The 72,089-nt window shown below is 34.0% G+C and overlaps 2 protein-coding genes across 13 annotated transcripts in view; both read left to right on the forward strand.

The window, feature by feature from the left end:
* LOC110458977 (sialoadhesin-like) overlaps positions 1-7,416 on the forward strand; it is a 21,297-nt gene extending 13,881 nt beyond the window's left edge. For all 5 annotated transcript variants that reach the window (XM_021510986.1, XM_021510987.1, XM_021510984.1 and 2 more), the window contains 5 exons: positions 556-583; positions 2,492-2,559; positions 2,891-2,921; positions 3,373-3,443; positions 5,106-7,416. In XM_021510986.1, the coding sequence (XP_021366661.1) occupies positions 556-583; positions 2,492-2,559; positions 2,891-2,921; positions 3,373-3,443; positions 5,106-5,131 (224 nt within the window). In that variant the 3' untranslated portion in view covers positions 5,132-7,416. The remainder of the gene's footprint in view (positions 1-555; positions 584-2,491; positions 2,560-2,890; positions 2,922-3,372; positions 3,444-5,105) is intronic.
* Positions 7,417-13,765: 6,349 nt separating this feature from the next.
* Positions 13,766-41,059, forward strand: LOC110458975 (kin of IRRE-like protein 3). 8 transcript variants are annotated; one of them, XM_021510979.1, is made up of 14 exons: positions 13,766-13,880; positions 14,987-15,334; positions 18,393-18,734; positions 25,863-26,177; positions 27,960-28,220; positions 28,614-28,907; positions 29,158-29,277; positions 29,713-29,734; positions 30,088-30,155; positions 30,771-30,798; positions 31,953-32,020; positions 37,814-37,844; positions 38,289-38,359; positions 39,719-41,059. In XM_021510979.1, exons 1-14 carry the CDS (start codon positions 13,832-13,834, stop codon positions 39,742-39,744), a joined length of 2,043 nt encoding a protein of 680 aa, XP_021366654.1. In that variant the 5' UTR covers positions 13,766-13,831; the 3' UTR covers positions 39,745-41,059. The 8 variants fall into 8 exon arrangements, with proteins under 8 accessions (XP_021366654.1, XP_021366652.1, XP_021366653.1 ...); XM_021510977.1 differs by lacking the exons at positions 29,713-29,734; positions 30,088-30,155; positions 30,771-30,798; ... (1 more) ...; positions 37,814-37,844; positions 38,289-38,359 and adding exons at positions 33,985-34,006; positions 34,346-34,413; positions 35,011-35,038; ... (1 more) ...; positions 36,611-36,641; positions 37,087-37,157; XM_021510978.1 differs by lacking the exons at positions 29,158-29,277; positions 29,713-29,734; positions 30,088-30,155; ... (2 more) ...; positions 37,814-37,844; positions 38,289-38,359 and adding exons at positions 33,118-33,237; positions 33,985-34,006; positions 34,346-34,413; ... (2 more) ...; positions 36,611-36,641; positions 37,087-37,157.
* The last annotated feature ends 31,030 nt before the right edge of the window (positions 41,060-72,089 follow it).

Genomic DNA, 72,089 nt, shown 5'->3' on the forward strand with positions numbered 1-72,089 from the left:
AAGTACCCAATGTTGTTCCAATCGCAAAACGAGCATTTGTATTGAAATAGACATTCCAAATATAACTTATGTCATATACAAACTTACATTTACTTTTAACATCCAGTAAGTGAAACTGATAAATGAAAATAATGTTTCATGTAATACTTGTTTTTTAAAGTAACATTTCTTTTAATGATAAATACAGTTGACCTATCAATGCAAAGCCTTAGAAAAGATGAGGAGGTCTTTTCATCTACTCAATATAAGTTATTAGGAGATAATTTTCAACTCAATAACTGATACATAAAGGTTCAAAGTAAAACATGATATATTTTAAATAAACTGCTTTGCCTCAATAAATATTTACATGCATCAATTGCGTGACTGACGAAATAAGTTTGTTACATAAAAAGTATTTGTAGTCGGGCGGTTTCTATCAATGTGACAAATAGCAGAAAATGGCAAACTTCGTATTTTAATCAAATATGCAAACGTGAAATGAATTGTTGAGACCGAAATGGAATTTTCGTTAAATATATAAAGCAATGAAGGATAGTTTTAATGTCCATCCAGGTAAACAACAAGAAATTGTGGAGGAAAGGTAAGTAAGACGTCATTATATTTATCGACTTAAACTTTTGTCATGTCTCTCAGTAAATTATTACATAAATATGAGCGCATTTAGGTTGAAATACCACATAATTATATGGTGTATTCGTTGAAATATAAATTTTACATTTTTCCGTAAACGAATACAATATCTAAATAATTAAGCTAATAGAAAATTCAGTAAGCAAAAAGGATCGGAATATTGATTGCGCAGTTTGCATTAAGTAATGCGGAGCTATGCTTTTAAAGAGCCTATCAAATGCGAATGTATTCCATGTTCATTAACCCCACATCGAACTGATCAGTTCCTAGGCATTTGCTAATATAACAATAAGGGTACAATGATAGTTTTCACCTGTTCATATTAATAGAATACGCAAATGTCCGGTTGTTGCACAAATCATTTAAAACACACCATGAGTATATGTTGGTAAAGATTAAAAGCATACGTTTTCATCTTCTACAAACGATATGCATGTTTAGTCTAGCATCACCGATGAAGCCTAGAAGGACGAAGCAGCATTTTGGTGCAGTGGAACTTATTTTTGACGTATTGTATTGACTACCACATTTTCAGGGCGAATTGTTAAATTTAACCTGATAACACTATATGAAAAATTAAAACTTGAGATGAAAAATAAAAATCAATAAAAAATATTATTATCATTTTCAGAATATGTTTTTGCAGCGTTCTTATTATAAGGCACAAATTGAAATTTTCCAGCTTATATTTTTCTCCTCAAACATTCTTTGTTTTCATATCATGGCATAATAATAAAATAAATATTGCTGACTGTTTAGGTCTTATACATAAACAACTGAAGTGCTTTATATAAGTGGGTAAATATTTTTTTTTCTCGTTAATAGAAATGATTACAATTATACAGCAGTTTTACAAATTGTTCGAACAACATTACGATGTTATGATGTTTGTCGCAATGCCATTGTTTTTTCTTTAAATCAAATGTGATGATAGTAAACACCGTCACCTCACGACATTTGAGTGATATAGGTAGCAGTGCACAGTAGAAATGGCCCGACTCTGATAAACAAGGCACATGTCGAGGAAATGTAAACACAGCGGATATACCCTACACAACACATGTATACATGAATATCTATTTGTAAACTGCATTACATTTACATATAAAGTACTGAGAAGTGTATAAACCTCTTTTTCTATGTATGTCACTTATGTCACATGGTTACCACATCAAAAATTACCAAACAATGCCAATAATTGCTATTTCTGACCCAAAATTTGACCCCCGCAACTAGTATTTTTTTTCCTAAATTATATCTGAAATTAAAGATAACCTACCTGGTTGCAGAATTATCTGGGTCCCAGTAAAGTTGCAAACCTAGATNTTTTGACCCAAAATTTGACCCCCGCAACTAGTATTTTTTTCCCTAAATTCTGTCTGAAATTTAAGATAACCTTCCTGGTTGCAGAATTATCTGGGTCCCAGTAAAGTTGTAAAACTAGATTTTTTGCAATTTTGCATCGTGTGCTGTTGTCAAAATTTTACCTCCTGTAAAGCTAGCTTTTATGTACAGGCACCTTTTCAGATTATGACCAAAAAAATCTTCTTTTTTTTTTTTACAAATGTGAAGCTCACATAGCCCACTTCATCATGCTAATACCAATTTTAGTACAGTTGTATTTCTATATTTTTTTTTACATATCATTATACAGGGGTTAGCCATTTAACAAAAATATCACCCATGGCCACAACCCTCTGTATACTGCTACCTATAGCTTCGTCGTAGAGATATCTAGACATATATGTTGACTTTAGCGTAATTTTCTAGTTGAAGTTATTGTCGTGATGATATAAACAATGATTTTTGATCAGATATGTTAAACATAAAAATGTTAAATTATTGCTTTTTATTGTAGGGGCCACTATCAGGAGCTAGATCCAAATGACATACAGAAGCCCTCCCCATATTCATGTCTCTCTGAAGGTAATCTATTTTTCGCCTTTATAGAGTATAGGTTTTGTTCCTGTTAATTAATGTAAAAATGAAATATCTAAATGTGCTTATTACAAATAAAGGAAATAATAACAGAAATAATTAATGAGAAACACACCGTAAACAACAATATTGCATGGTTGCTTCTGTAACCAGACCTTTTGCATTTAAATTTGTTTTAAATAATGGATATTTTGTAAATTTATTCAAACGTATCATCATTTAACGTTTAACTTATCATCATTTTTTAATCTATATTTTACAAGGTATGCGCACCTATATCAACAGCGGAAGTATATTTATTTCTCTCTTTTTTTGTCAGACAACAATGAGGCGGGCATTGAAACTGTAAGGTGAGATAAAGCTCTTGTGTATTTAACATAAGTTAGTATTACATGTATATAGTCCGGAGACAATGATGATGGCACTTGTAAATTATTATTTGCTGTTGAAAATGATAAGTTATCTAACAAATTTAAAAAAATGTATTATAAAACATTATTTTAGTGTCCATATGTTGAGAAATACCTGTATCACGGGTAAGGAATCCGTTCTCAATTTGCGAAATACGTTTTAGATTAAAATAATGGGACAATTATTGTCAGGGAAGCAAAATTGACATTGGTAATAGTAGTATTTGAAATAAGGTGCTATATAGTTAACTCATATGTTAAAGACTACAATAAGACACATTTAGTTTTACTTATTTAAAATCAATGTCAGTGATGATATATCACATACTCACATATCACATACGTATATGGTTTTACTAATGGTGTTTTTATCATATTGTGTGTTACCAAGAGGAAACTACGAATCCATCCACGGCGATTCAACCGCTAGCCATGATTACATAGAAATCAAGGAAGATGTTGGTATGTGGACGTAGATCATTAAGCAAATATTTGGTAGATTAATGAAGTAAAAGACTAACGTTGTATAAGACAAATAATATATATTATCTGTAACTGAGCGATATCAGGTTATCTCAGTCGAGGGCTAAGATTCTGTAACTAAATTCCAACCGAGGCGTAAGCCGATGTTACAGGATCTTTGCCCGAGGTAATTGATTGTTTTCTCGCAGCTTGAAAACTATTCCATTTCCAGAAAGACTACAAGGTCCGTCTGGGGCCTCAAATAAAAATGACCCCTCCACTATTAATTCCACACTTGAATGCTTCCGCAGGAAAATGTAGTCCGTCCTTAGAAAAAAAACAATGCATTTCAAAGTCTAGATTATATTTTATTTACAACATCAGATATCCAACATAAAAAAATACATATAACGACAAAATAAAATATTTATAATGCATATTTTCAATTACAAGCCTTTATCGCGTGGATGAATACATCGCAGTGTCAAAATTCTGCGAAATGGCACATAAAGGTACCAGACAGATCGAACGAGATAGAAAAATCTAGCATGGAGTATGACGTGAGCTGCGAGACAATTTCATCTAATACATGTAGGAAGTAACATACTAGTATTCGTTTGAAACCAATGTTTTATGAGACAAAAGTACCTTTTATCTAAAAGTTTAAATAACTTAAAAGAGCTGGAAGAATAAATCATTTCATGATTTGGCAATGATAAAACGAATCGGAACTCAGACCATGTACACTGATATGTTCACAAGATACAATTTTCTAATCATTATTTAATTGCAAATTTCCCCATGAAATATTTTACACACTTGTACTGTCTCTCAGACAAACAAACCAAACCCGCTGCTCCTGTCAACATGTGTATTCCAGAATGCCCCGTACCGGAAGTACGCTCCACAGTACAATAAACTAGAAACCAAATACCGGGTCATTAGATCCGGAATGCAAACACTACATCATTATATTTCCAAAATTTGTTATTTCGATTAAGAAATGCTCTATGCAATTGAGGTGTTGTCAAATGGATAGCACTTTTGGACTTCAAATATCTCTTGTTTAAAGATTGAAAAAATATTTTCCAATAAAGTCTATAGATTTATTTTTTAACTGTCTTATATTTGAAGAGCTGTTTGTTTTCGTGTTCATAAGCCCGAAGGTTTGACCGTTAATTCAGTATTCCTCCGAATAGGGAAACATGAAACACGTTTTGCTACTGTCAAAATAAATGAATTAATGAAAACACAAATATATAAAGTAAAATAAAACGCATGAAATATAACTTTCACCCAGTTTATAAATATGAATCATAACTCTAACATTATACAGAAAATGCAATGGTGAACTAGTATTATACAAGGAATGTAATCAGGAATAGTTCCTTTCAGTAACATTTCGTTTAACACCGTTATTTGCATTTCTTTATAAAATACGATGCATTAGCACGACTACTGTGTAGAATACATAACAAGTATGGTTTAATCATCAGCTCACTTCATTGTATTGTATATTACAGGTGTTGTGTGTTACAGCTTTATATCATACACATGTCCTGTTACAGCGCATGTCCTAGTAAATACACAATACAATATTCACATTCGAAAAATGTTATACATTTCGCAGTTTACAACATAAAAAACGATTTTTCATTTCAGACACAAGACGTTATGCAAACACTTGAAGAAGTACATCCAACAACATACTTCTCAAACGAAGAGAAAGCAGTACTTCAAACCGAGGACGCTAAGGATAGATAAACGTTTCCCGTGAAAAAGGGAAATTATATATATATATGGTTAGCAGCCTCATTTGTCAATTTGGTTTAAAATATTTTTCAGACTGATTTGTATCATCAAATACTCTACTGATACAAGTTTAATAATGGAAGGGAATAACAATACAAATAATAAGTTCATAACTTGCCTAATATTGTCTCTAATATCATATCTTAATTTATGTTTTTACTTTAAGGATTGTTTAGAGGATATATATTCTTGTTTGAATGTAGAAAAAGAATATGTGTCTTTCTACGTTTATATCTGAGGTTTGTATTGTAATGGAGATACTTATAGCAAGTGTTCCTTTATTTATAACTTGTCGAGTATGATATTAAATATGTATATCCGCAGAGAGTTCTATCTTAAAGAATAAACGTTAGTTATAGCCCTACTACCTGACCTTTACAGTCAGTCTGATATCTCACTTGTGTATTCCGTTCATCACCCAACTAGTATAAGTCGGTAGGTTTAGTCGTTGTAGTTATTTAGAGTAAGGGCATGCAAGCCACGTACACATGTATGTCATTGACTGGTCTTAGTAGCGAACCGGTATAAAGGGGGTCAAAAGTGATGAGCAGTGTAAATGACCTTCGGTCAGTTTCAGACGCTTGACCAACATCAACCATTAGGAACAATTCCACAAATTCACCACACATCCAACATTGTAGTTTCGGTCAAAAACTTCAGTTAGAAGCTGGCTGCAGTGTGGGTTTGTTATTTATTTATTTAAGACAAACTTCCTAAGGGTACCGATACAAGCTTTTAATAGATCCCGGGAATATAAGTATTACAGGTGACTCAACACCTTAATCGTGTATCGACCGCCTACTTGTAAATATATATTATCAGGTTCATAGTAATATAAAATTACAGACCATAAATTAATGTTCAAATATTTAACTGTAAAAGTTTTTAAAAGCCATGGCAAGTAAAACATGATCTGTGATAATTTCCGCGTGTATGTCATTAATATGTTAATACATGTATGTCTATTTCTATTTTGAGTACATGCATGTTAGTACGTTAAATAACTAGTAACATCCAACATTCTATAAAAAACGACTTTACGTTATCGTATGCTATATACTCCAATATGTATTCCAACACTCTGATTATTGTTATTAACAATATCATAAAATATTCATCTAAACGCTTTATGAAGTTTGTTCTAATAAATAATAGTATACTACAAAGTGTGATATTTGATAATGCTATATTACCCTTTCTTATATATCCGCCATCCGCCATGGAAAGCATGCGTACGTTTAGGTAATACCACGTCCCCACAAAAATAGACTTTTCCCAATGACCACAAAACAACCAGGATTTTTTCTGTAGATAATGGGAAATCGAAAAAAAAAAATCGAAATCGACACCTTACCATACAGCTTAGTTTTAAGCTGTCCCTATTGGTAATCTTGAAAGTGAGGATCGAGGTAAAGGATTCTATAGAAGAGTATGTAGCGTCACTGATAAAACTTTTAAATCAGTTGATAATAAATAACATACTATGACTTTTGATTACATTTTTTCATCTGCGATTATTCTAAGGATTTATACTTCATTTGATGCAGCTCCACATATGGAAGTAATAATTTACACTTTGGATATTAAATGGGTCTAGCAATACAATGGTAAAAACGATCACGATTTAATTGCAGTTTTGATATCACGTTTAATGTTTGCCTTCAATGAGATTAAGTGCAGAAAATATGATAATGCTGCATGATATAGCATATATTACGAATTAATATGATAGGTCCATGAAGTATTTAAAGAGTCAGATGTTAGTAAGTGTAATGTTGATATTTTACCCGAGGTTTCAGAATCTTTTTCAGAACTGAGCTTTACCGAAAGTTTGTTAAGACAATTCATATAATAAGCAAATGGAACACAAAATATAGCAAAATATATAGATGTGTTACACACAAACTACGGCCAGGTTTGAAAATTGAGAAAAAAGTAAGTTATACCAACGGTATACCTCTAAAAAGACTTCAGGACAAGCTTGTTGCAATAATGATTCTGAGGTGGTTTGTCATGCCGACGACAAGATTGTCACAGTCAGCCAAACGACGTTTTGATTTTGACGACATTATATAAAAGCGTCATCTGATTGTGACGTCAGTGTAGTAAAGGTCACTGATTGAACCTGTGTAGGAAAAGAAATAAATACGTTTATATAGTATTGCTTTTTATAGTTTTCTGTTGAATAGTCATATTCAGCTGTTATCACTTACTGGTACAATAAGGTCAACCCTATTCCAGGATAAATGTTTTCCAAATAAGTAGTTTAACGAAACATTTACAATGTATTTCGGATAGCACGGGTTATAATTGGGTTTGTTGTCGATTTGATTCGGCATTGAGGAAACGTCTTCCTGATATCTGACAACAAATGCGCATTGAAATTAATTGACATTTTTAAAACACTTTTAAAAGTGCAGACGCTATCTTGAAATGTCTTTCAATGTACTCTTCTGTTTCAAGGATTTTGTCTAGGAATTTTCAATATCCATTGCAACATTAGTTTATAATGCCAAGACTACATTTAAGAAAAACAAAAATAAAATGTATCTATTGGTCTCATGGTATCTTCTTGAGAGCCTCGACAGCGACTAACAAAGCCTGCAATAACATCTTAATAGACAATAGTCTGGCGGAAACAAACCATTGATCATTTCCGTGTCGGTCTATCGGACAAGCACACATTATTCTGAGGAGAGTCACATTATCAATCATTCTGAATCACGTCATTGGAGATTGATATACTCTTTCACCCCCTTGCGGTTGAGATGGGGGAATCTCAACCCGAGGGCAAATATTCTTGGGTTGTCAAACACGAGGCTTCGTCGAGATTCCCCTATCTCACCCTCCATGGGTTGAATGATTTTTTCTCTCTTATCCTGTTCACCCATTATGTATTATACATATAATGTCATGATAACGGTACAGGCTTAATTCAGGGTTGACGTGACGTTGATGGATTGTTGACGTGACGTCATCGTATTATTGACGTGAATAGGGGAATCCCTAGGGTGAGACAGTAAAAGTGTGGATACACCTGTCCAGGGTAAGAAAAACTACAATCCGGGACATTTATGTGTTAGTCTCTACGGACATAAATTATAGATTAATCCACGCAAGGGCTTGGGAAACAAAAATGTCAGTCTGATTACAGAAACACAATATTAACTTTGAAGGAGTCAAAAGGTTTCATAGTCATTTTTTCAATGTGGTTATTTTTTCCAATTCTAGCTCTAGTTTCAAAGATGGTAGCACTAATCAAAACATGCTTCCACATACTATACTGTTAATTGAAACAGTAAAGGTATCATGAGACACACACATAGAGTTTTAATATTACGTTAAAACACCTAGACAGGTGAAGTTAATGTATTTCTAGCAAGTGTCAAATTTCATCAACACGCATTTTAACACCAAGAAACACAGTACAGACATAAAAGAGTGCAATGTGAGGCAATTGAGTGTCCCCTAACGGTCAGATGAGTGTCAGAAAGTGAGTTTGTTTGCACAGATTAAGGTCAAAGTTCAAAGAGTTACACTTGGCATCCTAAGATTATCTATATAAAAAATTGTCTATAGGTAATATAATAATAGTTCTAAACATCGGATACAGTGACCTTCGTTTAGGATTTTTCTCATGTGTGTCGTTCTCACAGCAACGAATGACAGCCTGTACTTTTTCTGTCATAGTTTAGTTCTTCATTTCGTTTTACCCATTATACTTTATGAAATATATAATACACACACATGATCAAGTGTCTGAAACGTTCCGCTTATGTGACACAATTCAGGAAGGAGAACAACTTCCTGTTGATGCTATGCATGTCAGAAGACTATCAAACATTTATTCATACATACATACAATACACAGTACCTTAAGTATAAAATAAGGCCTGTCTGACAACATTATGCACATACATATTTATCCATATTGAGTTTTGTCCATCAATATTTAATAAATCGGTAATGGATTGGGGTTAGTATAACATAACAATGCTTTCCCAACAGTAGTGATGTATGTATCCTGAACATTTACATAACTCACAACAGTAGAAATGTGTGTATCCTGAACACTTACCTAACTCACAACCGTAGAGATGTTTGTATCCTGAACACTTATCTAACTCACAACAGTAGAGATGTCTGTATCCTGAACACTTACCTAACTCACAACAGTAGAGATGTTTGTATCCTGAACACTTACCTAAATCACAACAGTAGAGATGTCTGTATCCTGAACACTTATCTAACTCACAACAGTAGATATGTTTGTATCCTGATCACTTACCTAACTCACAACAGTAGAGATGTTTGTAACCTGAACACTTACCTAACTCCCAACAGTAGAGATGTATGTATCCTGATAACTTACCTAACTCCCAACAGTAGATATGTATGTATCCTGAACACTTATCTAACTCCCAACAGTAGAGATGTTTGTAACCTGAACACTTACCTAACTCCCAACAGAAGAGATGTATGTATCCTGAACATTAACCTAACACCCAACAGTAGAGATGTTTGTAACCTGAACACTTAACTTACTCCCAACAGTACAGATGTTTGTATCCTGAACACTTACCTAACTCCCAACATAGAGATGTTTGTATCCTGAACACTTATCTAACTCCCAACAGTAGAGATGTATGTATCCTGAACCATTACCTAACTCCCAACAGTAGAGTTGTTTGTATCCTGAACACTTACCTAACTCCCAACAGTAGAGATGTTTGTATCCTGAACACTTACCTAACTCCCAACATTAGAGATGTTTGTAACCTGAACACTTACCTAACTCCCAACAGTAGAGATGTATGTATCCTGAACACTTACCTAACTCCCAACAGTAGAGATGTCTGTATCCTGAACACTTATCTAACTCACAACAGTAGATATGTTTGTATCGTGATCACTTACCTAACTCCCAACAGTAGAGATGTATGTATCCTGATAACTTACCTAACTCCCAACAGTAGATATGTATGTATCATGAACACTTACCTAACTCCCAACAGTAGAGATGTCTGTATCCTGAACACTTATCTTACTCACAACAGTAGAGATGTTTGTATCCTGAACACTTATCTAACTCCCAACAGTAGAGATGTTTGTAACCTGAACACTTAACTTACTGCCAACAGTAGAGATGTCTGTATCCTGAACACTTACCTAACTCACAACAGTAGAGATGTTTGTAACCTGAACACTTAACTTACTGCCAACAGTAGAGATGTCTGTATCCTGAACACTTACCTAACTCACAACAGTAGAGATGTTTGTATCCTGATCACTTACCTAACTCCCAACAGTAGAGATGTTTGTATTCTGAACATTTATCTAACTCCCAACAGTAGAGATGTTATTATCCTGAACCATTACCTAACTCCCAACAGTAGAGATGTTATTATCCTGAACCATTACCTAACTCCCAACAGTAGATATGTATGTATCCTGAACCATTACCTAACTCCCAACAGTAGAGATGTTTGTATCCTGAACACTTACCTAACTCCCAACAGTAGAGATGTCTGTATCCTGAACACTTACCTAACTCACAACAGTAGAAATGTATGTATTCTGAACACTTACCCAACTCACAACAGTAGAAATGTTTGTATCCTGAACACTTACCTAACTCCCAACAGTAGAGATGTCTGTATCCTGAACACTTACCTTACTCCCAACAGTAGAGATGTTTGTATCCTGAACACTTACCTAACTTAACATAATATCCCAAAATGGGCATAAAACGTCAAATGGCCGACCACATGGGGAATCTGTTCACCACCACGCGCTTACAACCGGGCCAAAAAACACTGATTACTTTTAAGTCGAATGAACTTGTTTCTAAATTGTTGGATAAAAAAAAAAAAATGATATTTCTACATCTACATTAGTTTGGTGGATGATAATACAAATATCTAAACATCACCATTTAATTCATTTTGACTAGTTCACCAGTTATCATTTGAGGAACATTGAAGGAGAGTAAAATAATTTCAAAAGAAAAGTTAATAATTATGGTAACACATACAGAGTTAATTCCCCTTGCTACACATTGGAAACCGGAAGTGTATCCTTGAGGCAAAGCCAATTGTGTTTCAACACATACATGAACATTGTTTTACAGTAATAACAATCTTCGTGTTTTTATTACTGTTTTATTTAGATAAAAAATGATATACATTCTTAGTGAAAAAAAGTCCATCACATACAATGCGATACTAACATGCATGAAACTTCGTTAACAAATGATCATGCTATGACGTCACAAACACGTCATACTCCATCAGCCTTCATGGGTTATTTTCGGAAGGATGAAAAATAACCGGAAAATCTTGGAACTGAGGTTCGTTACATGTATCTCTTTGTCGGTGCTTAAGGATTTTTTTATTCTGTTTTTGCCACAAGCAGAAAAGTAAAAATGCGGATATTTTCTGAAGATCGTTTTTGGTCATCAAACAGGTTCTGTTGATATTTCTACCGGGAGATATTAAATAAATGGGTCTACGAGTACATTTATTTTTTCATCAACTGTTGATTTTCATTTGAGAATATGAACGAAATAATTAAAAAAATTAAAGTCTTGTTATTGTCTTTACATAATTTATATATTCATAATCACTCATAAAAGAAACAATTGATAATGCATTTATGTCGAAATCAACATGATTTGCCAGACCACCAACCCAATTTGAAATTCAATCCGGTGTTTCAGGATGGAACAGGAATCGAGACTACATATCGATACAACGACAATATCAGTTAAATGAAAGTATTACAATGGTCCTTTTTTTTTAGACTGATAGCTGTATACATTTACTTAGATTTATCTATTTATCAATAATGTAATATGAACTATTTTTCTATAGCAATTTCCAAACAGTTTTTTCCCAAATTATCGCAATCATTCTTTTTGTGCCCTAACGGAAGCACGCAGAGAATTTAATTCGTAATGTGGGAGGAAACCGGAGTATCAGGAGAAAACCCGCGTGGTCGTGCAGGTGACCGGGATCGAATCCGGCCATCATGGCGAAGACGAGTGCGCTATCCACTGCGCCACCCGACCCACCCTATAAGTTACGCACAAGAACAAATATCTACTTAAACTTTGATTGGAAGAAAATGGAGTCATTGATGCAAGCATTATATCGTGAATACATTTTTACCAAAAATCTATGATACAAAAAATCTATTTACGGGAGACCGGGTAAAGTTCGGCCACCCCTGATATTTATGTTTTTGAGCTAATATTTACAACTGTAAGAAGCTTAGCAGTTTCGTTGACTGAGCATTTACACGAAAAATTGGCGAGGAAAACTCTAATGTAAAATTACTAAACAGGAGAAAGTAACTTTGAGAGGGTAGAAAGAAAATCATGATCTTGCTTCTTTTCAGTTATGCGAACTTTCTGTGAACGGAATTGTTCCTTGTTTACGGTTAAACGTGTAACACGCTGACGGCTTCAAATGATATACATGAAAGCCAAGCCAAGCACGTAATATCATATTGCTGTGATATAAGAATTTATTGAAATATCAATTTGGTCCCGGAGACGTTGGGCCCATGATACCGGGGCAAGTTCGGCCCATGCAACACATTAACACTAAAACTCTGACGTTGCATTCTTTATGACGTCATAATTAAGCTGGCATATGTACCCAATGTTTTGAGCTATCGCAACACCTTAAGGTTTTATTACACGTGTGTAATACAATGTTCACTACCAGGCCGTATGACAGTAAAATGGGTCAGTTATGTGATACAAAGAGTTCTGTGATAGCTGGACTACTGTTGTTATGAAGGTGATATATCTATTTCCGTTCTGTCTGTTAAGATTGTATAGGATATTTGTATTGAATTTGAACGATTTGTTTTTCGGCAGTAGCTTCTCTATGTTGTGTGTCTATGTAACTGGTTTCCGCTGAGTTGGGTTGATCAATAATACTTCAAACTATATATACAACATCATTATGACTATATATTTATGACGTTTATGTGGATCACACAGCGATTATCAGCTGGTAAATATAGGTTTGCCGATTCATGACATCATAAAATCACGTATATCGTTTAAATAATTTATTTACATTTGTTATTTTTTTTTTATATTCATGCTTATAAAAATGTTCAGTTATTTTTACAGCTGGTTTGATGGAACACTTATGTCTATATAAAATTTATTCTGCGTTGCATTTTTAATTAATAACTTAGTTTATTTATTTCTATTATGGCGTCACAGGTGTAATGCCGTGATGATCGGTAAGCCCTGGTCAGTTTCTCAAACCTGCAAAATTGTATAAATATATTTAAAAAGTATTCGCGTCATAAAACGTCTCAAATGTCGTCATTCTAAGCATGTGAATGGCGTAACAACAAAAAGGATATGAAGGAATACTCCATGTTTAACTCAATTCCTTTAACATGTCAACAAATACGTCTAGTACACAGCGAATATGGGTCATACGGGGTTATACTGTACTATTTATATACGCGGCTAACCAGGAACTTTAAAGATTTCTTACACCTTATCTAGATGTTTACACATATAACCACAAGTCCGTGCGTACTCAGTAATGGCGTATACCCTACCTGGTGTTGTTGTATTACTACAACTTCTGACAGGTAAGTTTATCTACATCTCCCTGACAGAGATTACTCGTTACCGGTACATACACGTTGATGTCCTATGTTTTCAATCACGAGAGTAGTACTCATATGATATGTACCACACGAAGTTTCACACATGTATAAGTATGACGTGACACACAGCTATGTGTAATTGTTGACACTGTTCTAAACGTCATGTTGCATATCCTCCTCAGACAACCGAAAATGTTACAAAATCAAACCATGTAGGAATGCATGTCTCCCTTGGCCCGACAAACATACCGTTTTATGAATTGATATAATACTCCGTAAACACATCGGCTAGCAATACTTAACACAGTATTTATACTATGCTGTTCAGCTGATGATTAGTCAAGCAACATTGCACTAACGTGCGATTGACTGTAATACACATGCCGTTTAAATTTCCCAGTACCATTATTTAGAGGTGTAAGTTATATATAAGTTCAAACCGTCATTTTCAATGGCAAAAAAATGAACCATGAACAGCTCCGGTTTGAGTTTTCAAGACTACTTTATTCTCCTCTATGAAGTAATATCCGACATGTATATCAAGAATGGACAGAAATGATTAAAACGAACTTTAAGGAAAGATTATTTTACGAATAATAAAATATAACTTGACTGTATTTCTCGAGTGCTAACTAGTAAAGCATCACCAAAATATTATGAAATTTATAAACATAGCTTTACAAGCTGTTCAATAAAGTGTCCATTATACTTTGAACAATAATTGAGTTTGTAGAAGTTGGAAAAACTAAAACTGAATCTCCGTACAGCAGTTGTGACAGCTAGCATAGTTGATAAATGATACGTGGTGTATTGAATCACTATCGTAAAAACTACCAGTATCAACTGTATTACCAGAGACATTTAGAACAATATCGTTTGTATTGCTGTCCACACTTTTCACCAAGAGCACCTTCGGTCCTTTTGAATGTGAATATTTGCTGACGTAGTGTGTGGTGATTATTAAAAGTCTATACATTGCTATAGGTGTTTCCTTGGGAGGTATGTTTGTGTATTTACGCTTCGATTTTGAGTTGTATATATATTCAGTTTTTTTTAAACAATCCATGATATCAACTTTATACTTCCAGTAAATCTTGCAAAAGGAGCTAATGTTAATATAACTCCAACTCCTGTTGCCACGGTAACGGATGGCGACGTGTTATGGCTGACCTGTACATATGACCTTGGAGGAGGAACACTGGGACAGTTACAGTGGAAAGGTAATGACGGTGGGATTGTAGCAACTGTCACTCCTACAGCTGGAACTCCCTGTACGATCTCAGTCTCTGGGTACAACATTGACTGTGACAACCTGACTTCTAGCGAAGTCAGACTGGGCATTTTCAACCCTGTGCACGGTGATACATACAGTTGTTTTATCTACCTCTTCGACAGTACACAGATTGGACCAGCGTCAACACAGGTGTCTGTTATTAGTAAGTATCCTCTATCGTTTCATATGCTTAAAATAACATCATCATCGTAAGATTGACATACCGTAACTCACAGTCAGTTTTCAAATATATGTACAGATTATAACCAAGCTTCTTCAACACGTGGTTTACAAGGTCCATACATTAAACAGTTCCATTAAAATCTGCAGTTTTTAAAAGATCAATATTGTATACTAATAAATTGTAGGAATTTATACAAGGTCGTTTCTAAATTGAATGTATCTTAAGACTACGATGTTGAAGATGTTGATTAAGATACTCTTTCTGCTTACTGTTGTGTAATACTTATTCTGCATTGGTTATTATGCAAGTACTTCTTGTAACTGTTAAAGCCTGTTAATACCAACAAATTCCATAAACATTTTCCAATCACATGATATTTATAATTTTAACGTTTATTGCTTACTAAGTGAGACATATTTACATTATAAACTGTGGAGATGCTACAATTATCACTTACAAGATTGATTGAACATTAGGCTTTCTTCAGCAATTTGAAATAACCTCCGCTGATCCTTACACTGTCCTTTCTACCATTTGATCGATGACAATAATATCATAATATAATTTATACTATTGTAACCTACTGTGGTAATGTCTGTATTACAACGATAAAATGACTGCTTATATCAGAAGATCACAGTTTTAGCATTACATAGAGCCATAACTGATGTTACGCTTCAAATAAGAACGGTAAGTATTATATTTCGTCGGGCATTGTAACGGGTAAGTAATTCAGAAAAACAGACGGATCAGGCAAGAAATGTTATACACAACCAAGTGTACTGACATGTGCCTAGAAACTAGATATTAGTCTTATTATTACATTATACATACCAGAGACAAAAAACAATGCATAGTTGTCTAAACATTTAATTATAAACATCAGAGATAGCATACAGGGTAGAGTTGTCAAAATAGTAAGAAAATACACATCAGAGTCAACATACAAGGACAAATGCGGTAGTTTAATCGACACAAAACACATCTTTGCCGCGTGCTTCATTAAAAGAAATTCTCCCGATGGTTGATATTTCTCTATTTGTATCACACATGAGTGATGGGCCTGTTTGTTTTTACTATTGTATAAATAATACGATGGTGAACATCATGCATCTCACCATCGTCAAGGGTGCATTTACAACAAATATGATGACGTTTCCATGTTAACACCGCAAAATAGGACGACGTGATGGTGACGTTTTCAGAATGAAAGTGTGTGAGAGCTGCATTCACTTACTAGGTACATACATAGTTCTCTTTTCACTAGCGAAAGCGGGAAGGTCCTTGTAAAGGGTGTGAGATAATTTAAGCTGAATAATATAAGACTCTTTCATGCCCAGGGGTGTAGGATAGGGAAATTGCAACCGAGGGATTTTAAAATTTGATTAAACCCGAGGCATCGCCGAGGTTTTTGCCAATTTGACAATCCCGAGTGGAATTTCCCTATCCTAAATATATGGGCCGACAGAGTATTTTTCTCTCATTCCAACCACCAGAATAAGCTCAGAAACCATGAAAATGCGTTTGGGATGGCCGCCATTTTGAAAACATCAATTTTCAACTGAGCTTTCTAGACGAAAACGAATCAAAGCTAGCCAGATTTAGCATGTACCATATTTGCAAACAAAGTTTACACTGACAAATTAATCACTTTTTTTTCTTACGTGTACGGTAAATATATCGTAAAAGGTATTAATTTCATCACCTCGCCTTTTCCGCACTATGTCATCGGAAAGTTCCAAATTCGTGATGTCATGTCATTGTTGAGCAATTGTCACGTGAAATGGCGTGTAAGGTAAACATTGCTGCTTCATGTGTAGTATCCGTGATGAGTTTCCCTTTGATATAGCGGTATACCATAAAAATGTTTTATAGACCATTTGCAGTACCTTTGAATATGCTCTACATAATTTCAAACTAATTACGTTTTGATATATAGATGCATTGCAATACATTGCAATATCCTTTTATTAGATATGAACACGATAAACGAAAACGACAATATTATGTTGATCGATAATCCCATTCTATAACAATATTAACCAACGAAATGCCATGAGCAGATAGCGCCATCATTATCATTGACCTTTGATGACGCCTCGAATTTATCTTAGTAGAAATTTTTAGTTATGTAAATAAATAGACTGTTTACGCGATTGTTTCGAATACTCAAATTACATGAGATGTAAACTTTTGGTCCATTCTCGGAACAATGTTTTATTGTGATTTCTAGAGAGTTAGAGTGTCATCGCCTTATGGACAGCTTATCCCCTCTGAAAACGCTTATGGAGAACATTTTCCTAGGGACGTAAAATATTAATCTGCCCTCGTTATTTTGAGGGTTAAAAGTAGTTGCAACTTTAAAATGCCTGTTATTTATTAGTCATTAGGTGTGTAAAACGTAAAAGATTTACAATATAGGCAAACAGCAAATAATTTAACCAATTNTTAGTGTTACACATAAACATTAAAACACTAAACGTATGAAATGAAAGCTGACAATACATACCGTAACATGGGTAGATTGCTGAACAAGGAAGTTTTAAACCATAGGAAGTAAAATGGCGTTGATCATATCCCGTCTTGTTCTCTTCCTTGTCTTTATCAAGATCTCTGAAGGTATGTAGTTCTAAATATTATTGAAATTATTATGAAATCAGTTTTTGATGTAAAGTCATATATAACGTGTTGAACTATTCACTTAAATGTCAATACCGATAAACTGTTAGTTGTTATATAAAGTTACACCAGGCCGATCTTATCCGTTCTGTTTATCAACAGTTGTCAAGTTAAGTGTGATGTCGCCTTTTCTCATGTACATGTCGAACAGTCTGCTGCATCATATGTGTATAGTAATATCACGTTTGAATGAGTCTTTATTGATTTAATTTTATCAAATTGATAAACGTGATGAATTCGAATGTTTATTGATATGGCAGAGTAAATAATTTGATATTAAAATTCTATATGTTTATATCAAGCTATGGATGTAGATAAATGCACAGTCCTTCACACTCAAGCATTACGTGTGTTTCAGCTCAAACACTGACGTTGTCAGTGATGCCATCCTCTCCAATCCTGGAACACGAATTGACTTTCACGTGTTCTGTCGGTATGGACATCATCGAGAACACGCAAATATTTTACAAGAGAAACACATTCCTAGTAGGAACGTTCCTAGTAAACAGTACATCTTGTGTCTCTACAAAAACACAAGGAGGTCAAAATTACACATTCACATGTGGTTTATTTCCTGTCCGTGAACTGTTGCTTACTATTCCTGCTGCACACGTCACAGGGGATGAACAAGGAACAGATTGGATTTGTAATATATTTCTAAGTGGAGTCATCAGTAACATAGTACACCTGGAACTAAGTGGTTTGTTCCATTTCTGTTCTTTTATTTTCACTATACGAATGTTCAATATTTATAGTACTTACTAGGTTTAACGTTGACAGAACCATACATTGTTATGAAGTGCGAGTGTCAGAAACCTATATTTACTCTTGGAACTGATAATCACTTTCAACATGTAGTCGTAAAAAAACCCGTTCATATGATAATAACATATTTATTCTAGGATCTTATATACCGCTTTATCACAACCTTGTTCATAGGTCTCTCAAAGCTGTTCATAAAATTATTATCCGTGGTTGAAGGGCCTTTGCAACCAGCCAATATTTGTCTCAACTCCCCGGGGAGCATACAGCCGGTGCCGTTCTTTCGGCGCTCACAGCTAGCATTCTACAATTCTAACACTGCCCCACCACGTTCTCATTTATAGCAGAGTGAACAAATGTGTTATAAATAGTCTTGAACAATGGTAGGAGTACAATGCTACACACTACCGACAGACACCAGGCTTCAATGCACCAATACACTGAATACATTTAATAAGTGAATACTGTAACTTAAAACATGTTCTTTAGGTGAAAAGGTTGTGACGGATGGCGCATATCAAAAACAGAAAACATCGTTTTTCTTTAAAACGTTTTAAACCGAAATATATTGTACGTCTCTGCGTTAACCGCTAAATAAAAATGTAATTTAAATTCAGATTATCTGTGTGTACACCAATCATGTGTTTAACAGAAAGTCTGCTAATCGCTCGATCGAAATATAAATATATATATATATAAGTTTAGAATAATAAAAAACAAAAACAAAAACAAAAAAACAGGTTATGGTTCTCGTAACTACCATGTGCTAACCTTCGATCGGTCGGTAAGTCAGTCCGACAATCAATAATTCACAGACCATCAATCAATACATATCAATTAATTAATCAATCATTCAATCAACTACAGAATCAATTGTTATATCTAATAGAACTTAATAATATACATATTTATGTTTTTATGGCGAGGCTTATATTGATCTTGATTATAACCAGGTAAGTAATCAATTGCTTAACGTCCCGACCTTCACGTCTGAGCTAATTACCAGAGTAAAAATAAATATTAAGTGAATTTTCAGGAGATCGAAACAATCATTGTTTCAAACCTACATCCAGGCATCACAATATGCTGTCAAAAATACATAGTTAGACCCACAAATGCGATAAAAAGCTAAACTATAAAACTGAATAGTATACCCTTGGTTATAATATATAGGCTGTTAATTTACAAGAAAACTTAAACAAAAACACACATGGTTTATAATAGAGACAAGTAAAAGCCCTGAATTAAAATATCTGAAATAAATAATTTCCTCAGAGTTCAATATATAGTCATTTTAAGCTTTAGAAAAATACTTTACAAGAGACAAAGAATAATATCTAAAATGAATTTATAAACCCAAAAATGTCATCTTTAGACCACATTAATGTATGTAACTTTATTCAGCGTGAATTCACATATTAATATCTCAACCTCAGTTCAAATCCTGAATGTATACTCTCATCTCAAACTATATAGATTTCAATGTTTTGTTGAAAGAAGCCGTACATTTTCAATTAAATTAATATTTTCTAGATTAGCTAAGACGTGTCTAATCAAATGTATCAAACCATCAATAAACCCCGTTTTGTGTAATGAAAACTGAAACACATACTGATAGGAAAACGCTGACTGTCAGCTCCATCAACTATCGCAGGTAAAACAACCATTGGAAATGGTAGGAATTCCCTGTCACTAGTTCAGTTCCATTTCCCGGAACAGTTATATTGTGATGTCTGGAGAGATAGATTGTTATTGCCTTATGGCTGCTGAAAACGCTCAGGGAGAACTTTTTTCTTGGAGATATAATATAGTTATCTTATTGCGTGGCCATTATCCGTAGGTGTTTAATTCGTCACAATACAGGTAAAGAGATTATAACAGTTCATAAAGGTATACATCAAATATAAGAACATGTAGGATGATAAATAATGGTGTCACACGTAATAAAAACAAATAAAAAACATATTAAAATGTAAGCTGACGATACTTACCGTGACAAGGGCTTACCTAACTGAACAAGGAAGTTTAAACCATGGGAAGTAAACATGGCGATGATCATACACCGTCTGGTTCTCTTCCTTCTATTTAACAACCTCTCTGAAGGTGAAGGTATGTAATTCTTAATGATATTGGAATTATTTTAAGGTATTACTTTTTGGTAAAAGCTTAGATAATATTCGTGGTAATCACTTTACTGTTCATCTCAGTCCGCTGTCTATATGGTATGGTTTATATTTACATCAGGAAAACAGATTACCACCCNAGATTGCTGAACAAGGAAGTTTTAAACCATAGGAAGTAAAATGGCGTTGATCATATCCCGTCTTGTTCTCTTCCTTGTCTTTATCAAGATCTCTGAAGGTATGTAGTTCTAAATATTATTGAAATCATTATGAAATCAGGTTTTGATGTAAAGTCATATATAACGTGTTGAACTATTCACTTTGATGTCAATACCGATACACTGTTTGTTGTTATATAAAGTTACACCAGGCCGATCTTATCTGTTCGGTTTATCAACAGTTGTCAAGTTGAGTGTGCGATGTCGCCTTTCGACTTGTACATGTCGAACAGTCTGCTGCATCATATGTGTATAGTAATATCACGTTTGAATAAGTCTTTATTGATTTCATTTTATCAAATTGATAAACGTGATGAATTCGAATGTTTATTGATATGGCAGAGTAAATAATTTGATATTAAAATTATATATGTATATATTAAGCTATGGACGTAATTGATGCACAGTCCTTCACACTCAAGCATTACGTGTGTTTCAGCCCAAACACTGTCGTTGTCAGTGACGCCATCCTCTCCAATCCTGAAACACGAATTGACTTTAACGTGTTCTGTCAGTATGGACATCATCGAGAACATGCAAATATTTTACAAGAGAAACACATTCCTAGTAGGAATGTTCCTAGTTAACAGTACTCTTGTGTCTCTACAAAAGCACAAGGAGGTCAAAATTACACATTCACATGTGGGTTTTTTCCTGTCCGAGAACTTTTGCTTACTATTCCTGCTGCACACGTCACAGGGGATGAACAAGGAACAGATTGGATTTGTAATATATTTCTAAGCGGAGTCATCAGTAACATAGTTCACCTGGAACTTAGTGGTATGTTCCATTTCTGTTCTTTTTTTTTCACTATGCGAATGTTCAATATCTATAGTAACGTTGACAGAACCATACATTGTTATGTGGTGGGAATGTCAGAAACATATATTTACTCTTGGACCTGATAATCACTTTCAACATGTATTCGTAAAAAAACGTTCATATAATAATAACATATTTATTCTAGGATCTTAGATACCGCTTTATCACAACCTTGTTTATAGGTCTCTCAAAGAGGTTCATACCATTATTATCCGTGGTTAAAGGGCCTTTGCAACCAGCCAATATTTGTCTCAACTCCCTGGGGAGCATACAACCGGTGCCGCCATTTCGGTGCTCACAGCTAGCATTCTACAGTTCTAACACTGCCCCACCACGAGTGAACAAATGTGTTATATATAGTCTTGGCCAATGATAGGAGTATAATCTTACACACTACCGACAAACACTAGGCTTCATTGCACCAATACACTGCATACATTTAAAAATTGAATACTGTAACTTAAAACATGTTCTTTAGGTGAAAAGGCTGTGAGGAAGGCGCATATCAAAAACAGAAAACATCGTTTTTCTTCAAAACGTTTTAAACCGAAATATATTGTACGTCTCTGCGTTAACCGCTAAATAAAAATGTAATTTAAATTCAGATTATCTGTGTGTACACCAATCATGTGTTTAACAGAAAGTCTGCTAATCGCTCGATCGAAATATAAATATATATATATATAAGTTTAGAATAATAAAAAACAAAAACAAAAACAAAAAAACAGGTTATGGTTCTCGTAACTACCATGTGCTAACCTTCGATCGGTCGGTAAGTCAGTCCGACAATCAATAATTCACAGACCATCAATCAATACATATCAATTAATTAATCAATCATTCAATCAACTACAGAATCAATTGTTATATCTAATAGAACTTAATAATATACATATTTATGTTTTTATGGCGAGGCTTATATTGATCTTGATTATAACCAGGTAAGTAATCAATTGCTTAACGTCCCGACCTTCACGTCTGAGCTAATTACCAGAGTAAAAATAAATATTAAGTGAATTTTCAGGAGATCGAAACAATCATTGTTTCAAACCTACATCCAGGCATCACAATATGCTGTCAAAAATACATAGTTAGACCCACAAATGCGATAAAAAGCTAAACTATAAAACTGAATAGTATACCCTTGGTTATAATATATAGGCTGTTAATTTACAAGAAAACTTAAACAAAAACACACATGGTTTATAATAGAGACAAGTAAAAGCCCTGAATTAAAATATCTGAAATAAATAATTTCCTCAGAGTTCAATATATAGTCATTTTAAGCTTTAGAAAAATACTTTACAAGAGACAAAGAATAATATCTAAAATGAATTTATAAACCCAAAAATGTCATCTTTAGACCACATTAATGTATGTAACTTTATTCAGCGTGAATTCACATATTAATATCTCAACCTCAGTTCAAATCCTGAATGTATACTCTCATCTCAAACTATATAGATTTCAATGTTTTGTTGAAAGAAGCCGTACATTTTCAATTAAATTAATATTTTCTAGATTAGCTAAGACGTGTCTAATCAAATGTATCAAACCATCAATAAACCCCGTTTTGTGTAATGAAAACTGAAACACATACTGATAGGAAAACGCTGACTGTCAGCTCCATCAACTATCGCAGGTAAAACAACCATTGGAAATGGTAGGAATTCCCTGTCACTAGTTCAGTTCCATTTCCCGGAACAGTTATATTGTGATGTCTGGAGAGATAGATTGTTATTGCCTTATGGCTGCTGAAAACGCTCAGGGAGAACTTTTTTCTTGGAGATATAATATAGTTATCTTATTGCGTGGCCATTATCCGTAGGTGTTTAATTCGTCACAATACAGGTAAAGAGATTATAACAGTTCATAAAGGTATACATCAAATATAAGAACATGTAGGATGATAAATAATGGTGTCACACGTAATAAAAACAAATAAAAAACATATTAAAATGTAAGCTGACGATACTTACCGTGACAAGGGCTTACCTAACTGAACAAGGAAGTTTAAACCATGGGAAGTAAACATGGCGATGATCATACACCGTCTGGTTCTCTTCCTTCTATTTAACAACCTCTCTGAAGGTGAAGGTATGTAATTCTTAATGATATTGGAATTATTTTAAGGTATTACTTTTTGGTAAAAGCTTAGATAATATTCGTGGTAATCACTTTACTGTTCATCTCAGTCCGCTGTCTATATGGTATGGTTTATATTTACATCAGGAAAACAGATTACCACCCGTTAGATAAATACCGCCGTTGTACAGTAAGCGTGTGCTTTATATTGTACTCAGTCTTATGGCTTGTACATAACAAGTCTAAACAAAATATAAACGTAACTGATTACAAAAATGTAAGCTGTAGTCGGTCTTAATTATTACCGACGATTAAGCTCCCTGTGGCTGTTCTAAGCAACTGGTGTCTCAAATTACTGGTAGCATGTAAAATATACGAGTATAACACGGAGGAATAAAAACAAGGTATTCAGTTCAATTAATGTAGCTATTTCTCTATACTTTTCCGGTGACTATAAAAATAATGGTACCATGTTATTTCGATACTTTGCAATAAAAATGCATGAGTGTGAATTTGTATGTCTCACATGCCATCGTTCCAGTCTTTAATTCGGATGAGTGGTAAAAAGACCAAAACAAATGATGTCAGTGTATTCATAACAGAAAATGATTCAAAAGGAAATAAATATAACGGAATCCGTATACTTGTATATTTTTTATACTGTTATCAAGCAAATGAAACAAAGTTTCTTTTGAATAAAGTTTATAAGTCATAAATATGCAAACGGTATGTTAACGTAATTGGATAAATATTGTTCTTTTATTTGGCGTAAAATAAATTGCATTTTTTTTTAAGTAAGGACGTTTTTCTTATGAATGAATATCTTCTCGGTCCATGTTATTGTCTTTTGTGTCGACGTTTGGTCACGATCAACCATTGTTTGTTGAAGCTGTTGAGTATATTTTTACTATTCGACTCTATAAAGGTGCCGATGTAAAACTGACAGCATCACCGTCATCAGTCATAGAAGGAACACCACTGACTCTGACGTGTTTTGTAACACAGAATAGCTCCATATACGCTTCGTTTAACTTTATAAACGGCACAATTGTTGGATTTGTACAGTTGTTGGGAGGTGATTGTGTAAATGGTACAGGTCTGGTCTGTGATAAGCAGTGTAGCTGTACCACAGACGGTAAATCTTACTCCTGGACAGTCGCTAGTATGACCGGAGACTGGAACAATGTACAGATCAGATGTCAGATAAACAACCCTTCCGCTCAAACTAGTAATATTCTGCTGGTCGACGTAATAAGCAAGTATTGAAAACATGGACGAAAATATTTCAACCTAAACTTATTATAGAACTTCGGAAATACTACCATTTGTTTTAAGGTTATAGTATATTCTGTCACATTATATGTACATTGTATTGTGTATTTTGTAATACTTAAGAAATATATAACAGTTAATTTCCTGTATTAATCATTTTTTTGTCACTGGATTTTTTTTAAATTTTGGCACCAAACTGCATTGTGTTCTAGATTAAGTGCTTTGTACAGATACTTTAATTCGTGTGTATTATATCGATAGTTTATTGATCATTGATTTTAACAGACGGTTGATATAGCACAATCTTATTTCGGTACAACTTTGAGATGGCAGTACAACACATGAAAACACTCATAAACACGTATCGCTCAGTCACCGTTGTGATATCACAAAGCACACCATACAATATCATGCATTAAGTAAAATCAAATCGGCTGAAAACTCCTTTACTGATCAAAGTCTATTTTTTTGTATTTATTTGTTTGCATTAATATGAAATTTATGAGAACACGTGACATATGTGGAAATAAATATTTAATTTTACAGTTCCCGTGACAAGTGTGGAAATACAGCCACCTGCTGGTCAGTCGTTGAACATCACGGAGAACCAGTCCATTGAAGTTATTTGCGTGACCAGTGCCTGTAGACCCTTCGCCAGCGTCTTTTGGTCAGTTGGAGGGGTCAACGTCACCTTTGCCGGTGCGTCTTCTGTACAAAGTGTACCCGGTGACCTTTACATAACCACCAGCACACTGACCCTTACTCCAAGCAGGGCCCTGTCAGGCCAGACCGTGGTGTGTACTGCCTCCAACACGGAAACTCAGATACAGTCAACACGACAACCAACACTTAACGTTAGACGTAAGTGAAGTGATACTTACCAATACAAATATGCACTGTTACAATTTTATATCGGTATAAAGTCATACATATATAAATGTTGACAGCAATAATAGATTGTCGATACTCCTTGCCACAAAACATGCCCTTAAAGGTGTCAGAATAGATTAATCATGAACTAGATGATCTTAATGGTGTTGTACATTGAACTCTGCTATGTGACGACTCTTCTTACCGTGCATCATACCTGCTATGTAAGTGAAACGCTCTTAGTGAAACCTCCCCCGTATTGCAAATGTAAATAAGCGAGCCATTGAAGTGATTACTTTATCAAACGGTGGTACACGCAATTGTGCTTCTATATATAGTTGTAAATTTGCTAAAGAACAAACTTTGTTTTAACCTCTAAATCTACATGTCGAGCTCAAGATCAGGATGTGCATTCGATCTTAGCAACATGGTGACTAACAAAAGTGCTGGTTCACCTGTTAAGTATTGATTTCATATGATGACCAGCGATGTCGTTAGATTGATGGGTTTAATCAACAGATAAAAAACATCTTGTATGAAACATAACGCTACTGCTTATTATCGTCATTCATTGAATTGGGAAAGCAAATGGCATCTGAAAATGAAGCTTGTACGATTTCTAAACCACAATTGAACGGTCTGTCAACCAGGCGAGATGTACTATGATATTGAATTTCGGTTATTATTAGTATTAGTATAAGGGGGTTTGAACCGTGATAGGCGGATTACTCTAGTCTTATAGCAAATGAATACCTATAGGTATCATGTTACTGTCTAATAGACTCAATGCCACGATAAACACAATGTGCCACGAGTGTCTTTGTCTCCGCGCCAAGCTAACAATGCTTCGCATGTGTGACTACACTAACACAGCTTCACATATTCTATTGATGTTGTCCATGTCTCGTGTATGTAAACTTTAATTATTTTACAAAAATTATGAAATCAGTTATTCAAACTTATATTAATTACACTTGTTGGCCCGGATGTTAGTGCGCGGGTGATCTTAATGTGGGAGGAAAAATCACGTGGTCGGGCATATGACCCCATAATTTTTCACGTCCTATCGGGGAATCGAACCACGTTCATCCACGAGAAAGGCAAGTGCTCTATCCACTAGGCCATCCGATCAGACAATTCCATGTCTATGGTACCGTGAGTTACAAAGCACCTAGCTTGGTCACGATATCTCTACACAACTGTGAATCGTTGTAGCTAAACATGAACAGGTTTGAATGATACAGAACCTAGTATACCAGCAACAGAATCTTATCTGTAGTGTGTTCTTGTCAACTCTCTAACACAAAGTGGGCCGTCTGTATGGACCTGCTGCCATTTTACCCGCGAGGGAGAATATGTTCATATACTTGTAAAGAACAAATGTCAATAGTTTGGAAATCAAATGCTAATTGACGCCTGCTCATAACAAAAAAGTGGGGGCATGATCAAACTTTTAATGATCGGGTTCGCTAGGTAAACCTGCATTATATTGGCGCTTGGTCACTGTGATTGACATGAAACATTCAGTCACATATATTGTATGTATTATAATAGATACAATAAACATGCGTTTTAGTATTATGACGGATTATAAAAGTCGGGATTCGAAAATGTTGGAAAGATAACTAACTTTGGCCAAACGGCCTTCATTGATTATTTTTCCCAACTATTTTGTCACCTTCGTTATATAAACGCACGTTTGAGTTAAATATGAATCGAGTTCACGCAGCAATGTTTACCTACATGTAACTATGGATGTTTTATGTTGTTAAGATCTTCCTGAAATCTTGATATTACCGACCAGCGACCCGTACGTCATCCCTGAAGGGCAGAAGAATATAACCTTGATGTGTACTGTTACGTCTGCCAATCCGAATGTCTCATCCTTAGTCTGGACAAGGGAGGCTACTGAGTTGTCAAACAATGGCGTGTACAATTTACCCGTCATCACAACGGGGGATGCTGGAGCGTACTCTTGTTCTGCAGTCAATGATGTTGGTACAACGTCGTTAAATATAACGTTGAAAGTAACCAGTATGTATTCTTTTTTCCAATGTTTTATATTTATTTAGGGTTAGCAAACCATGCATAAACACATTGTTTTGATAATTGGTGACATCAGAGTCTAATAACGTGTTTATATTCTTAAATTGCTATATTGAGGAGTGTTTCATGTGATGCAGAAAGCAGATAGTCTTTCGCCCTAAATGTTGTAAGATGTGACGGCTTCATGTTGTCTTTCTTTTCGTTTTAGTATATATCAGTTACCTGTTGTTTCCTTACGTTAATGATTTTGAGTTGCAGTCTCGTGCTTGTTTGTTGATTTTATGGAACATTTGATCGATAAATTCACTTTTTCCGTGTTACATCTGACCAAGACAGTCATGTTTGATATTATATATAATTATAATTATCATATACTTTTAGCATTACCAACAACACCAAACATTGTTGGTTTTACGGTTGTGACGTCATCAACACTCACAGTGAAATGGACGCCTAATGACAAGGGAGATATGGCAAACGCATTCAATATTACCCACGAATGTAAAGACTGTGCAGAAGCTGAATCTACTTCCGTTAACCTGGCTGTCAGAGGGAATATATATTCTTCCAAATTAAACAACTTATTCCCTGGATCGGAGTACTATGTAAACATTACAGCTATTAACATGGCCGGTTCAAGCAGTCCCTTGGAACTTATTGTGTCGACATCACCAGGTATCTCACGAGCTTGATTCTTTAGCAATTTTGTGTACAGAATATGAGGATTGAACGTCATTTTTCAATGTTCATGCTGGTATAAACGCAAATCGGTCATATATACAGCATATTCCATCCAACCTTAAAATGCCGTTAACGATTCGGAAAGCTACCCATAATTTATACAACTTAAAGAGCCAATATCATATATAACTAATGATTACATTCCTATTAATTGATTGTTTCAATTACATAATCATTATTGCAGCAGACACGTGTCCTTCCCCTTTAGAAGATACCAGTACTACCTCGACTGCTTTGTTAGTGGTTGGAGTCATTCTTGTTCTGATTGCAGTGGCTGTTTTAGGAATTTCGGTCTTTGTGTACCGTAAGTATCACAAATTAATTTTTAGTTTGATATTCTGCGATTGTGGTAGCAGAAACATGTTATTTATCTATACAACACTTTTGTTGTAAATTCTTTGTTTCTGTAAAAGTAATATTTTGTTTTTTTCATTTTAAAATTGAAAGTGAAATTTAATTACAGCTATCTTCGTGCCTTCAATTTCGCTATGACATATGCTAGGGGTGCAGAGAGCGAAAGTGAGCGTAACCCCTGGTGTAACGAGGATGCACTTTCCTAAGAATAGAAGGAGTATTACGATAGCTACCTGATGGAAATTTACATAAGTTAATGGCAATTCATGAAGATGAATTCATGTATTTTACTTCGATAAGAAATAGTTAGTGACCTGTGCTGATACAAATTACACTTTTAATGTCTGTCACGTTTATATCTATAAGCAATACTTTTTCTTTTTAGGAAAATCACGGTTGCTCTCTAAGTAAGTAAGATTTATTAGAAATACAATATAAATGTGGAGATAAATAAAACAATATTTTTCGTATTTCACTGACTAAGGTTAAAGTTTAACTTTGACATTTTATTACGTATGGACGTAAATGACGTCACTGACCTTACTCATTGCAATTATTTTATAACGTCTTAAACATTACGATAAACATGTCCCCTGAGAACAAATTGTTCATTTCGAAGCATAAAATGATTATTGCACATTTCATACGTAAAAGATAAAGATGTATAGCAGCAATATCAGCATCAATCAGCTAGACCTGACATGTAATAAAAGTTTAAAGAAATCAAAATTTCCTTTCAATTGGATTTGATTTGTTTTAGATCGGAGAATAGAAAGGGAAATAATCAGAAACCTGTCAAGTTCAACAATGTACAGCAGTCTAAAGAAGGTATGTTATATTGGTAACTTACTAAATGCTTTAATGCAAGAATGGATATAGAAGTAAACAAGTATCCAATGTTGTTCCAATCGTAAATCGGTCATTTGTATTGAAATAAACTTTCCCAATATAACTTATGTCATATACAAACTTACATTTACTTTTAACATCCAGTAAGTGAAACTGATCAATGAAAATAGTGTTTCATGCAATAACCTTTTTTTTAAAGTAACATTTGTTTTAATGATAAATAGAGTTGACCTATCAATGCAAAGCCTTAGAAAGGATTAGAAGGTCTTTTCATCTACTCAATATCAGTTATAAGGAGATCATTTTCAACTCAATAACTGATACATAAAGGTTCAAAGTAAAAACACTACATTTTGAATAAATTGCTTTGCTTGAATAAATATTTACATGCATCAATTGCGTGACTGCCGAAATAAGTTTGTTACATAAAAATATTTGTAGTCAGGCGGTTTCTATCAAAGTGACAAATAACAGAAAATGACATAGTACTTTAGTCAGATATGCAATAGTGAAATGATTAGTTTAGGCCGAAATTGAATTGTTGTCCGTTAAAATAGATAAAACAATGAAGGATAGTTTTTAATGTCCATCCAGGTAAACAACAAGAAATTGTGGAGGAAAGGTAAGTATGAAGTCAATATATTTATCGACCTAAAATTTTTGTCATGTCGCTCAGTAAATTTTTACATAAATATGAGCGCATTTAGGTTGAAATACCACATAATTAATATCGTTTATTCGTTGAAATATAAATTTTACATTTTTCCGTAAACTAATACAATATCTAAATAATTAAGCTAATAGAAAATTCAGTAAGCAAAATGTACCGGTAAGTAAGGCGAAGCTAAGCTTTAAAAGAGCCTATCAAAAGCAAATTTATTCCATGTTCAATTACCCCACAACAAACTGATCAGGTCCTAGGTATTCGCAAATATAACAATAAGGGTACTATGCTAGTTTTCACCTCTTCATATTAATAGAATACGCAAATGTCGGTTGTTGCACAAATCATTTAAAACAGACCATGTATGTTGGTAAAGGTTAAAAGCATATTTTTTCATCTAGTACAAGCGATATGCATGTTTAGTCTAGCATCACCGATGAAGCCTAGAAGGACGAAACAGCATTTTGGTGCAGTGGAACTTACGTTTGGCGTATTGTATCGACTACCACATTTTCAGGGCGAATTGTTAAAATCCACCCGATAACACTATATGAAAAATTAAAACTTGAGATGAAAAATAAAAATTAGTAAAAAACATTATTATCATTTTCCGAACATGTATTTGAAGCGTTCTTATTCGATTCATATTTGTGTTAAATGAAATAAGGCATACATTGAAATTTTCCAGCTTTTATTTTTCTCCTCAAACATTCGTCGTTTTCATATCATGGCATAATATTAAAATTAATATTGTTGACTTTTTAGGTCTTATACGTCAACAACTGAACTGCTTTATATAAGTAGTTAAATAAATTATTTTCTCGTTAACAGAAATGATAACAATTTTCTCCAGTTTTACAAATTGTTCGAAAAAATAACCATATTATGATCTTGTCGCAATGTCATTTTTTTTTTTTAAATCAAATTTGATGATAGTAAACACCGTCACCTTACGACATTCGAGTGATATAGCTTCGTCGGAGAGATATCTAGACATATATGTTGACTTTAGCGTAATTTTCTAGTTAAAGTTATTGTCGTGATGATATAAATATTGATTTTTGATCAGATATGTTAAACATAAAAATGTTAAGATATTGCTTTTATTGTAGGGGCCACTACCAGGAGCTAGATCCAAATGACATACAGAAGCCCTCCCCATACTCATGTCTCTCTGAAGGTAATCTATTTTTAGCCTTTATAGAGTACAGGTTTTGTTCCTGTTAATTAATGTAAAAATGAAATATCTAAATGTGCTTATTACAAATAAAGGAAATAATAACAGAAATATTTAATGAGAAACACCAATATTGCATGGTTGCTTCTGTAAACAAACCTTTTGCAATTAAATTTGTTTTAAATAATGGATANTTTTCCAATGTTTTGTATTTATTTAGGGTTAGCAAATCATGAAAAAACCCACATTGTCTAATAACGTGTTTATATTCTTATAATTGCTATATTGGGGAGTGTTTCAGGTGATGCAGAAAACACACAGTCTTTCGCCTTTAATGTTGTAAGATGTGACGGCTTCATGTTGTCTTTCTTTTCGTTTTAGTATATATCCGTTGCCTGTTGTTTTCTTACGTTAATGATTTTGAGTTGCAGTCTTGTGCTTGTTTGTTGATTTTATGGAACATTTGATCGATATGTGCACATTCACCGTGACAAAGCTGACCAAGACAGTCATGTATGATATTATATATAATTACAATTATCATATGATTTTAGCATTACCTACAACACCAAACATTGTTGGTTTGACGGAAGTGACGTCATCAACACTAACAGTGAAATGGACGCCTAATGACAAGGGAGATATGGCAAACGCATTTAATATTTCCCACGAATGTAAAGACTGTGCAGAGGCTGAATCTACTTCCGTTAACCTGGCTGACAGAGGGAATATATATTCTTCCAAGTTAACCAACTTATTCCCTGGATCGGAGTACTATGTAAACATAACAGCTATTAACATGGCCGGTTCAAGCAGTCCCTTGGAACTTATTGTGTCGACATCACCAGGTATCTCACGAGCTTGATTCTTTATCAATTTTGTGTTCAGAATATGAAGATTTAACGGTATTTTTTAATGTTCATGCTGGTATAAACGCAAATCGGTCACATATACAGTATATTCCATCCAACCCTTAAAATGACATTAACGATTCGGAAAGGTTACACGAATTTATACAACGTGAACGCCTATTCACATATATAACAAATGATTACATTCCTATTTATTGACAGATTCAATGCAAATAATCATTATTACAGCAGACACGTGTCCTTCCCCTTTAGAAGATACAAGTACAACCTCGACGGCTTTGTTAGTGGTTGGAGTCATTCTTGTTCTGATTGCAGTGGCGGTTTTAGGAATTTCGGTCTTTGTGTACCGTAAGTATCACAATTTATTGGTTAGTTTGATATTCTTCGATTGTGGTAGCAAACACACATTATTTATCAATACAACACTTTTGTTGTAAATTCTTTGTTTCTGGAAAAGTAAGATTTTTTTTTTCATTTTAAAATTGATATTGAAATTTAATTACATTTTTTGTTTGTTTCAGCAGTGTCATAGAAACAGAGTTTGTGACACTTTAATCATCCTCGACACTCCAGCGTTACGCTCGCTTACGTTTTCTGCACCCTTCGAAAATGTTTTAGCAAAATTGAAGCTCAGTGTGCGCCATCTTGTTGATGAGACAACAAGACTAGTTCGATCCTTTGATATGCATCAGAAGAATCTCGCGGTCACGTAACAGTAAGAATTGACAGGCTTTGAAGTCGGGTGTCGCTCTTTTGTAATCTTCAAAGGACAGGTGTCAGCCTAGCGATTTTTTTTGCCTGAAACCAATCAATCAGCTATCTTCGTGCCTTCAATTTTGCTATGACATATGCTAGGGGTGCAGAGAGCGAAAGTGAGCGTAATCCCTGGAGTATCGAGGATGGACTTTCCCTAGAATAGAAGGAGTATTACGATAACTATCTAATGGAAATTTACATAAGTTAATGGCAATTCATGAAGATGAATTCATGTATTTTTCTTCGATAAGAAATAGTTATTGACCTGTGCTGATACAAATTACACCTTTAATGTCTATGTCACGTTTAAATCTACCAAGCAATACTTTTTCCTTTTAGGAAAATCACGGTTGCTCTCTAAGTAAGTATGATTTATTAGAAAAACAATATAACTGTGGAGATAAATAAAACAATATCTTTCGTATTTCATTGACTCATGTTTAAGTTTAACTTTGACATTTTATTACGTAAGAACTTAAATGACGTCACTGACCTAAAACACTCATTGCAATTATTTAATAAAGTCTTAAACATTTCGATAGTCATGTCCCCTTCGATTTTTTTTTATTTCGAAGCATAAAATGATTGTTGCACAGTTCATGCGTAAAAGATAAAGATGTATAGCAGAAATGTCAACATCAATCAGCCAGACCTGGCATATAATTAAAGCTTCCTTCCAATTGGATTTGATTTGTTTTAGATCGGGGAATAGAAAGGGAAATGATCAGAAACCTTTCAAATTCAGCAATGTACAGCAGTCTAAAGAAGGTATGTTAAATTGGTAACTTTCTTAATGCTATAATGCAAGACTTGAAATGTAAGTAAAAAAGTACCCAATGTTGTTCCAATCGCAAAACGAGCATTTGTATTGAAATAGACATTCCAAATATAACTTATGTCATATACAAACTTTCATTTACTTTTAAAATCCAGTAAGTGAAACTGATAAATGAAAATAGTGTTTCATGTAATATTTGATTTTTAAAGTAACATTTGTTTTAATAATGATTTTGTTGACCTATCAATGCAAAGCCTTAGAAAGGATGAGGAGGTATTTTCATCTACTTAATAACAGTTATTAGGAGATCATTTTCAACTCAATAACTGATACATGAAGGTTCAAAGTAAAAACAGTACATTTTAAATAAATTGCTTTGCTTGAATAAATATTTACATGCATCAATTGCGTGACTGACGAAATAAGTTTGTTACACATAAAACATATTTGTAGTCAGGCGGTTTCTATCAATGTGACTAATAACAGGAAATGACAACCATAGTTTTTTAGTCAGATATGCAATAGTGATTTTTGTGTTTGTTAGAATAGATAAAACAAATGAAGGATAGTTTTTAATGTCCATCCAGGTAAACAACAAGAAATTGTGGAGGAAAGGTAAGTATGACGTCATTATATTTATCGACCTAAAACTTTTGTCATGTCGCTCAGTAAATTATTACATAAATGTAAGCGCATTTAGGTTGAAATACCACATAATTTATATCGTTTATCCGTTGAAATATAAATTTTACATTTTCCCGTAAACTAATACAATATCTAAATAATTAAGCTAATAGAAAATTCAGAAAGCAAAATGTATCGGAATATTATTTTGTATTGAGTAAACTAGCTGTGTTGATTGCGCAGATTGCATTAAGTAAGGCGAAGCTAAGCTTTAAAAGAGCCTAGCAAAAGCAAATTTAATCCATGTTCAATTACCCCACAACGAACTGATCAGGTCCTAGGTATTCGCAAATATAACAATAAGGGTACTATGCTAGTTTTCACCTCTTCATATTAACAGAATACGCAAATGTCCGGTTGTTGCACAAATCATTTAAAACAGACCATGAGTGTATGTTGGTAAAGGTTAAAAGCATATTTTTTCATCTACTACAAGCGATATGCATGTTTAGTCTAGCATCACCGATGAAGCCTAGAAGGACGAAACAGCATTTTGGTGCAGTGGAACTTACGTTTGGCGTATTGTATCGACTACCACATTTTCAGGGCGAATTGTTAAAATTCACCTGATAACATTGATGAAAAATTAAAACTTGAAATGAAAAATAAAAATTAATAAAAAACATTATTATCATTTTGCGAACATGTATTTTCAGAGTTCTTATTCGATTCATGTTTGTGTTAAATGAAATATATATTGAAATTTTCCAGCTTTTATTTTTCTCCTCAAACATTCGTCGTTTTCATATCATGGCATAATATTAAAATTAACATTGTTGACTTTTTAGGTTTCAAACGTAAGCAGCTGAAGTGCTTTATAAAAGTGGTTAAATAAATTCTTTTCTCTTTAACAGAAATGATAACAATTTTCTCCAGTTTTACAAATTGTTCGAAAAAATTACGATGTTAAGATGTTTGTCGCAATGTCATTGTTCTTTTCTTTTAAATCAAATGTGATGATAGAGAACACCGTCACCTCACGACATTTGAGTGATATAGCTTCGTTGGAGAGATATCTGGGCAAATATGTTGACTTTAGCGTAATTTTCTAGCTGAAGTTATTGTCGTGATGATATAAATATTGATTTTTGATCAGATATGTTAACCATAAAAATGTTAAGTTATTGCTTTTATTGTAGGGGCCACTACCAGGAGCTATATCCAAATGACATACAGAAGCCCTCCCCATATTCATGTCTCTCTGAAGGTAATCTATTTTTAGCCTTTATAGAGTATAGGTCTTGTTCCTGTTAATGAATGTAAAAATGAAATATATAATTGTGCTTATTACAAATAAAGGAAATAATAACAGTAATAATTAATGATAAAGACACCAAAAACAACAATATTGCATGGTTGCCTCAGTAACAAGACCTTTTGCAATTTAATGTGTTTTAAATAATGAATATTTTGTAAATTTATTAAAAAAAAAATCTAATTTTTATGAGGTATGCGCACCTGTATCAACAGCGGAAGTACATTTATTTCTCTCTTTTTTGTCAGACAACAATGAGGCTGGCATTGAAACTGTAAGGTGAGATCAAATTTCGTGTGTATATAACATTAGTTATAACATTATATAGTCGGGAGACAATGATGATGGCACTTTGTAAATTGTTTATTTGCTGTTAAAAAAGAAACTGATAGTTATCTATAACAAATTTAAAAAAATGTATTATACAACATTATTTTAGTGTCCATATGTGGAGAAATACCTGTACCACGGGTAAGGAATCCGTTCTCAATTTGCGAAATACGTTTTAGACTAAAATAATGAGACAAATTATTGTCAGGGAAGCAAAATTGACATCAGTAATAGTAGTATTTGAAATAAGCTGCTATATAGTAAACCTCAATGTTAAACATTACAATAAGACACATTTGGTTTTACTTATTTAAAATCAATGTCTGTGATGATATATCAGATACTCACATATCACATAACTAATGTTGTTTTTATCATATTGTGTGTTCTCCAGAGGAAACTACGAATCCATCCACGGCGATTCAACCGCCAGACATGATTACATAGAAATCAAGGAAGTTGTTGGTATGTGGACGTAGATCATTAAGCAAATATTTGGTAGATTAATGTAGTAAAAGACTAACGTTGTATAAGACAAATAATGTATATATCCTGTAACTGAGCGAGATCAGGTTATCTCAGTCGAGGGCTAAGATTCTGTAACTAAATCCCAACCGAGGCGTAAGCCGAGGTTGCGATGTTACAAGATCTTAGCCCGAGGTAATTGATTGTTTTCTCGCAGCTTGTATTTTGAAAAAACTATTCAATTTCGCTAAAGACTACAAGTATCCCGTCTGGGGCCTCAAATAAAAATGACCTTTCCACTACTAAAGCTACATTTGAATGTTTCCGCGTAAAAATGTAGTCCGTCCTTACAAAGAAACCATGCATTTCAAAGTCTAGATTATATTTTATTTACAACATCAGATATCCAACATCAACAAAAATACATATAACGACAAAAATTATATTTATAATGCAGATTGTCAATTACAAGCCTTTATCGTGTGGATGAATACATCANAAAATTTGAATCAGAGAAGGGGCCGTTTTGAAAACCGGCCCTTTATTCAAATGTATCATCGTTTAACGTTTAACTTATCATTTTTAAATCTATGTTTTATAAGGTATGCGCACCTATATCAACAACGGTAAACATTTATTTCTCTCTTTTTTGTCAGACAACAATGAGGCGGGCATTGAAACTGTAAGGTGAGATCAAGCTTCGTGTGTATATAACATAAGTTATTACATGTATATAGTCGGGAGACAATGATGATGGCACTTTGTAAATTATTTATTTGCTGTTAAAAATGAAAATGATAAGTTATCTATAACAAATTAAAAAAAATGTATTATAAAACATTATTATAGTGTCCATATGTTGAGAAATACCTGTATCACGGGTAAGGAATCCGTTCTCAATTTGCGAAATAAGTTTTAGATTAAAATAATGAGACAATTTATTGTCAGAGAATCAAAATTGACATCGGTAATAGAAGTGCTATATAGTAAACTTCAATGTTAAAGCCTACAATAAGACACATTTAGTTTTACTTATTTAAAATCAATGTCTGTGATGATATATCACATACTCACATATCACATGTATATGGTTTTACTAATGTTGTTTTTATCATATTGTGTGTTCTCCAGAGGAAATTACGAATCCATCCGAGGCGATCCAACCGCCAGACATGATTACATAGAAATCAAGGAAGATGTTGGTATGTGGACGTAAAACATTTAGCAAATATTTGGTAGATAAATGAAGTAATAGACTAACGTTGTACAAGACAAATAAGATAGTTTACCTGTAACTATGCGAGATCAGGTTATCTCAGTCGAGGGCTAAGATTCTGTAGATTGTCAATTACAAGCCTTTATCGCGTGGATGAATACATCACAGTGTCAAAATTCCGCGAAATGGCACAAAAAGGTACCAGACAGATCGAACGAGATAGAAAAATCTAGCATGGAGTATGGCGTGAGGTGCGAGACAGGTTCATCTAATACATGTAGGAAGTAACATACTAGTATGCGTTTGAAACCAATGTTTCTTTGGAGAAAAGTACCTTATACCTAAAAGTTTAAATAAAGAGCGGGAGGAATAATTATTTCATAATTGGGCAATGATGAAACGAATCGGAACTCAGACCATGTGCACTGATATTTCACAATATACATTTTTCAGGATCATTATTTCATTGCAAATTTCCTCATGAAATGTTTTACACACTTGTACTGTCTCTCAGACAAACACACCAAACCCGCTGCTCCTGTCAACATGTGTATTCCAGAACACCCCATACCGGAAGTACGCTCCACAGTACAATACAATAGAAACCAAATGCCGGGTCATTAGATCCGGAACGCAAACACTACATCACTATATTTCCAAAATTTGTTATTTCGATTAATAAATGCTCTATGCATTTGAGGTGTTGTCAAATGGATAGCACTTTTGGACTTCAAATATCTCTTGTTTAAAGTTTGAAAAAATATTTTCCAATAAAGTCTATAGATTTGTTTTTTTTTAACTGTCTTATATTTGAAGAGCTGTTTGTTTTCGTGTTCATAAGCCCGAAGGTTTGACCGTTAATTCAGTATTCTTTCGTATAGGTAAACATGAACACGTTTTGCTACTGTCAAGATGAATGAATTAATGAAAACACAAATAAATAAAATAGAATAAAACGCGTGAAATATAACTTTCACACAGTTTATAAATATGATTCATAACTCATACATTATACAGGAAATGAAATGGTGAACTAATATTATACAAGGAATGTAATCAGGAATAGTTCCTTTCAGTAACATTTCGTTTAACACCGTTATTTGCATTTCTTTATAAAATACGATGCATTAGCACGACTACTGTGTAGAATACATTACAAGTATGGTTTAATCATCAGCTCACTTCATTGTATTGTATATTACAGGTGTTGTGTGTTACAGCTTTATATCATACACATGTCCTGTTATAGCGAATGTCCTAGTAAATACACAATACAATATTCACATTCGAAAAATGTTATACATTTCGCAGTTTACAACATAAAAAGGCAGATTTTTCATTTCAGACACAAGACGTTATGCAAACACATGAAGAAGTACATCCAACAACATTCTTCTCCACCGAAGAGAAAGCAGTACTTCATACCGAGGATGCGAAGGATTGATAAACGTTTCCCGTGAAAAAGGGAAATTATCTATATATATGGTTAGCAGCCTCATATGTCAATTTGGTTCAAAACATTTCTCAGATTGATGTTTGTCATCAAATACTCTAATGGTACTAGTTTAACAATGTAAGGTAATAACAATATATATATTTATCTTATAACGTGACCAATTTCGTCTCTAATATATCGTTATTTATGTTCTGTCTTTTAAGATTGTATTTAGGTTTGAAATGCATCTTTTAAACATTTATGAGGGTATGCAACACAGTTTCGTTCAAACATATTCCATGATGCGTGCTACATTTACGTTTTATTACATCTAATAACATGTATAGCACTAATAACAATTACATTTATTATTTGAAATTAAGAAAAACTTTTTTTTTCACGTATAAAAGCAAATCACCGTCATGAAAAAAATATTTATTCAACACCTTTTTTCGCGGGAAAGATGTTACGTTGACAACAGTGACGAAATACACAGTATAAACAAATAGTTCAACTTTGCATTTTTTTAATCATTTAGTTTAAATTACCAGCATGTTAAACAATCATTATTTAACTTAACAAAAAAAGACAGTAGATCTTAATTTGAAACAAAAATACTCTATAAAATATTTTAGTTGCAAAATGTCAGACATTTATTCCATGTTTGCGGAGATAACTGAGCAGCGGCTACGCTCATCAGGTCACAAAGCGGTTGGGCTTTCAATGAGATGGGTTGATGGAAATTGAAAGTGCATCCGTGAAATGTGGCGTTTCCTTAGAAATCAGATGACGACTTAACAGATGCTGTTGACTGAATTCTTGTGTCGGTCGGGATTAGATCATCGTTTGAACATTCGGCATGTGTTACCGTCGCTGAGGGGACTGGCCCACGAGCCTGGACGATTTGATCTGCTTCGCCTCTTGCAACGGATGTTAGTGTAAAGGACAGCGAATTATTCTGTTCTGTTGAAAAGGACCTGTTATACGCTCTTATAGCAGACACGCTTCGGTTGTCCGACATACACATGATATGTCCTGAATCAAAACCACAGTCATTCCATATTCTAGGGACATGTCCCTGACGTTGCTGCCAAACATATTGGCTTGGGCAGAGGTGTTGTCTGTGGCTCGATTTTGCACACGACGGATTTTAGACGCTGAATATGCGGACTTAAATTTCTTAAAACAGGGAGATTTCCTGTTGATGATTTCAGAAAGAGGATTAATAAAATATTCTAATATGGTTTTTAACCGTTCTTCATTTTATATTGAATAGGGGGTCAGGGTAATGAGCAGTGTAGACGACCATAGGTCAGTTTCAGACACTTGACCAAAGTCAACCAGTAGTGCCAGTTCCACACATTCCCCAGAAATCCAACATAACTTCCAATAAGATCCGAGGCAAGCTTTTAATATATCACGTGAATATCAATATTACTGGTGACGCAACACCGTAATAATCGTGAAGCGACCACCGGCTTGTAAATATATGTTATCATGTTCATGGTACAGTAACAAAGAAAAACAAAACGTAATGTTCAATCCATGTGAAGTTTTTTTTTCTTTTTTTTTCTGGTGTTTTTTTAAAAATGACTTTTTCCCGTTTTGGTTCACACATAGCCTTTACAACATATTACATGATTATCTATTTTAGTCCTACCGTTACCTATTTCTTGTTTCAGGTAAATACTGAATAATTAAATAACTAATGGGCGCCATTTTCCAGTTCAATTGTGAACTTGTTTGATCTGTATGAATTGTAAGCTTAACAAGCCAATTCTCTGTGGTGTTTAAAACTATTAAGACACCTAGTATTCACGATATAGTAATCTTATATTTGCAGATATATATGTAACGGCTTATTATCAAAAAGCAGCAGTTTAGCAATGTGATATTGTTTTCTCCATAGTAACCTAAGATGGTGTCCTTTGTACTTATTGCATGTTCTATATTTCATTTTATATGTAGTAAATCTGAGAATGTTCTCCAAATGGTGTCACATGGATACAGTGCCACATAAGATGAAACATACCTTCATCTTCATAGTTACAAAAATACTTTTTTATCATATTTTATACCAAATTTAAATAGAAACGTATTTGTGCATAGTTTTTTGTGACTTGTTCTATACTGAACATTTTGTATTAAGTAATATTATTTTTATCTCTAATAATTTTACTGTCCCGTTCACAATTGAGCTTTTCCACGTGCTAGGGATGGCTAATACATGTACCATAAACACCCATGCAGGTCGGGGATCGAGAAAAGAACATACCTGCTGTTCTCCACTGCACCATCGTCAGTAGCGCCTTATGTGGGAACCCCCGCAGAATTTGGAGGTGCTTTTGTGCCCTCTACTCTAAATTAATCTGCTGCACCAATTGCAATATTTGAGTTTATATTTTTCTTTTTACTTCTAACTACCTGTTATTTCTAGCGCCTTGCTTGGAAATACCTCATTTCTGGCTTTAATGTTGAGCGTTCGCCAAGGCGTGGAAGGCAATTGGTTCTGTACCCCGGGGAAATTTGCGAAAGGCCATTGTGTTACTATTGTTGTCAAATAAATCTGCTACATTATTTATACCCCGTTCTTTCCATGTTTGAAAATCTACGCTTTTATTATCTATTTTTATATCGTGATTTAACCAAATTGGCTGCGACAAGTAATATTGTGCATTTTCATGTTCCAAATGTAACGTACTACAAGCAAAAACCACACCTCTCCAGAAACTATCGAAATATTCAGCGATTTTTGTCATATCTTTTTTAACATAATAGGGAATGTTTTGGCTTCCATGTTTCTCTAATTACTCTTATAGAAGTAGTTTCCAGGGAGTTTCATTTTGAGGATCGAGAAATCTCCTTATCCAAGTAAATGTTAAAGCTTCAATAAAACTTTCTATGTCAATCATTTTCATTCCACCGTTTTAGTAACTATTTTGTAACGTAGATCTCTTAATGTTGTCTTTTAAATATTCCATTAAAAATATCAAAAACAAAAATGTGTTATTTGTCGAACAATATCGCATGGTGGGTTTGGTAAAACTGAAAATAATTGTACAAGAATATGGATAGCAATTGACTTCACAGCGGTGATTTTTCCAAATATTGTAAGATTTCTAAGCGACCAGTTTCTGCTATTTCATCATCCCTTTTTTATGAAAGTTTAATAAGTTTTTATAATGTCATACTTGATACCGAGGAATTAAAATTTTCCAATGAAGTTCTATTTCAATCCTCTTTCAGCACATTGGTTTTCGTGGCTACCCGTTTCTCTAACGAGCCAATACTGCCTCAGTTAGATCAAAGTTTGCTCAAAGTTATTTATAAGTCTTTGGAAGTGAAATATGTTCTATGATAATAACCGCATGTATGTGTTTTATATGTAAATGCATTGTCCATTACTATTTTGAGAACATGTTGTTAAGCTTAACTCGGTACTGACATCCCACATTTCTATAACAGTTTACTTTACGTTATTGTATACTTTATATGTTATCTATTCGGTTTTCCAGTAATCGGATACTTGTTACTAACAATATCATTAAATAAGCGTCTGAACGCCTCAATCTTTGTTTATTAAGTGTGTCTTTTAAAAATGAAAGTATTCGACAATTTGTTATTGGCAATGCCATTAAATTAATTCTAAGTAAGATATATGATACCAGCCCTGAAGTATTTTTTATTCAGAACCCGTTTAAGTCAAACGAAGCAAATATCAAAACACTTTTGAATTCGCCAGTTAATTTAGTTTGATTCAAATACATTATACCATCTATGTCAATCATAAAAAAAGTCTGTATGTCCCAACTAAGATTAGTGGATCACAGATAAGTGTCCTATTAACGCAACACTCGGGCAACAGCATTAATCTAACAGAAACAAAATATTCATTATTCCGTATCGGTACATCGGAAAAACAAAATTCAACCTGACTGAACAAGCACTATCTATTTTAAAAAAGAAACAAAATATTTATCATTCTGAATCAGGTTATTGGAGATACTGCAAACCGGGACATATATGTGCTATCAGTGAAACAGTAAAGGAATCGTGAGCGTTTTAATAATTGGTTAAAACATCTAGACAGGTGAGGTTAATGTATTTCTTGCAGGTGTCAGACTTCATCAACACGCATTCTAACACCAAGTAACATAGTTCAGACACAAAAGAGTGCAACGTAGAGAAAACAAATGTCCCCTATCAGTCAAACGATTGCTAGAAAAGTGGGTCTGTTTAATAGATGAAGATCAAAGGTCAGACAGTTACATTTGGTTTCCGAAGATAATCTATATAAAAAAAACTTGTCTGTAGGTAATATAATGATAGTTCAAAACATCTGATACTGTAACCTCCGTTCAGGTGGTGGTTGTTTTCTGATGTTGGTCATACTCACAGTAACGAATTACAACTTGTACTTTTTCTATAATAGTTTAGTTCTTTATTATTATGTTTTACCCATTGGACTTTTTGAAAACATTTATACACACACACATGTTCAAATGTCCAAAACCTTCTGCTTGTATTACATAATTCCGGAAGGACTCGATCTGAACAACTTCTTGTTGATGTCATGTTTGTATCAAGACAAACCACAACATCCATTGCCACATACGTGTATAATGGCAAATCTATAGATGAGAAAAAAGGGGATCTATTGGTCTCATGGTATTTTCTAAAGTGCCTTGACAGCGACTAATACAATCTGCAATAACATCTTATATTTCCACTGAGGATGCAAATGAAGCAAATGTCTAAATGCACTTTGATTGACTTTTTAATTGAGTTGTCATGGTAATATAGTTTAAAACAAATGCAATGTACAATTTATGCAAATCAAAATAAAAGTATATCTGTCCTCGCTTAGTTAGGAGGATAACAGATAAGTGTCCTATCAACACATCATTCACGTAAAAACTTCTTGCAAAGACCCTGGCATTAGTCTAACGGAAATACATACATCTTTCATCATTCCGTGTCAGTACTTCTGAAAAACAAGATTCAGTCTGACTGAACAAGCACACCTCATTTTAAGGGAAATAAATTATGAATCATTCTGTGTCAAGTCAATGGAGATACTACAATCCGGAACCTTTATGTGATAGCCCATACGGACATGAATTATTAACTAATCTAGGCAAGGGCTTTGGAAATACAAATGTCAGTCTGATAACCTAAACACAGATGAACAAGAATCGAATGACCTTATAGTCATTTGTGTGAGGTGATCATTTCTGATCACATTTAACAAACTTTCTAACTGTTAGTCACGTCACTGTAATTCACGTCACTTTTAGTCACGTCACGTCATTGTTAGTCTCGTCACTTTTAATCACGTGACTGTTAGTCACGTCACTTTTAGTCACGTTACTTTTAATCACGTCACTGTTAGTAGCGTCACTTTCAGTCTCGTCACTTTTAGTCTTGTCACTGTTAGTCACGTTACTGTAAGTCACGTCACTTTTAGTCACCTCACTGGTAGTCACGTCACTTTTGGTCACGTCACTGTTTGTCGCGTCACTTTAAGTCGCGTCGATGTAAGTCACATCACTGTGAGTGAAATTGTAAGAGAACCACGAGATACACAAATTTTAAGATTACGTTAAGACTACTTAACAGGTGAATTGGATGTGTTTCTAACAAGTGTCACATTTCATCATAAAGCTATCTGACAACAAGTTACACAATTCAGATACAAAAGAGTGCAAAGTGGGGCAATTAAGTGTCCCCTACCGGTAAGATTTATGCTAGAAAAGTGAGTTTGTTTTTATTAAGGTCAAAGGTCAAAGTCTTACACTTGGCATCCTAAGATTATCTAAATAAAATAATTGTGTCTGTAGGTGATTTCACAATATTTCAAAACGTCTGATACTGTGACCTTTGTTCAGGTTGTGGTCGTTTGCTCATGTGTGTCGTTCTGTGTATACATGTGTATTTTTCCTGTCATAATTTATATCGTTTTACCCATTGGACTTTATGATAAGATATATACATAGAGAGACAAATATACATAGTCCATTGTCTGAAACCTTCCGCTTATGGACAGAGTCGATCTGAATCACCTCCTGTTGATGTCATGAATGTCACAAGCATCACTTACTCAAACAAACAGTTAATACACAATACCTGATGCATAAGATACGGCCTGTCTGACACAATTATGCACATACATATTTTCCATATTAAATTTCGTGCATAAATATTTCACAAAATCGGTAATGGAATGGCGTTAGTGTAAAATAACAATGCTTTCACAACAGTAGAAATGTTTGTATTCTAAACACTTACCTAACTAAACACTATATCCCCAAATGGGCATAAAACGCCACACGCCCGACCACAAGGGGTAATTTGGTTACCACCACGCGCTTACATCCGGGCCAAAAAACAGTGATTATTTTTAAGTTGAATGAACTTGTTACGAGTTTTTGAATGAAAAACAAACAATTTATATTTTTACTTCTACATTAGTTTGGTGGATGATAATACAAATATTTAAAATGTGTTTGTGTCGTTACATTCTACTTCATTTTGCCTGGTCGTAGTTCACCAGTTATCAGTTGAGGAACATTGCGGGAGAGTGAAATAAAACAAAAGTATATTAATACATCTATGAAAAGCCCGACAGCAGCGAATTATGATAAAATATTACAGACACGAAAAGTACCTCATCATATCATCTTTGGTATATATTAAAGAATTCGTTGTTAAGCCTAGATCTAATTATCGTCATATTAACAGTAACAGGATTTTTCGTATGTATATGTTAACTTTGTTTGGTTATTGAATCGCCATGGTTTTTGCTTTAATATGATGCTAACCTAACAGATAATAATACATTATATTTCTTTTGATAGCGCTTAGAAATCTTTTTAATTTTGCTGTATCATACAAGAATACTCATATAAATGTATTAAATTGAATACGTTCAAAGTAAATTTTAATTGATCAAGATAACTTTATATACATACACATATCAAAAACACAAAATTGAATGACTAGATTGAAACGAAATATTGTTAACAAGCAGTATTACATATATATAAAGAAAAAGAAACATCAGTTCTGATTGTTTGTTATCTTTTTACTTGTCATTCAAATTCAAACTTTCCAATGCATGGTGCAATTTTGTGAGAAAAACACCATTTAATGATACAGTTCATAATGGCAAGATATAAACCTCAATCAAATAGTGACGTAACACTGCCAAAAACTGTAATAAAGTGTTGGAAACCTGTTCCCGCCATGATAATAGCTTTGATAAATAATTTCTGAAAAGAAAACCATGCTATACGGAACTTAGCTGAAAAACAATTAAGATGAGATGAACAAAAAATAATAAACAACAGTGCTTTAAGTGTAAAACAACTGTGGGCCTAGACTGGAATCGAACCCTGGATTTTAGGTGAATATACTACCGCTCTAACCGATTGAGTAACACGGTCAACAGAAGCGTCGCCTTGGCCTAACTGTGCTATAGTTATATCCAAAAGAAAGATAAGGGAAGGTTACTCTTTATATGAAAAAAACACAGTGCAGTGAGATAGGGATCCTCAAGTAAGGTGTTCGCCTACGGTAAAATGAAATCATATGTAACAAAAAGCATATGTGCATATAGAATATCGAAATGTGTGAATTATCTACTCTTTCCGTAATCATTTTTTTGAAGAATCATGGCCATAACATCTGTTATTTTGCATTATGTAATCACGAAGTTAAACAAAATTAAAAGCAGCATCTCTTTGCAAATGAGGAAACTGTATATAATGTTGATCAAGGAAAGTGAAAGAAAAATCTGGAAATTCATAGTGGATACGAAATCAAACAAAGGTGTCAATGACAAAATGAAATGAAAGTAAAATTGACGATAAAAAAATGTTAATTTTCATAGAGAGAATGCATACAACAGTTATTGATAGCAAAACGGTAAACATACAGTTTTCTCTCTGATAACCAACCATGAGCATATACTTAAATGTTGAGATTCTCGACGTCTTTATCGCAAGGGTTTATGATGTCTTTTGTAATTTCTCAGTTTTTGATACTGTTTTATTTAATCGATGACATGTGTTTCGATTGTCATGCATCGGTGATGTGCCACATCATAATTGTTTTAATTAGATAATCATCTTCATATTGCGATAATGATTGTTACTTTATTAAACAACCTACTTTTTATTGTATGGGTTCGTCATACACATCTGGTGCTGATGTCTGTCCAAGAACTTCGTAGGTATTTCGTTTGCTGAAAACAACGATCGAACAATATATGATGTTAACATAGTTACTAAAAGCTTTGAAGTGTTTTTCTCGGTTTAAATATAACATACATCTTACCCTGTACAGGCTAACTACAGGCAACAGGTATCAAATCTTATGTTTTCGAAAATCATAAGGAAAACCTTACGAACTTAGATTATAGTGTATATTGTAAAATACAGTATGCCGAAAAGTAAATGAACAGATTATCTTGGACTCAACGGTAATGTTAGGATGAAATTCATAATTACCTTTCATCGTCTTGCTTTCTTCGTTCTGTACAATATAACAGAGAGATGTATACGATTAAAACTTGACACAAAACCCTTCGTTTTTTTCTGCCTTCTTTTTTTCTGAGATCTCCCCTTATATGTTTTCATTAATTATTCATTTATATCCAAAAACTCTTAAATAGTGACAACGTTCTGATGGCCAATTGGTTTCAGTTTGAAGCAGTTGAACAGTACATTCGTCATATGGTATGACACATATTTTATGCAATATGTCTGCTGGCATCTAATCATGATCAGTTGTCAAAACATGTACAGTTCGTTTGTAGTTTTTTTAAGCCAACCTTCATTAGATGGTGGGCTTTTCAAATCACCCTTCGTCCGAAGTCCGTCCCTCCGTTATTTCGTCCGTCTTTAAACAATTATTATTAGCGTTATTTCTCAGCAAGTACTGAAGGGTTTCTTCTTAAATTTCACATGAAGGTCCCCCTGTTTTCTAGTTTCACATATAGATTTTTGGCACGGAAGATAAAACAAAATGACAAGCAGTCGGCTATGAAACTACTAACACAACAATTTACTGTTCTTAAAGATTATAAGACCGATTATAACTGAAAGTAAAAGACTAGTAATCACCTTGTCGCAATTATTGTCGTACTCAGAGGAAGGAGCCACATCTGCGATATTTAAATCTTCATACGTTGTAGACCTATAGGATTTAAATGAATTACTCATTACTACAAATAAGTTTTTGATTTTTCATGATCATTGATCATGTTAAGTGGTATAGTAAGGTAAAATATCCTAATAGTGAAAACATTGCACTACATATTCAAATCCTTCATGACAACCATTAAAAAGTAGTAAATGTATAATAAGAACAACGAATAAACTCCTGCAAGCAATTATTATTGTTATATCAGGTAATTTGATCCATCCACTAGCATCGGAACTGAAATGAATGACATATTGCTAATTAAAATGTTGGCGCTGTTACTGTAGTGTACGCAAGTAGAACTATTCAAAAACAAAAAAGCATTTTTGTTACATCATTACCATGTTATTTAGTCAATACAACCATGGCACATGTTTAGTGTATACCAGATGTAATATGACGTCACGCAATTAAAGTAAATGCGGTCACAAATCCACTGGTAAAGACAATGGGCATGAAGCCAAAATGGAAAAGATTTAGACGTTTAAAATTATCCGGAACAATCCTAAATACTTGACAATGTCATAAAAGATGCTCAAAATTCATATCCGTTTTTACATAATATTGATATATTTAGTTATATAAACCGACCTAGATTTTGCTATCTGTATATGCGATAGAAATTGAGGTTTGATCCCATATATGTAGAACTTCTAAATCCATAACTAACTAACGTTTTATTTAATACTTACTGACATATGTCCTGGTAATCACCTAGAAAATCAAAAAACAATATTGTGATTTTTTCATTGTCGAAAGCTTGTCTTTTATGTTACCAAAATTCAATACAGCTATAGCATTATTGTTGTTCAAACTGTTTTACATGTTTTAAATGAATTAAGCATAACTACAGCGTTTGATATTTCGGTCAAAATAATATAAGGCCTGTTCTATTTGAATATACTGGCATGAAGAACTGGAGGACAGGATATATGTACCCCTATATACACCTCGTTGGTCGCTTACACACTAAATCTCCGGCACACACGCAGGCATACACACATAGGGAGATATTAGCCAGGTGGCATATGACTAGTAGTTGGTGCCTATTAATGCAGCTCCTGCAAATTCCTTAAAATGTTATTGATTAATGTATATGTTAATTGTATGAATTGTATATCTATGTACTGTACAGCGCTTTATGGTGACTTATGTGAGCTAGATAGAACGCTATACCAAATGTTGTATATCATTTAAAATGTAATTTTAAGATGCCACTATCTCGTTGGTCACACTATTTCAAGTCATAATATTTATTGGATATTTTTGGATCGTCATGAATATACAACGTCAAATATAAAACATATTGTCCTTTGTCAAATATTAAACGACCTGTATTTGTAATGTTTTGGTTATATGCTTTTAGGCTCATACGTACTTCCGTATTTTATGTATATTGCAAAAATACTACTCACCATTTTCTAGTTCAGATTGTTCTGTCATTCCCCTTGCCTGATTTAGACTTTTATCTTCTCTGGAAAAGCTGTCAGAAAAAAAGCAATCAATTTTCCTTCAAATCTCTTTTTTTATAATGTTGCGGGTTTAAATACATTGCTATCGTTTTTTTATATCCTCTTATTATATCATCATATATCAATAGATCGATACTGGAAAATATCTTATTGGAAATGCATTAAGTTCTTTAACTATTCTTACCATAATCGCCTCTTCCTAAGTACCATAAGTAACATAACTCGTTATCAATGACACAGTGTGTTTGATTTGTATGTATAAAACTCACTTTGTCAAATTCATTAATTTTCACACAATAGAGAATTTAATATAATGTATCAGTGAAACAAAAGTTGCTATATTCAATAACAAGAGCTGAAACCATTTTTGATTGAATATTGATCACCATCAAATCTGTCAATTCAATTGCTTTTATCTATAACGTAAATTTAGGATCTGACATGAGTTCCCATTTTATATGAGATTTATGAATCGAGTCTAAGAACTTTTCAATAGCTCGCTAAAATGAAGGATTCGTGACGCGTTTCACAAAGTTCATATGAAATGAAAACGATTGAAAGATCCTTTTTATCAGATAATCAAGATTTGTAGCATTTATTCGTGTAAAACGACAATTTTCATGAAATCTTGAAATGTAAAAAGCCGCCATTTTGACTCCAGTGCGTAAGTCTGTGACGTCATCTACTTGTCCTCGTCGTGACGCCACATTTGAAACAATCGAAACTTACACATAATCACAGGGCTGACAGGTTATATTACATAGGTTGATAAGCAAAAAAATATGACATTGGTATATTAACTGGATAACTAAGTACATTATGTGATAACGTTGAATACTAATACATTCGGCAAATATAAATGTTCCAAATGGCCAAGCTTTAAGTAATTGCTAGGTAAAAGTTTCTACTTTTCCTCTCATATTTCTCCTGTGTTTTATGTAAACTTACTCATTTAATATTAAAGTGTTCCGGGCGGGGACGAGTACGGTCCAGGTTCATGTACATATAAGCTACATGGTATGTTTACCTGTATATGGGAACTGTGTTATAATTTTACATGTCGATTAACGTCGTTCAAAAAACACCGAAAACACCATTTCTAAATTCAGGAAAGTATGGACAGAAAATTTAAAGATTATATTTGCAGCTAGTATATAGAAACATACTTAAAAATCATCTAGTTTATATGTTAAACATGAAACCGTATATATTGTTAAGGCATTCCTCAATTTACACCAACCACGATGTATATCGCACAACGTTAGTCGATCGTCCGCACAAATGTGCACAAGCAATGATCGTCCAATTGTTTATCGTTCGCACTTCATGCACGCATCGTTCACACACCGTGCACACATCGTGCGCACACCGCACATCGTCGCGTCGATGTTAGTCACGTCACTGTGAGTGAATTCGTAAGATTACGGTAAAACACTTAAACAGGTGCTTTTGATGTGTTTCTAGCAGGTGTCAAATTTCATCATTAAGCATTCTAACACCAAGTTACACAGTTCCTACCGGTCAAAGTACGCTAGAGAAGTGAGTTTGTTTTCATTACGGTCAAAGTGTTATACTTGGCATCCGAAGATTATCTTCACTATTGTTCAAATAGTCTGATACTGTGACCTTTGTTCAGGTTGTGGTCGTGTGTTCATGTGTGTCGTTCTGTGTATATATATGTATATTTGTCCTTTCATAATTTATATCGTTTTACCCGTTGGACTTAATGAAAATATATATATTATATATATACATAAATAAACATAGTCAAGTGTCCACTTATACAGCTTTAAACAGACCACGTAGTCGTCAATGTGATTAAGCATGACCGAAATACATAAATAAATGGTAAGTCAATTGTCAAGATAGCAACACTCGATACATAAACTCACGACGGAGGTTCACAACGTTAGTTCAAGCATACTTCCATTGAGGAAGAATCACCTTAAAAGCGTTGACTTATATCAACAAACTGTCTAACGAGGCACTCAGACTAACTTCTGTCACTGTTGGAACATATTACATTTCGTAAAGATGTGTTAATACGTTATTCACAACGTCTTGGAAATTTTTCCTTAATGAATTAATTATTGATGTATATTTGTATGTCTCTCTCCACAAATTGGTTATGGACTAATACTCAATATATAATCCTTCATTAATGGGTTTTATTTTTGTAATCAGCAAAGATATTCGGTTTAACATTTAACCAAATAGCACGTTTTCAAAACGTAGAGAGTGACATCTTGTATAAAATAAAAAAGAGCGAACATTAAATTTGCAATGTAAGTGCGAGTTGATGAGACATAGTAAATGGATTCGATGAAAACAAGTTAAAATTTTAAAATGGATATATTCAATGCGTTTATAATTCAACTGGTGATTCAGTTGCTAACCGATGTGAATTGTGATGCGATAGTATCGTCTTTGCTTAACTCTGAAGAAGGCCTACGATGTGAACTCCCTTTCATAACGTTGTCCACAATTGGATACATTCAATGTCAGACGTCCTGCGTCCGTTACCCCAGATGTGATGTGCTACGATACAGCAAGTCTGAACTGGAATGTCATCTCCACATAGGCAGTGATTGTTCCAACTCCCCTGGTGTTGCCGACTCATACATCTACACGAGAAGAACTAACATTGACGTGGTAATGTTTGATTTATCTATATTATTCTTATTGTGGCAGAAAGCATGATCTAATAACGTAACAACACGATATTTTCGCAATGCAAAAGGCAGGGAAAACCAATATATGACATGGGCTGATAATGTTTGATATTAAAAAAAAAAAAAAAAAAAAAAAATCTTTTTATTATATTACACTCGCAATTTCAAAACTTTATTTTATGATGAATTACGGAATGTGCTACAGATAAGGTCAAAATGTAACATTTGCCCCGCATAACAGTCGGAGGTCTATATAATAGCAAGTTTAAATAAAAGAAGGTTTTTCGGAATTATCAAATAGCTTATTGCTTATCGGACACATTTAATCGCCTTTAAAGATCATGTATTGGGGTACAGCCGGACATTTTCTTAGTAGTCATTTCAGTATTATACTCATAATGATATCGGCTCAAAATTAATTGTAGTTTAGAAATCAATGGTATCAACGCTATCTGGTTGGAATAAATTACACCAACAATACTATTTTTATTTTGAAAAAAACGTTATGTATGGATATATTGAATTTCATACAAGATTGACATCTTTACTGAATAATAATAATACAACAATAACACTAAAATATATTTGATGGTTTATAGTTCGAATTTGCCAACATAACTGAACCATCCTGTTATGTTCCGTTTTATTTTTATTTTGCATCAACCAATGAAGTCAATTGGAGGTGGTTGTCTCGATTCTGGATGTCAAAGTCCGAAAGCCTGCGTCATATTGAATTACGCAGTAAAATGCATTCAAGACAAAGGTAACATTTTTGTCATGTTTCACACTGTTTCTGTCCGTCATGCTTTGGTCGTTGTCAACATATTTTTTTTTGTAACAATAATATGTATCAAAAACGTTTAATCTCAATTGTAGGAAATCCATCAATCATCAGATACAGTTATATTCATTATTACATTAATTAATATTAAACAACGAGTTAATAATTATTTTCAATAATCCACGTTCGTATTTTTATATATGACATTTTGAAAATCAAATCATGTATATTATCAGACAAATAGTTTGTCAGTTATTGCTTCGGACCACTTACTATTAAAGTTTCCTCGAACACAATATGCTTACCTACCAAACTGTACTAGAATTGTATAGAATCCTCTGTGAACAATATCAGAAGAAGAAAAAGCAAATGTCAAAGTGCTCACGCGGTATTTATTTGCCGGTATTGTGGAACCTATACGCATTTTTTTTCACTTTCCCTAACTTGAATGTGTAGGATGCTGCTAGTTTTGAGAATATAAATTTCTGCCAAACTCGAGCAAAAAATAACATAAATGTCATTTGAAGTATTATATACGAATGCTAATCAATATTGATTGTTTTAGTACAAAAAATGTAAGATTTATGTCCATTAAGAAATCAAATGTACCACAGCGTAAATGTAACACAAAGGCATTGTGCATTTTTTGTGCTTTCGATAGTTCGATTTGCGCATGACTCCTTTACAATGGAAAGTTAAAACATCTGTCCCTTTAATGAGGATTTCAGCAATCGCTTTTCATATTTACAGTTCTCCGAGACAATGATGACTACGACACTACCTTCGTTGATGTTGATGGTGTACTTTTCGGTCTGTATCCCCTTTCCAAAACATATTCAGGTGCTGAGCAATTCTGTGGGTCATTTCCTGGAAGACTGGCAGTGTTGGATACACCAATGAAATTCCAGAGAATAATTGATGCATCGCAGTGGTATAACTGTAAGTTGAAACATTTGATATATACCTTATTCCTGTTAATTCTTGGTGAACTGTTGTCCATATCGCATTCTGGTTGTTTCTCGGGAAAAATAAGTATTTATCGCGGTGTATTTGTCATCAAAATGCCTGTTACGATGATTATATCCGTCGATAAAGTTGGTATGACGGGAATTACTGGTAGATAAATGCTAAATAATCACCAGAAGCAAGACGAAAGGAGACACCCGTTGGAGCATTTTTCCTTGTAAAGGCAGAATGAAAAACAAAGGAGATCATTTGGCAGTAAGTGTCCATTTGGAACTCGTAGAAAAAGGTAAATTATCGATAAAACCCTTTACAACCTAGCACATGAACAACTTAAGGCTACAACAGAGAACTCATACATGAAATTGTATTGATGGAAGTTTATCACAGTGTCAGTTTAAAAAACAACATATTCGGAAGTCAAATAAATACAAAAAATAGGGAAAAGAATTTCCCGAATTTCCCTCTCAATAAAAGCGAAGGTAATCAGAAGCGTATTCACTTTCTGAATCATTTTGTGGCAAACGTTAATATATTTTCTCTGTCGAAATCGGGAGATTAATTATCTACGTAATCTACGACCTCACAAATACAAGTTGGTGTGGTTTTAGTTTGTTTAACGTAATATTAACATCTAAGGCCATTAAAGGATGTGCCTGCATGTATTTTGTGTATTCATGCATGCGTGTATGAGTGCCGGAGACAGGGTATGTTGGTGTATTTGCCTCTTTGTGATCGCGCGGAGCTGATGCCATCTTTAGAGTGCTATTTCATTTAAACACCATGCCGAAGGCACCCAGTACAGCATCCCACCCAGTCAAATTATACTAATAACGGGTAAACCAGCAGTTACCATTTCCCTTAAAGCTGAACGTTAAGCAGGGAATAACAAGTAACATTTTTAAAGTCTTTTGTTTGTCCCGGCCTGGGACAGAACCCATTGCCTTCCTCACCTGGGCGAACGCTCAACCAGGAGCGCTACCTTAGTTAGAAGTAGAGAGAAATGAAAGGTTCCAAAGACTGCAATGAGTGCAGCAGATTTATTTTGGTCGCTTTTGTGTTCCTAAGAAGAGGGAACAAATGCAAATTTCCAATTCTGCAGAGAGTTCCGACAAGTCGTCTCTTACGATACATGCAGTGGGTAACGGCAGGTGCATTCTTGCAGATTAAAAGTAAACATGCTAACCTTGCAATGACATGAAGAAAAGGAATAAATGCTACTTATTGTAAAAAGATGCTTTAGGTGACAATTTCCCTGAAAGATAAATAAAAAGGTCTTTTTGCAATGTGACCACGGATCTAAAGAGCTGCAGAAAGGTTTTCGTCATGTCTTCAATATTTTGAAAATATTGAGTATTTTTCTTGTAATTTAAATAAATCCGTTCGACTAATCAAAGATTTCGTGATTTCGACAAGGATTCTATAGCTTTTATGACTTGATTCTCAGCAAAAATGTATTAGTTTTAAACAAAGTATATGCTTTGTCTTAAACCGTAGGCAAATATGCATTGCTTGATGAGTGCCACATATGTTGCAGTACTCGCTTATTATTAGAGGGCACCGTTTTTTTTGATGTGGCGATGCTGTTTTTTTGCTTTACTATAAACGGATTTTCGCTAAAATTTTGTGTTTTTACGCATAAGAATCGTGCGATTATGTTTGATATTGATAACAAATGACTTAATACAGTGATGGACGTTTTGTGAGGAAATGTAATTACAATTCTAATATGCTTAAAAATCTTCGGTGTCTTTATGGCTTCAAAGAAACCAAAATTGATCCGCAGCCCCAATTGCAGCACGTGGGCTAGGTTTCTTTACTCTTCACACTTCTCTATGCATTTCGGTGGCATTTCACCAGACGCCCGGTTTTATATGACTAGATAATACGAAGACGTTAAATCCCAAACAAAAAATATCAATATCTTTGTATATACGTTTACCATGTAATTTTCAGTCACGTATAACTGTTTTATTGCCAGCAAAGTACTTAAAAAGTGAACTATTCCGGTTTTTCGAATTGCAGAGTTATCTGCTTTTGTGAGGTATTTATTGTTACGTCATTTGTTTGTGAGAGTAACGTCATCATTTTTTGAGAAAACGACGTAATTTTCTCACACAAACTAATGACGTAACAATCAATAACTGATCACAAGAGCAGATAACTATGCAATACGAAAAGACGGAATAGTTATTTATGCATGCAATTATATATATGTCCTAGTGAATCTAGGTCAGGGACCTACTACGATTAAAGTGCCCTTATTATGATAGAAAGTCTGAAATTACTGCTTGGTCCTTTTTGACTTTACACTTTTTCTATCTGAATGTCAAACATTATTGTTCAATACCCCCTCTCCATCCCACCCCAAATGTCACTTTAATATTGTTGTATTTGTTAAAATCAAGACATGGTTAGCTATTTTATGAAAAAATACTCCAAATCCGCAGTGGTACGGGGATTCGTATATCTCAATTATAGACTGACAAATTGCCGACCTATGACCTATGACCTTTTTAAAATGTATTCACTAGTGGCATTAATGTTCATTCAGACTTCGTTGATAATGAAAACAATAATGTTATATTTTCATTTTGTAAAGTAAAATCATCTTTGACAGAACTTATTACTCATAATATATCCTACGATATGCATGATATATCATTGTCTATCAATTATTGTGTAACAGACAATACCAATTGGATTGTAGGTGCGTACCGGAAAAGAAAGGGTCTATGGTTGTGGAGCAATGGGGCATCTGTTCATGTTCCAAAAACGGACAATAATGCAGAATGTGTGGCTTTAACTAGAAATATACTTGACGACCTTTCTTGCAGTGCAGATACTTCTTTCGTGTGTGAAATGCTATGAATGGATAACATAATGAGAAGAAAGAGTTGTTTATATGGTGTAACAGTATTACTACACTATTTTGTAAAACTAAAATAAAGTTCTTATTTGTGCTGTCGTACGTTGACATATGGAACTGCAAAATACACCGCTAAAGAAACAATTACATTTTCTTCATGTGATTGTGACGCCTCATCCTTCGAACGCTTTGCATATTGCATGTGGATTACCGACCGGTCAAGGGTTTCGTTATTGATTCGAAATTCTGAAGCAGTTTGATGAATGTGAGTCAACAAAGAAAATGTTTTTTGTTTTTTTACCAGTTGTTGTTAGTTCTTATTTGTGGACTTGTTTTTAAAAGTGAGTGTAAGAATCGAAAATCGGCTGATCAGCACAATTGACTAAATACACCTCTTCTGCTTCGTGGAGGGACAACGGGCTCTTTACCGAAGGGTTGCGGGTTCGAGTCACGGCACGGCATTGTATTGAATCTTTGAACAGGATACTTTACTCCGCTTTTTCCAGTCTACTCAGCTGCAAATGAGTACGTGATTGGGTGGTGCTAGAATTGTTGAATGCTTGATGTAATCGCCGAAATGGAAGCACCAACTGTATGCTCCCTAGGGAGTTGAGAAAGATATTGGCTGGTTGCCAAGGCCCTTTAACCACGGATACTAATTTGTAAGCCACTTTGCGACGACCTACGAACTAGGCTGTGATAAAGCGGTATATAAGAACCTCGCATTATTATTGGTATAATGTCATGTATATAGAGCATTTGTCACTTGATTCAAATTTCACACACGATTTTATGGTATGGAGTAAATAAAGATATAAACAACAATCCGTTTCCGTTGTGACAATTTTATTTACACATTTAGACTGTATCGGACATCATTAGACAGTTTTATGTCTAACCAACAAGTACTGCAATCATTCAAACTGGATGGCTACAACAATCTCGTCCCTTCTTTGATTATCAGTGGGATGTAATGGTTGAGATATTTCTTCAGTATTTAAATCAAGATTAAATTAAATTCAAAATGTGAACGATATATTGATCATTACGTCCTGGCTGTATACAAAATAATTACAGACTTAGTTTGTAGTATATACAGACTTAGTTTGTTGTATATACAGACTTAGTTTGTAGTATATACATACTTAGTTTGAAGTATATACAGACTTAGTTTGTTGTCTATACAGACTCAGTTTGTAGTCTATACAGACATAATTTGTTGTATATACGTACTTAGTTTGTAGTTTATACAGACTTAGTTTGCAGTATATACAGACTTAGTTTGTAGTATATACAGACTTAGTTTGTAGTATATACAGACTTAGTTTGTAGTATATACAGACTTAGTTTGTGGTATATACAGACTTAGTTTGTAGTATTTACAGACTTAGTTTGTAGTATATACAGACTTAGTTTGCAGTATATACAGACTAAGTTTGTAGTATATACAGACTTATTTTGTAGTATATAAAGACTTAATTTGTAGTTTATACAGACCAAGTTTGTTGTATATACAGACTTAGTTTGTAGTATATACAGACTTAGTTTGCAGTGTATACAGACTAAGTTTGTAGTCTATACAGACATAATTTGTTGTATATACGTACTTAGTTTGTAGTTTATACAGACTTAGTTTGCAGTATTTACAGTATATACAGACTTAGTTTGCAGTTTATACAGACTAAGTTTGTAGTCTATACAGACATAATTAGTTGTATATACGTACTTAGTTTGTAGTTTATACAGACTTAGTTTGCAGTATATACAGACTAAGTTTGTAGTATATACAGACTAAGTTTGTAGTATATCCAGACTTATTTTGTAGTATATACAGACTGAGTTTGTTGTATACACAAACTAAGTTTGTAATATATAGAGACTTAGTTTGTAGTATATAAAGACTTAGTTTGTAGTATATAGAGCAGACCAAGTTTGTTGTATATACAGTCTTAGTTTGTAGTATATACATACTTAGATTGAAGTATATACAGTCTTAGTTTTTAGTATATACAGACTTAGTTTGAAGTATATACAGACTTAGTCTATACAGACTCAGTTTGTAGTCTATACAGACATAATTTGTTGTATATACGTACTTAGTTTGTAGTTTATACAGACTTAGTTTGCAGTGTATACAGACTAAGTTTGTAGTATATCCAGACTTATTTTGTAGTATATAAAGACTTAGTTTGTAGTATATAGAGCAGACCAAGTTTGTTGTATATACAGACTTAGTTTGTTGTATACACAGACTTAGTTTGTAGTATATAGAGACTTAGTTTGTAGTATATAGAGCAGACCAAGTTTGTTGTATATACAGTCTTAGTTTGTAGTATATACATACTTAGTTTGGAGTATATACAGTCTTAGTTTGTAGTATATACAGCGATAGTTTGTTCTATATACATACTTAGTTTGTAGTATTTACAGACTTAGATTGTAGTATATACAGACTTAGTTGGTAGTATATACAGACGTAGTTTGTAGTATATACAGCCATAGTTTGTGCTATATACATACTTAGTTTGTAGTATTTACAGACTTAGATTGTAGTATATACAGACTTAGTTTGCAGTATTTTGAAGTATATACAGACTTAGTTTGCAGTATTTACAGACTTAGTTTGTAGTGTATACAGACCAAGTTTGTTGTATATACAGTCTTAGTTTGTAGTATATACATACTTAGTTTGGAGTATATACAGACTTAGTTTGCAGTATATACAGACTAAGTTTGTAGTCTATACAGACATAATTAGTTGTATATACGTACTTAGTTTGTAGTTTATACAGACTTGGTTTGCAGTATTTACAGACTTAGTTTGTAGTATTTACAGACTTAGATTGTAGTATATACAGACTTAGTGTGTTGTATATACAGACTTAGTTTGTAATATATACAGACTTAGTTTGTAGTATTTACAGACTTAGTTTGTAGTGTATACAGACTTAGTTTGCAGTATATCCTGTCTAAGTTTGTAGTATATACAGACTTATTTTGTAGTATATACAGACTGAGTTTGTTGTATACACAAACTAAGTTTGTAATATATAGCGACTTAGTTTGTAGTATATACATACTTAGTTTGAAGTATATACAGTCTTAGTTTGTAGTATATACAGACTTAGTTTGCAGTATATACAGACTTAGTTTGCAGTATTTACAGACATAGTTTGTAGTATATACAGACTTAGTTTGTAGTATATACAGACTTAGTTTGTAGTATATACAGACTTAGTTTGTAGTATATACAGACTAAGTTTGTAGTTTATACAGACTTAGTTTGCAGTATATACAGACTAAGTTTGTAGTCTATACAGACATAGTTTGTTGTATATACATACTTAGTTTGTAGTATATACAGACTTAGTTTGTAGTATTTACAGACTTAGTTTGTAGTATATACAGACTTAGTTTGTAGTATATACAGACTTAGTTTGTAGTATATACAGACTTAGTTTGTTGTATATAAAAACTTAGTTTGTAGTATATACAGACTTAGTTTGTAGTATATAGAGACTTAGTTTGCAGTAATTACAGACATAGTTTGCAGTATATACAGACCAAGTTTGTAGTATATACATACTTAGTTTGTAGTATATACAGACTAAGTTTGTAGTGTATACATACCTAGTTTGTAGTTTATAGGGACTTAGTTTGTGGTCTTTACAGACTTAGTTTGTAGTATATAGGGACTTTGTTTGTGGTATTTACAGACATAGTTTGTAGTTTAAACATTCTTAGTTTGTAGCATATACAGACTTAGTTTGTACTATATACAGACTTAGTTTGTAGTATATACATGCTCAGTTTGTAGTATATACAGACTTAGTTTTTAGTATATACAACTACCATTTCTCTGCTACATTTTTCCTTATAATTTAGTGACAAATTACATGGTCAGTATGCATTAGTGATGTATCAATGATCAGGGCCTTGACTTTTAAGTCTTGATACAAGTGTAGTTAATTAAAACACATGCATGTCTCTCTCAATAATGATTACAGTCGAATGCATTGGTGTAATATCCATTTCCGGGGTCTAGGCCTATAAGCCTATAAGTAATGACTGAAAATTGCAGCACCAACAATGCGATTGGGATATAGAAAACACTTGTCCCATTGACGGCCCTCTATTATTTCCGTACCGGTTCTCTTACAAACTAGTATGTTAAGAGTTTGTAATGCTTATAGCTTTTGTAAACTTATCGACAACTGGGAAAAAAATCCTTTATGGAATTTCGGGATTACCTTGAAAACCATAATGTTTTTCTTTTGGTTTGCTTTTGACGGAGGCGTTCATTACGCCTGCCGTATTGAGGTCACCTGTTGGACGTGACGTTAGTAATTTATTTCCATCATACGTACGGAATTTGCGACGTCTGGTGGTAACCGCCATTACTGAAAATACTAGTGAATACTTTTGTAGCACTTCGTTCATAGTATATGTAAGAAATACTAACTTATTTAAATATCATGATAATGTTGTTAACATTTAAGTTTACACTATTTTCAATAGCAATAAGATATTGACTTTAACATCTTTATACTATATTCCCCTTCATCGGTTTTTGAACATTTTTCAAATTATAAAAAATACTGTTGAAAAGGAGACAACTGAGAGATAATAGTTACGGACAAGAGTGCAAAAATAAAGATCGGATTCAAAATGGCTGCTTATCAGCCATCTTGGATTTTAACATTAAAAAAAATCTTTACTGGTAAATTTTTTGTTATGACATTATGAAACAAAGTTGGTCACAATACAACAAGACGTCAACTGATCGATGGTCAAGGTCTTCGGATTAAAGGTAAAGGTCAGATTTTGTATCTTTTAACTGCTTAACATTTTGTTTTGACATTATGAAGCAAAGTTTGTCACAATCAAACAAGGTATCAACTGACCAAAGCTGAAGGTCATTGGGTTAAAGTTCAAGGTCAGATTTACTTCTCTTAACTGGTTAACATTTTGCTAAAACATTACGAAGCAAAGTTTTTTGTGAATCAGCCAAGGTTTCAATTGATCAATGGTTAAGGCTATAAAGGTCACGTATCGGAGATACGGGTGCCCTATAGTAATTACTCTATCTGTCTGTCTGTCTGTTCGTCCACAAATTGTGTTTCTGAATATTTATTGACCGATTTACATGACACTTTATCAAGATGTTTAGTTCACGAAAATACACACTGAGGGAAAAAATTAAGGTCACAGGTCAAGGTCATTAGGTTCTAAAGTCCATGTCGAATTTTGCGTATTTTCACTGATGAACATTTTGTTATGACATGAATAAGCAAAGTTGATTAAAATTAAACAAGGAGTCAACTGTTCAAAGGTCAAGGTCATCCGGTCAGAGGTCAGCGTCAAATGTTATGGTGAAATTTTGTAGCTTTTCACCAATGAACATTTTATGATATTATGAAGCAAAGTTGGTCGGAATTACACAAAGAGACACACTGATGTCAATGACACTATGAAGCAATGTTGGTCAGAATTATACAAGGAGTCAACTGACCAAAGGTCAAGGTCATTGGGCCAAAGGTTAAGGTAAAACTTTTCATTGGTGAACATTTCGTTATAACACTTTGAAGCAATGTTGCTCAGAATTAAACAAGGAGTCAATTGACCAAAGGTCAAGGTAACTGGGTCAAAGGTCAAGGTCAAATTTTGTTTTTTTACCCTGATGCACATTTTGTTAGGAGACTATGAAGTTGGTCTGAATTCAATAAAGAGTCAACTGACATAAGGTCAAGGTCACTGGGTCAAAAGTTCAGGTCAAATTTTGTATCTTTTCACTGATGAACAATTTGTTATGACATGCTGAAGCAAAGTTGGTAAGAAATTAACGAGGAGTCAACGGACTTAAGGTTAAGGTCACTGGTTCAATGTCACTGTCAAATATTGTAACTTTTTACTGATGAACATTTTTTTATATGTCATTATGATGCAAAGTTGGTCGGAATTAGCAAGGAAGCAAAATATACATTTTACATGTACTATGATGTGAGTCTTTTTGCCTTCAGCCTCCATATTAAAGGAGGGAAGAAGACATTCTATCGCATTAGTGTTGTCACGTGTGAATGTAACGCATTGCCCTTTAATTTTTAAGTCAAATATATAAAAAAAAATTGGTAAATCTGCTTATTTGCTCAACGCATTCTTTGTGAAAATTTTGGATAGCATTATGGGTGACGCTACGGAAGCACACTTGTCTACTTACACATTTCGCCCTGATTTTGAATAGGCGTACTCCTCTAACGGTTAGTCGTTTATACTTCTTAACAATCGCGATGTGTACTCAACCCATCTTATATTGGTTTTACGAAAATTGGAAAGTATGAATGTGTTTTTCGTTAATCTCATGGGGTGACGCTACGCATGCGCAGTTTTCTATTTCATTTCGGGCATCGTATTACCGCGTGGTTTTGTTTTGTAATAATATTACAGCTCATCGACTTGCCCGAGAGTTTATACCATCCTTGAGAATTCATAGCATGCTTGAGAAATGAACATTACCATAGATTTTACATCATGTTGAGAACATTACCTGAGATATTTTTCATCATTCTTGAGAACTCTTCCAACAGTTTTCATGCAAACTTCTCGAAATTTATGTACTCTGCACGCATGAACACGGACGTTGTGCAACTTTGATTACTGTTTAATCTGCTATTTTCCCTTTTTTTATAGTTATTAACAAGTGATTGGGCCAGAGCGGGAATCAGACTAGATGGGGGATTGGGTGGTATTAGTCAGTCATCCTGGCGACAGTTCCAGTTGAAATTATCTGAACTTCCAGTGTTTTAAAAGCGGGTAATTGTGATCGTTAGTAGTTCTTAGTTTAAAAATAAGTGCTTGCTCCTGAATGTATATCAATAATCGTGTTTGCATCTATAATTGCTTTATTTCAAATTTCACCTTTTACATTTCTTTATTTTCCATGTCCAAATGTCTGACTAACGCCTTCAGTAATTGCAGTACTTTGATTCCTCTATCCCTGTCTATTCTATCAAGTTCGTGTCCCGATTGTTTCTTTCTATGTTGATGATTCGGTATATGTATTTACTACTTTAACGTGTTGTACGATCGATGATCGATACACAGGAATAAGTAAGGTATAAGATAGTTAAAAAATCCATTACGCTTGTGTGGTTTTCGCCATGCGTAAAATATGTATTATGAATTTAATATGCATATACATTCAAAACTAACAGCTTTACATCTTTCTGCATTCCTTTTGGTTTGGTTTGTTCTAAGTTTGTTTAACGTCCTATTAACAGCTAATGTCATTTAAGGACGAGCCTCAATATGTGTAATGTATGCCTGCTTGCGTGTGTGTATGCAGGGGATTCTGCATTCCACTTTATCGCAAACAGTACAGGGAATACATATAGATCGGTATGCCCAAAAATATTTGTACACTCCTAACAGTAATTGCCAGTGGTCAGCAACGTTTATTGAACCTCCTAACAGTAATTACCAGTGGTCAGCAACGTTCTTTGTAGACTCCTAACAGTAATCACCATTGGTCAGCTAAGTACAGTGTACACTCCTAACAGTAATTGCCAGGGGTCAGCAACATTCTGTATACACTCCTTACAGTAATTGCCAGAGGCCAGCAACATTCTTTGTACACTCCTAACAGTATTCGCCAGTGGTCAGCAACATTATTTTTAAACTCATTACAGCAACGTTCGATGCACACTCCTAACAGTTATTGCCAGTAGTCAGCATCGTTCTTTTTTTTACACTTTTAACATTAATTACCAGTGGTTAGGAATGTTCCTTTTCCACTTTTAACATTAATTACCAGTGGTCAGGAATGTTCCTTTTACACTCCTATCAGTAATTATCAGTGATCAGCAACGTTCTTTTTTCTCTCCTAACATTAATGCCAGTGGTCAGCAACATCCTTTGTACACTCCTTACAGTAATTATCAGTGGTCATCAACGTACTTTACACTCAAAATAACGAGTCTTTCTTTTTAAGTCGATTCGGAAATTTGGATCGGTAACGAAATGTGAACAATATTAATTTTTTGAATGAAACGCGTAGCGTCCTAAATAGCCGGACGTTTCATGACAGATATATAAACTATCAATATATATAAATAAAAAAATATGGGATATGCATTTTAAAAAACTCACTACGTACACAAAGCAAGTCGTTTTAACTGGTGTTTTTTTTCATACTCAGCCCATGATGGTCTTTTTAAAATCAAGTGCTCGACAAACGCAGACGCTCTGAGGGAGTGTTTACGTAGAGCTTTGAGCAAAATGGAAGCAATTTATTATATAGGAAGCAACATTTATCATAATTTATTTGATAACGAATTCAAGGTTAAATAATCTAATGCATTATGACAAGATATTATCCTGATATGACGGCGCCTGATAATTGTAAGGGTAATTCTAAATAGCCAATATAAGGTTGAGTTTGACAATATTGATTGGACCTAAAAGTTGCAAATGAATTCACGGTAAAGAGTGGCAAAAATGTAATTTAATACTCTAACATTTATTTGTGTAACCTAAGCAGTGTTTTGGTATAAATATGTTTCCGACAACAATTTAAAGTTTACTCAATCGTGTTCAAATCAATGAAAAGAAATAGCCACATGCCCTTGATATTTTGTTACCAATCAATTTGTATCACTTAAATAGTCGTTGTTTGAAATGTGGTTTCCTTAGTTGCATTCGTCTGTACTCTGTACAGGTATATTTTTAAGGATTCCCGTTCCACTATCAACAACTGAATATATCAAGAGATATCTACAACAGTGTTCCAGGTGTTAAAACGGAGCCAGATCAGGGTTCAAACATTGGAAGAAGATTCTACTACCTGGTTAGCTGTAGTATCGGGTACAGTCGAGATACAGTTATTTATGGTCAGAATAAATTAAGGGGGCTAATTTATGTCTTAAAAGCTACAGTGGAATACTCTAATTCCGTCTTTGTGTATTGCAGAGTTATCTTCTCTTGGGAGCAGGTATTGATTGTTACGTCATTGGTTTGTGCGATAAAATTACGTCGTTTTCTCAAAAATTGATGACGTTACTCTCACAAACAAGTGACGTAACAATCAATACCTTCTCACAAGAGAAGATAACGCGGAATAGTTTGCTTGCAGTGGATCAAGAATCCTTAGAAAAAATGCCACAGCACGGACGTTATTTCCACTCTATGCATCGAACACACAGTGCCGCATGGACAATTGATAATATAACAAGAAATATATTTTGTATCTACTTTTGTTTATCAAGGTATGTGATGTTTATTGCATCTTTATGAATAATGTCTTCAAAATAAGCTATCATTATTTACATTCAATTAATCTCGATAATAAGATATGATATATTTCATAAACAATTCGTTTGCTATTGATATATTTTGACAATTTTTACACATTTTAACTTTTTGTTTATGGTTTTCATGTATTCATTGTTCTTGAATGTCCATTTTTTACATTGTTGTTTGGCCCTAAATGACACTATTTGCCGTTAAACAATACAATAACAATTACGATGCTCAACAAACATCAAAATATAATTTAAAAGTGGTCTTCGACGGTTTATGTGGCTGAACACAAAATTGTGATAATCCTCAAGTCAGGAAGAATAACACAAGATGATAACTTGTATTGTCTGTATATTACGACCAGGTCGAGTACTTGGCTTGGTGCCATCGGCAAATTAAAAGAAATTACCTTGATGTTAATAGGATGTTAGACCCAATAAACTAATTTGAAGTCCGCATAAAATCCGTGTTATTGCATACCGCCCCCAGCACACAAATACATATGACCTCAGCTGTGAATAGGACGATCAACTAAATCAATCAAACTAGAAACGAAGTATTGTAAACAAATGATAAAGTAATTACTAGTTTCATATGAAAAAATATCGTGTCCGGATACAATTAGTTGACTTCTTGATTTTGAAAGTAGGGACCTTACCCTCTGCACTACCAGGATACCTTTTACTATTTCTTTTTTGTAACACTGCTGGCTCAAAGGTAGGGTCAACGCCTATGGGGATTACAAATTAGCGTGGGCTCCTGCTTGGAATTTCAAAACAAGATAAATGCAATAGTATGGGTAAAGGAAGCTTAAGTCAGTAATAGTTAGTTTCAGAATTCATTTTATGATAAATGAGACCTCTTTGATCCACACCTGTGTTGGTGTTACATGTGCGGTTATACAAATCCCCTAGAGTATGGCTTGGTCTACTTTGGTTTAGTATTATTTAACGTCCTATCAACAGCTTTGATCATTTAAAGACGGCCTCCCTTGTGTGCAAGATGCATGCGTGTATTGTATGCGTGTGTTTTGGGAGGCTGCGATATGTTCGTGTTTGTCTCCTTGTGATAGCGCGGAACTGATGCCGACGTTATATTGCTACCTTACTGAAACATACTGCCGAAGACACCCATCAGGTCACATTATACTGACAATGGGCGAACCAGTCGTCACACTCCTAAATTGCTGCGCGTAAAGCTGAAGTAGTAACTACAGACTCTGGTACATATGTCTCGGCCATGGGACAGAACCCAAAACCTTCCTCACAGGGGCAAACGCTCAACAAATGTGCCAAAAGTGAGGCAGTGTCAAGTAAGACATTAGGAAGAAGAAAGTTGTTTAGAAAGAAAAAGATAATTAAATGACACAATTACTATAAAATTACTAATAAGATGATTCCCATTCTGGACACAAAACGAATCTCTTTTCATGGCTACCAATTATATCTTTCAATTTCAGAAATTTTAGTAAAATTGACATCCGGTAAATTTGTCATATAACACTTTTGATAAAAAAAGAGAAAAGCAGCTTTCTTTCATCTTTTACTTTACCCTGTGTTTCTTCATAACCAAGGGTCTTTGGGTCTTGACATTTGGCAAGTAAGTTGTTCATGTGAATGGACATAAATTTTGTAAATTTTGTTTAGAGTTCAAGATATAATGTTTGTAATATTCCATTATATTTTGTTTAATGAATGGACAAAAGGCAAAATAAAAACATAACAAGAGGCAAAGAGGCCATGTATCGCTCACCTGGATATTTGTGCAATCATGGGGGAATATTCTCTATAAAATTACTCTTGCAAATATTTCGATACATTGAGACTCCTTGGCTTAGAAAAGTTTCACACTAAATGAAACTTTACACTACTCTATCCCAGTATGGTACTGGTCAAATAGTATCACATAGAGCCTCCTGATGTTGCCGAAAACGGTTTTTTAGTATATATATATATATATTTGACCCCTGTGGCCATGAAAGTAGGTCAATGTTATTTATTTGGGGAAACTTCATAGCAATCTATCCCGGGTACGTACTGTTTTGAGCATACATGGTAGTCCTTCACGCCAGCATGCTACTGTCAAAATACTATCGAACTAGGCATCTTGGTTATTCAGAGGAAATTGTTAAAAGTGAAAAGTTGATGGCGGACGCCCAATTCATACTTGCATGAACATTGGACAAATCCAGAATCTATCTATGTGAACACTCCCGAGAAAATTTCATTTTTAATTGAGGTTATATTTAACTTAAAAATGAAAGACCACACTCATGTCGTGACCTTACCATTACTAGGACGATAAACGCTTTAAAACCCAATCTACGAGCACAGGACAAAGCCCTACTATGTGTGCAGTTTATCATTCCTTGAATGAGTAGTCATCTCTGCGACAAATCATTTTCTAAAACAAGAACCTCCAGTAATAAACAGACTCGGATAGTGACAGCATAGAAAATAAATATGATTCCAAAAACAGTATGAACTGGATCGCGTGTTGGAGGCCTACGGTGGGTAGTTACGGTACCGGTCGCAGGCCAGTGTTTTTTCTCCACCACGTAAACCTGTCACGTCTTTATTATTACTACCTGCTTAACGGTTAATCCACATAGGAGATGTCATAAGGGCTAACAAATGGTCAACAAAACGTTCAAAATAAAACATAAAACAAACGTAAAGATCAAAAACCTTAATGTGGTTGTCTGGTTAGTTGTATAGGGTGTAACATCCTATCAACGGCTGAGGTCATTTAAGGGCGTGCCTCCATGTGTATGCATGCAAGTGATATCAACCCTTCAGGTCGGGGACCGAGCACATAATATACCTGCTGCTACCCGCTGAATTTTCTAACCACCTCCTATTTTCTAGTGCCTTACTTTGCAAAACCTGACTTTTCGCGATAGTGTTGAACGTTCGCCCAGGCAAGGAAGGCTAAATGCTATTTTCAAAGTAAGCATCGCAAGGGACTAAATGGCTGAATGAAGGCAAGCCTGAACACTTTGTCATTGTGAAATATTTAACGTTTGCCCTCTGATTTGCGTCCTTGGCGTAAGTTATTTATTTTACGAAGTTGGAAACGGATCAGCAAATGACGACAAATCCCTTAAGGCAAAAAATGGCATTTCGGCGTCAATGTTCTTGTCTATATTAGTTTTATGGTTTAAAGTCCTCGCTACGGCAATACAAATACAGGTGTCCAGGGAGTCAACTACCTAACCCTTACTCTAAATTAATAAAATTAAAGATTTTTGTTTGTTTTAAATGAAGGTGTCCAAGGTTAATTTACAACAATGATATTAGAGAAATAAGCAAACATGTCTGTCTTAAATACATAGTGCAATCATCCAGGGGCGATATTTCAAGTAAACCCTTGCCTGGTTAACAAAGGAAAATACTTTCGTATAGCATAACACTTCCTTCCCATTTTGCAAGTTGAACTCAGGTTTATATAAACTATGGGTAGCTCCCTGGGGAGCAGAGGGGTGACGTCTAAAAGGGGAAATAAAATCCTTCACCTTCATATGAATTTAGGGGTTTTATCACTACCCTATAACCTAATGTAACATTTAAAGGCATGGACAAAAGAAAAACATGCCACCAGGATTGGCATGGAGGTTCAGACCAATCTATTTAGACTACATCGGACCAGGGAGATTTGGTGCCTTGTCTGTCCAATTTTTTTTACATGTAGTTCTTCTATCAACATTTCCTTTTTGTCCATCTTTGGTAAACATGTATGATACTCAGCAGGTTTTTAATTGACAATAAAATACAAGGTGAGCTATTTAGGCCCCCTTGAAAAATGACAATGGTTGGGGTTAGATATTACATTCATATCTCCGATAGACAATGACGCAATTTACGAGAACTGATACACCATTTCCTCAAGAAAACATTTTTTTGTGTGATATCGTAATAGCATTTAATTCTACAGTGTTGACATTTGTTCGTTAAGTTGAAAAAAAAAAATGTTATGGGGCAAGCATATATCTAATATTTTGTCGGTATTCAATCCTCTGATTTCAATATCTCGAGATTTGTCAATCTGTTAAGATGAACATTGTGGTCATTTCTAACCCCAACCAATCATTATTTTGTAAGAGCATCATTCTGAGACGTTTCCTAGTACATGTCATAGGAAATACACCTCATTCCAGGCTTGGGACGGGGAGCTTGCTCTTGTAAGCCCATATAATCCAATCCTCTCCCGCTCCCCACCTAACAGCACCCAACCACACGACATGTTTTGGTGTTTTTCTTTCTTCTCTTTGTCCGTCGCTGTTCCAGACCTCCCTTCTCTGTCAGTTGTTTTGTGGTATCTGGGTTCGCTTGAGAGGTTCTGATAGTCTTTTCGCTGTATAGAATACTCACTTTGATCCATGTATTTATATATAACATAAAATATTTGCTCAACTACTATGGCTGAAGTGAGGTCCAGGTCCTGATTTGTTTTCTTACTTATCAAAGTTAACTTACAAATACAAAATGGAATTTAACTTCTGTAAAATGATTAATTTAATAAAAAAAAGTTTGAATAGCTGGTTATTTTGAGTCTCCTAGCCCCAAGGAAAGTGTCTGTTTTAATCGTTACAGTTAACCCATTTCATTGTTTTATCAAGTGTTATGCCTATTTCCAATAATAAGAGCTGATTGTACATGAAAGGTATTTTAGATGGCACAGATATTAGTTAAATGATATTAAATTTGTGAAGGTTTCATACTTATCCCACAATGCCTATTTACTTAAAAAGTACCTTTTCTTATGTTTGTCGAATACAAGGCTAAAGTGCACAACACCAAATATTCCTTACAATACCAGTCTTAAGATTCAACACAAAATGTAAATAAAAAGGAAATTATTGATAAAACTAAACCTTTTTTCATTTGAAAATTAGCCAGTAGGTACCTGGGATAAAGCGCTATAAAGTTTCCTCATTAAAATATCCTTAGCCTACTTTCATAGGGTTCAAATATTTTAAAAACTTCAAACAACAATATCCTCGGAACCATTTGAACTAGAGTCATCA

The sequence above is a fragment of the Mizuhopecten yessoensis genome, unplaced genomic scaffold (genome assembly GCF_002113885.1).
Source record: "Mizuhopecten yessoensis strain PY_sf001 unplaced genomic scaffold, ASM211388v2 scaffold9887, whole genome shotgun sequence".
In the NCBI taxonomy this organism is placed as follows: domain Eukaryota; kingdom Metazoa; phylum Mollusca; class Bivalvia; order Pectinida; family Pectinidae; genus Mizuhopecten; species Mizuhopecten yessoensis.

What these genes read in the sequence shown, in the direction of transcription:
- LOC110458975 (XM_021510979.1), top strand. Translation starts at nt 13,832, where the DNA reads ATGGCGTATACCCTACCTGGTGTTGTTGTATTACTACAACTTCTGACA. An exon ending in CAAGAAATTGTGGAGGAAAG is followed by an intron (nt 30,799 to 31,952) that starts GTAAGTATGAAG and finishes CTTTTATTGTAG; the next exon opens with GGGCCACTACCAGGAGCTAG. An exon ending in GCGGGCATTGAAACTGTAAG is followed by an intron (nt 37,845 to 38,288) that starts GTGAGATCAAGC and finishes TGTGTTCTCCAG; the next exon opens with AGGAAATTACGAATCCATCC.